Source organism: Aquarana catesbeiana, linkage group LG01, assembly GCF_042186555.1.
Source record: "Aquarana catesbeiana isolate 2022-GZ linkage group LG01, ASM4218655v1, whole genome shotgun sequence".
Classification (NCBI taxonomy): Eukaryota; Metazoa; Chordata; class Amphibia; order Anura; family Ranidae; genus Aquarana; species Aquarana catesbeiana.
This window is the reverse complement of record NC_133324.1, coordinates 598972099-599044187: the sequence shown is the minus strand read 5'-3', so window position 1 is coordinate 599044187 and position 72089 is coordinate 598972099. Positions and strand designations below refer to the sequence as shown.

At 43.9% G+C, this 72089-nt stretch overlaps 1 protein-coding gene across 1 annotated transcript; it reads left to right on the top strand.

Annotated features, from left to right (window-relative positions):
• The first annotated feature begins 36589 nt into the window (after positions 1–36589).
• Positions 36590–61076, top strand: ERI1 (exoribonuclease 1). The gene is made up of 7 exons (XM_073598583.1): positions 36590–36827; positions 39630–39808; positions 42199–42418; positions 51110–51193; positions 59899–60008; positions 60321–60435; positions 60657–61076. The coding sequence occupies exons 1-7, from the start codon at positions 36729–36731 to the stop codon at positions 60897–60899; spliced, it is 1050 nt and encodes a 349-aa protein (XP_073454684.1). The 5' UTR covers positions 36590–36728; the 3' UTR covers positions 60900–61076.
• Positions 61077–72089: the final 11013 nt, after the last annotated feature.

Genomic DNA, 72089 nt, shown 5'->3' with positions numbered 1-72089 from the left:
AAAGGGAAATCTTTCTCCCATCCACATACAGGGTACAACATTGATTTTAAGAATCATTACACTTGCCAATCATCTTATGTTGTATACATAATAAAATGTCCATGCGGCTTGTTGTATGTAGGTCAAACCACTCAAAAGGTTAAAGATAGAATAGCTAGACATAAGTATTCTATCAGAGATAAATTAGACAAATTACCTTTAGCCCGACATTTTTTAGAAAAAGGACACACCGTTTCACATTTGAGATTGATGGTGATAGATGGTATACCCAGGAACAGACGTGGAGGAAATAGGAGTTTCAATGGATACATCGTTTAAACACATTATGGCCGAACGGATTAAATTCTGATTTTGATTTATATGTATTTCTTTGATATGTTTATTCATCATGTGTTTTGTTTTTTTTGTTTTCTCTCAGCGCATATTGAATGTGATAGGAAAAATGGTAGCACCTGATGATCCATGATTTCATGCATACCTATATGTTTTTTGCATTGGTTGATTTTTCCCATTGGTACAAAATGATTGATTAATTAATTGATCCCACATGAGATAGGAGTGTATAAATATGCTTGTAAAAACCATTATCATTGAATGGGTCTCTGCTCTGAAGAAGGGCGTTATCTGTACAGCCCAAATTCGTTATGCATTTGACACTGAATAGAATTAGAATTTTTCGAAATAAATTTTAAGTGCAGCAATCCCATCTAATCTTTTTTTCTATATATGACCTGTGGAAGGGTCTGATTGCTTGCACTGCTACATCTGGATCGTGTGCACTCCACCCTCTACATTTCTTCTATATATATATATATATCTCTCTCTATATATACAGTATATATATATATATATATATATATATATATATATATATATATATTATATGTAAACCCTAACTCAGATATTTAGTTTGCTAAAGCACAGTGTGCCATGTACAACTGCTATGTTTTTTAATAAAATGCTTTTTTATCCTTCATCAGAACTACATATCTCTTGCAACCTTTTTGCAGGCACTTCTGCATATATGCATTCACTCCAGCAACTGCTGCACATAATTTCTCAGGGTGAGGTTCTAAATGATGTCAGCTGTGAAACATGCAGCAGTTTGTATACTCCATTGGGAGAGCATGCAACAAGGTGACAACACAGGAGAGAAACTGTGAGATAAGGACAGGGTGTTGTCACCCTATAACAGGAAGTGCCTAAACAGGGTATTATTTTATTGAAAGCTGTAGTTTTAAAAATACTAACATTTTGAAATGAGATGAATATGTAAACACTTTTATGAGATTTAAGTGATTGGGTTTAAATATTCTAATACAAAAATATGTTTCTAATTTTATTAGATACACATAACACTAAGCAGAGCAGAATAAATCAAAGAAATACAGACTACAATGTACACAAAGAAACTCATTCTACAATGGACTCAGCGCAAGAAGTTGCAAACACAATTCCTTCTACAACAGAAGTTAAAAAGAAAAATGTTGCTCCAGCAAATGGATCTGCTAAAAAGTCTTCTGCGTGTGTCATTTTATAAATAATGTTTGTTAAATACGTTTATTCTGAGGATGGAGTTATTTTTAGGAAGATGTTTTATCAAAGGATGTATACACACCAAATAATCCAAAATTTAAAAAATGGATGAATTGAGCATTAGAAAACCCTTAAAGAATTAAATATGTATTTTTGTTTCAATAGCTTCATTAATAAATACATAGGCCATGATAAAGGTGATCAGGTTGCTGATTTGGTTCCCGTAGCCAGGTCCAATGCGTGCTTAGATCAACATATATACTGTATTGTATAGCAAGATATATAGTATAAGGCCTCATGCACACGAGACGCTGTTAAACTCGTGTTCAGAGGCAGTTGGACACTTTTTTCAACTGCCCCTGAACCCATTCAATGTTATCCTATGTGTCCATGTACACAGTCTCGTTTTTTGGCGTTTTTAGGCAGTTGAGTTTAACCTCGTTTTTCCAGAAGCAAAAAAATGGGTTCAGACACAAAAGTTTTCCACGTTTCAGACGCCAAATGCGGCTAAACGCGGCTAAAAACAGGTACCGCGTTTAGCCGCGTTTGCGTTTATAAGTGTTTTTAAAGGAACATTTTATGACCCGACTTTGGGGCCCCATATCTCGGGGCCACTTGGTGCTAGGAACCCCAAATTTGGTGTGCAAACACAGTGGAACTAGCACTACAACATATCCATATCCACTTTTGCAGCAGAGAATAACATTTTGTGACCCGACTTTGGGGCCCCATATCTCAGGGCCACTTAGTGCTAGGAACCCCAAATATGGTGTGCTAACTAACACTATAACATATCCAAATTTGGGGCTCCTAGCATCAAGTGGCCCCGAGATATGGGGCCCCAAAATCAGGTCTGAAAATGTCACTCTCTGCTGCAGAAGTGCTTGACATTTTGAGACCCGACTTTGGGGCCCCATATCTCGGGGCCACTTGGTGCTAGGAACCCCAAATTTGGATATATTGTAGTTGCACTGTGTTAGCACACCAAATTTGGGGTTCCTAGCACCAAGTGGCCCCCGAGATACGGGGCCCCAAAGTTGGGTCGCAAAATGTCATTCTCTGCTCTGCAGACGCTTCTAGACACAAACGCGGCAAACGCGGCTAAACGAGGCATGCAAACACGGCAAAATGGGCGTTTCTAAACGCAGGTTTCAGCTTTTAAAAACAAGTGTTCAGCAGAGTTTGCACCGGCGTCTTGTGTGCATGAGGCCTAAGCCCAGGCACCTAATTTTGTTTGACATCCATCCACCTACAACTGATATTTTGTTAATGGTGAAGCCTAGTGGGTCAGCCAATGTAGTGTAAATGTTTAGATATTCCACCAGTGAGGGCCTACTCACACTATAGCAATCCTTGTGGTGTGTTAATGTGCACTGCTTTAAGGCACCTCATTCGCTATGAGTAGGCTGCCAACATACTATACCTCAATGGATAAAAAAATGCATGACTCTTTATTCAAAATGCAGCGCAGCACAACACATGGTATGTGCATTGTGGTGCGCTGCTATGCACCTGCATTGCATGCTACTGTACAATGCGTTGGGGTGCCAAGTTATCCAACATAGAGCAGGTCCATAGCCATGCGTTGGGGCAACGTGTTAGTGTTTGTGTTTTAGCTCACATTTCCAAAATGCACAAATGTGAATCACCCTGAGATTTCCAATTTTAATTTTGTCTACACGAGAATTTTGGGTGTTCCTGACCTCAGTATCATTAATGTCTCAAGGGATCAGAGCTCAGACAAAGCCGAACAGACCAAAAAAGGCATCTATTTATGTATAGTAAAGAGGGCCTCCACCAAAATAGAGAGGATGTGAAGCTCTAATAAGTCTTTGCTGATTTCCATTACCCAGGCAGGGACATTTTCCAAACTTGACCCAGCAAAACCTTCACAATCTGTTCTAAGCAACTCAGTGACATTTATCAATGTCGTTTCACATAACCCTATGACAAATCCACTAAGGGCACAGGACACACAAAGGTTATATTATGTATCCTCCTGTAAATGTTTCATAGGAATAAGTGGAAAATCCCATAATCTGTGATACAAGGAGCTCAGCTGAAAACTCAAGTTTTATCTGCCACAAATATGCTGGGGTTGGGGGCAGTTTTACAACCTTAGTTTCCAAACAAGAAGTGATGATACTCTACCCATTACACCCATAATCGATAAATCTGTCTAAGAGCAAGTTGCTCTTTAGGATCTTTTATATTCTTTGTTATTTAAAATGATGTGTTAAGATATATGTTTGTGGGCAGCCTCAGACCTCTTCATTAGTTTATCAAAAAATTCCAGTATTTTAAAGTGTTTTTTCACACGCTAACCCAAGATTACAGCATTATTTGCTAATTACATATTTTATACATCATTTTTATTATATATTGTATTTTTATATAAGTAAGCTGAACTTTGCACCTTCTATTTTGTATATTTTGTATAAAATGTAAATGATTGATAATGAAAGGTAACATGTATTTTGCTATTGTTTATACCAAATTGCAACAAATAGATTTGCATAAAGATAATTCTATATTTCTTCTTTTTGGGTTTTTCATACAAGGCAGCATCAATGATTACACTCTTACAGCAAATAGCTGTGAAATATTGATTGTTGTTTAAAAAACTAGCATCAATGAATGTTGTGAGAAAGAGAGCATAGAGGATAACTGAAAAGGTGCCTTTACTCCCACTAAAATTAAGACCCAATCAAGCAAAACCATTGTGTATAACTTTCCCAGTAATTGCTCTGTAAAATGTACTTTATTGGTACAAAACACAAACAAAACAAAAAAAAACTCTATAGGCTCCTGGCTTCTATACTGGCTGAGCAGTGGCTACAGAAGAAAGATCCTATCCCGACTTTAGCAAATGGGTAAATTCGCTCTACAAGGGCCCCAGAGCATTTCCTCACGCCTCTTTGATGTAGTAAGTAGAGGGACTTGACAGGGATGCCCATTATCCACACTGTTATTCGGCCTGGTGATTGAACCCCTGGCAATAGCTATCCAACATAACCCAAACCTTCAAAACCCAGACGTAGCAGGGTACAGACATAAACTAAGCCTCCTTGCAGATGATGTTCTCACATTCCTTACCAATCCACTGACAACTTTAGCTAACCTTGTTGTGCTAGAAAAATTCCAACAAATAGTTCCAGTTATTAACAGCAAATGCAGAACCCTAAATATTAATCTTGCTCAGGATATCCTGCCTCAACTTCAAAATTATTTTCTCTTCCCTTGAGAACACATTTAGTTAGCATACATAAGAATTTCAAATACATTTTTTATTAGAAAAACACATTGAATACAAATGAAAACCATCAAAGCTTTACAGTCAGTACAGGTCCAGAATTTCACTGTGATATAAATGTTCAATCACATGGAAAGTTATGCAAGCAATATAGGTTCCCATTCATGGGATTTGCCATTATACTAACAACCGAAGGCAGATGCAGTTTATCAAGAAGGACAAACAGTAACACTATCCTCCTGTACTTTTAAAGCAGTTTCATTAGGGGTAGTACAGTGACTAAGCGGGTCCTTGGTCATTTAATGTCTGAGGACAGCAACAATGCCAGACACTGTTTCTGTTTAAAGCTGTGAATAAGTTGAAGAACATGACGCACGTCATTACTCAAGGCCTCTTTGGCATGAATCCCACTTACCAGGTAATTAATGCCACTATTGAGAAATGTGGCTTAGTGGACATGTGGATTAGCAAGTTTTTTTGCTAATAATTTTTCGTCTAAATTGAAAAGCAAGATAGGATGGTAATTAGTCCACATAGTGTTGTCATTGTTAGCTTTACGCAGCATGCAGATGGAAGCCAACAAGGCAATACCTTCCAGAGGACCCTACACTAGGATATTGTTGTAGTATAAATCTAACCATGGAGCAAAAATGTCCATATATTTTCTGCAGTACATATTTGCAAAGCCATCTGGGCCCAGTCGTTTCTGTGGTTTTAAGAATTTAATAGCTAATTTCACTTCTGGAAGAGAGATGGTGGCCTTGAAGGGTTGAAAATGATCATTAGGAATATGGGGAATGAAGGTCACATATAAAAAATGTTTAGCCACTGTCTTGTAGGGATGGACTGAATGGACCCCTGTTCAGTTGGCACCAGAACTTTCGAACACCGCTAAAGTTCGGACCTGAATAAGGTCCGAACATTAAGGTCAATGGGACCCGAACATCAAAAATCAAAAGTGCCCATTTTGAAGGCTTATATGCAAGTAATTGGGTATACAATGGTTATAGGGGTCCGGGTCCTGCCCTGGGGACATTTATCAATAAAAACAAAGTTTGTGAAAAACGTCATTTTTAAATGAGCAGTGATTTTTTTATTTTTAAAATGAAAGCATAAAAATGAAAAATTCCTTCCAATATAGTGCCTGGGGGGGTCCCCTTAGTCTGCCTGTAAAGTGGCAGATCTGTACCATGTCTAGAATCTGCTGCAGCAATAATTGCATTTATAAAACCAAAAAAAATGACATTTTGCCTGCAAGCTGCCTTTATTTTGCTCAGCAACAGCTGGGGAGCCAGTGTGTATGATGAGGCCACAATGTATTGCACTGGGAACAAGATTTTTTGGATGGTGTCACTTTAACTTTGGATAGAAGTAACGGGTGCGTAAAAATTGGTCTTTGGGTGTCAGTGGCGCCTTCCCACCGTAACCCTATAGAGGTACTCTTGATGAAAGCAAGAATTGGCCTTGCTGTAAAAAATTGCAATTATATGCACCTGTCAAACAGGTGCAGAAAAATTGGTCTTTGGGTGTTAATTGTGCCCATGAAACCCATACCAAAAACATTCTTCCAGATGAAATGATTGAACACCCTCAAAGCTAGTGTCAGAAACCATGAAATCAGACCGAGACAGAAGTACAGTTAAATCACACTTGTTTAATAAAAGTAAATAGAACAAACCTAGTCAAAACATTGACCAAGGCGAAGGCAGAGATCCTCTGGGCTGGACGGCTTAAGTAGGCAGGTCTGACGAGCAGGATATCATCAACAGGTAAGTAGCTGTGGAGAGATAGGAGCTGGCAAGTAACCGACACCTGAGCAGCCAGCTCAGAGAAGAAAGGGCTGAGCCCAGCCCTGACAGTACCGCCTCCTCAACAACCCCTCCCCCTCGGAGGACCACCAGCCTTGAGGGGAAGATGTCTATGGAAATCACGGAGGAGGACAGGGGCATGTATGTCCGAGGATGAGACCCAAGAGCGTTCCTCCGGACCGTACCCCTTCCAATGCACCAGGTACTGTATGCGCCGACAGAGACTTACGGGAGTCAACAATGGACTGTACTTCATACTCCTCGTGGTTCTCTCTGGGCTAGGCTCAGCCCTTCCTTCTCTGTGCTGGCCGCTCAGCTGTCGGCTAGCTCCTATCTCTCCACACCTGTTGATGATATCCTGCTCATCAGTCCTGCCTACTTAAGCCGTTCAGCCCAGAGGATCTCTGCCTTCGCCTTGGTCAACATCACAGAGACTATCTCCTGCATTCCTGTTTAAAGACTTGCTTGGCTGACATCCCTTCTGGCTTCAGATCCTGCTTGCTTTTCCACTACACTGATCCCTGACCTTCTGGCTTGGCTGACTATCCGTTCCAGTTACCGAACTTTGGCTATGTTTTGACTACGTTTGTTCTATTTTACTTTTACTATTAAACAAGTGTGATTTAACTGTACTTCTGTCTCAATGATATTCTCATATTTTCCAAGTCCCTGGAAAGCCACCACACAGATGTCTGTCATGTGCTTCAGAAACTAAGAGTATTGTAAATTGGAGAAGTGCGAATTCCATTGTGAACAGGTTAAATTCCTGGGTTATGTAATTTCCACTGCTGGTTTTTTGATGGACCCAGAGAAACTTTCATCAGTCCTACAGTGGCCCTGACCCTTGGGTTTACGTCCTCTGCAGCGTTTTCTGGGTTTGCCAACTATTATCGGAAGTTTATTCGTAATTTCTCGTCTCTGGTCAAGCCCCTGACTGAAATGACCAGAAAGGACGTTAACCCACAGAGTTGGTCTCCAGAGTCCGTTAAGGCCTTTGAGAGTCTCAAGGCTGCCTTTGCTTCTGCTCCTGTGTTGGCTCATCCTGAGCCTATGTTACCTTTTATCCTTGAGGTTGATGCTTCTGAGACTGGTGTTGGTGCCCTTCTGTCTCAACTTCCTAACTCTGATAGCGCTATGCATCCTTGTGGCTACTTTTCCAAGAAATTGTCACCTGCGGAGTGCAATTACGAGATTGGTAACACAGAGCTGTTAGCGATCATTTTAGCCCTGAAAGAATGGAGACATCTCCTCAAAGGTACCACTGTGCCGGTTCTCATTCTTACTGACCATAAGAATCTCACATTCTTGTCTGAGGCTAAAAGCCTCTCTACCAGAAGGGCGCAATGATCTCTTTTCTTGTCAAGTTTCAATTACAATGTCTCATTCTTACCCGGTACTAAGAATGTAAGGGCTGACACTCTGTCACAACAATTTTCCTCCACTTCCAAGATGGAGTCGGTTCCAGTTCCTGTGATTTCTCTTGATTGTATTCTGGCTACGTTTCGCACCAGTCTCACTTCTCCTTTGGGTGACAAAATTCTTGCTGCTCAGGTCTATGCTCCTCCTGAGAAACCTTGTGACCGCTGCTTTGTCCCAGAGAGTCTCCGTACTGCCGTGCTCCAGACTTACCATTCTCCCAGGGCTGCTGGCCAACCTGGGAAGAACCAACTCTTTTGGGCCATTTCCCAACAATTCGGGTGGCCTAGTCTACGTGCTGATGTAACCACCTTCGTAGCTGCCTGTTCCGTGTGTGCTCAGAGTAAGACTCCATGACACCTCCCAGCAGGCCTCCTACAACCCATACCCAATGGAGAGAGGACCACCTGTTTATGGATTTCATTGTGGAGTTACCCAACTCCCAGGGCAACACAGTTATCCTTATGGTGGTTGACCGGTTCTAAAAAATGTCTCATTGTATTCCACTTAAGAAGTTGCCCACTTCTAAGGAACTGGCTTCCATTTTTGCTCAGGAGATCTTTTGCTTACATGGGCTACCCAAGGTGATTGTCTCAGACAGGGGTAGTCAGTTTGTGTCCCGGTTCTGGCAAGCCTTTTGTGCACAGTTGGGAATTCAGCTTGCTTTTTCCTTTGCATATCACCCGCAGTCTAATGGGGCCGCAGTACGAGCCGATCAGTCCTTTGAGCAATTCCTACGTTGCTGGGTTTGGCTGTCAACTCACAACCTCCGACTTTATGTTCCCTCTCTGAAGTTTGCACCTTGGTTTATTGGGCCTTTCCGTATTCTTCGCAGGATTAACCCAGTGGCTTACGCATTAGACCTTCCTTCTAATATGCGTATCTCTAATGTATTTCATGTCTCCTTATTAAAACCTTTGGTCTGCAACCGCTTTACCACTTCGGTGCCACGTCCTCACCCTGTACAGGTTGAGAACCATGAGGAGTATGAAGTACAGTCCATTGTTGACTCCCGTAGGTTCCATGGCCGCATACAGTACCTGGTGCATTGGAAGGGGTACAGTCCGGAGGAACGCTCTTGGGTCTCATCCTCGGACGTACATGCCCCTGTCCTCCTCCATGATTTCCATAGACATTTTCCCCTCAAGCCTGGTGGTCCTCCGAGGGGGAGGGGTTATTGAGGAGGGGGTACTGTCAGGACTGGACTCAGCCCTTCCTTCTCTGAGCTGGCCGCTTAGCTGTCGGCTAATTGCCAGCTCTTATCTCTCCACAGCCACTCACCTGTTGATGATGTCCTGCTCGTCAGTCCTGCCTACTTAAGCTGTCCAGCCCAGAGTATCACTGCCTTCACCTTGGTCAACATCACAGAGACTATCTCCCGCGTTCCTGTTTAAAAACTTGCTTGGCTGACATCCCTTCTGGCTTCAGATCCTGCTTGCTGTTCCACTACACTGATCCCTGACCTTCCGGCTTGGCTGACTATCCGTTCCGGTTACCGAACTTTGGCTTTGTTTTGACTACTTTTGTTCTATCTTACTTTTATTATTAAACAAGTGTGATTTAACTGTACTTCTGTCTCGGTCTGATTTCATGGTTTCTAAAAGGTTCTCAACCTGTACAGGGTGAGGACGTGGCACCGATGTGGTAAAGCGGTTGCAGAACAAAGTTTTTAATAAGGAGACATAAAATACATTTGAGATACGCATATTAGAAGGAAGGTCTAATGCGTAAGCCACTGGGTTAATCCTGCGAAGAATACGGAAAGGCCCAATAAACAGAAGTGCGAACTTCAGAGAGGGAACACGAATTCAGAGGTTGCGAGATGACAGCCAAACCCTGTCCCCAACCTGGTAGGAAGTCTCAGGCAGGCGTCTGCGATCAGCATGGAGTCTGTACCTATCATTAGCATGTTGCAAAGCCTCCTGGACTTGTGCCCAAGTGGAATGGAGACCACGGAGATGCTCCTGTAACGCAGGAATACTCTGTGGAACAAATGAGTCAGGAAACATGGAAGGTTGGAAACCATAGTTCGCCATAAACGGTGACAATCGGGAAGCAGAATTCAAGGCACTATTGTGAGCAAACTCTGCCCACGGTAATAGGTTTGATCAGTTGTTATGACGGTCAGAAATATAGCAATGTAGGAATTGCTAAAGGACTGATTGGCTCGTTCTAAGGCCCCATTAGACTGTGGGTGATACACAGAGGAAAAAGCAAACTGAATTCCCAACTGTGCACAAAAGGCTCACCAGAACTGGAACACAAACCCCTGTCTGAGACAATCACCTTGGGTAGCCCATGTAAGCGAAAGATCTCCTGAGCAAAAATGGAAGCCAGTTCCTTAGAAGTGGGCAACTTTTTAAGTAGGGATGAGCTTCCTGTTCGGGTCGAACATGAGTTCGCTTCGAACATTGGCTGTTCGCCCGTTCGTCGAAAACCGAACATTTTGGGCCGTTCGCACCAAATTCGAGCAGTGCGTAATGGCCCATAATGCACTGCGGGAGCGCAGTGCATTGCTGTATGATGATTGGCCAGACCTGCATGCTTTGGCCAATCACAGCGCCCTCAGCCAAGAGAGCCATAATTTGCCAAAGGCAGGGTGCCTTTGGCCAATCATGGCTCAGATGGACTAAGTCCATGCCCCACACTATATAAGGCTGCCTGCATGTCGGCCCCATGTAGTGTGTCGTTGGCGTGGACGGAGAGAGAGTGTCATTTAGATGAGCAGGTAGGCAGATTATTCAGTTAGCTGCAGTGTATTTAATATATATATACAGACAGTCTCATATATATATAAGAAAAAAAACGGCCCTAAGGCTAACGCTGCGCTAGATAATAATCAGTAACTAAGGTGAATATTAAAAAAATCAGTAATTGTAAAGCAGCCAGCACCAAAAGTTCAATACTAAAAAACTTCAAATAGAATAAATAACAAAGTACGTGCAGCGCTAGTATTGATGTGAGAGTAATTGTGATATCATTATGATAATAAAAATATTTGAATAATCAATGAAGAAGTGATAAATACAATAAACAGTAGGATAATAGTAGGTGAAACCAAAAAATAACGATTACTGAAGAAAGAAAAAAATATTCAAAAAAGAAAAAAAAAGTAAAAAAGAGGAGGCTAATTTTAAGGATTATGGAGGCCACTGTGCTCTTAGGAACCTTAAGTGCAGCAGAAATTTTTTTGTAACCATGGCCTTGGCCAGATCTGTGCCTTGCCACAATTCTGTCTCTGAGCTCTTCAGGCAGTTCCTTTGACCTCATGATTCTCATTTGCTCTGACATGCACTGTGAGCTGTAAGGTCTTATATAGACAGGTGTGTGGCTTTCCTAATCAAGTCCAATCAGTATAATCAAACACAGCTGGACTCAAATGAAGGTGTAGAACCATCTCAAGGATGATCAGAAGAAATGGACAGCACCTGAGTTAAATATATGATTGTCACAGCAAAGGGTCTGAATACATGTGATATTTCAGTTTTTCTTTTTAATAAATCTGCAAAAATGTCAACAATTCTGTGTTTTTCTGTCAATATGGGGTGCTGTGTGTACATTAATGAGGAAAAAAATGAACTTAAATGATTTTAGCAAATGACTGCAATATAAAAAAGAGTGAAAAATGTAAGGGGGTCTGAATACTTTCCGTCCCCACTGTATATACAACTCTCGTATATATATATATATATATATATATATATCCACTGTATCCAGTTTAGCTATATCTGACTGCAGGCCGTTCCTGGTGTACTGTTTCTAATATACTTCAGGCGGTGTACACATTATACATAGTGCAGTTGCTCATACTTTTCTGGTGGTCAATACAGTACACCCATAGTTGTTATTACTTCTGTTGATGTACACAGTACCGTGCACCTCTAGTGCAGCTGTTACTACTTTCCTGGTGGTGTACACAATACATACAGTGCACCCATAGTTGTTATTAAACTTCTGTTTGTGTACACAGTACAGTGCACCCCTAGTGCAGTTGCTACTACTTTCCTGGTGGTGTACACAATACATACAGTGCACCCATAGTTGTTATTAAACTTCTGTTGGTGTACACAGTACCGTGCACCCCTACTGCAGTTGCTACTACTTTCCTGGTGGTGTACACAGTACACAATACAGTGTAGTGTTTTATTGCTAAACAAAATTTACAGCATGGCTACCAAGGAGAGGCAGACGCTCACAGGCCACTAAAAGAGGGCAAGCAGGCTCTGTGTCTACAGTTGACAGTGCTGGTCGTGGACACGGTGCATCCTCAGCACGTGACCGTGGGGCACGCTTGTTTCCTGCAGCTGGCCGTGTTATTGAGCCACAACATGCAGAAGAGTTGGTGGAATGGATAACAAAGCCGTCCTCATCCTCCTCATCCTCTGTAACCTAGGCTCAGAGTAGTTTGCCTGCCAATGCAGCTGCCAAAGTGGCCTATTCCATCGGCTCTATGTCAACAGTTACTCCTTCCCTAGCCCCACCATCATGCATGGAGGAGTCCCCCGAACTATTCGACCACAGTGTCGGGTACATGCTGCAGGAGGATGAGCAGCGATTTGAAGGCTCCGATGATGGTACCCAGGTTGAGGAAGGTAGTAACATCAGCCTAGAGAGAGGGGTGCCCAAGAAGGTCAAGTAACTAGCAGTCATGTTCCCCCAGCTGCAGCATACTGCCAAGTTTGCTTCAGTGATGAGTAGGGAGGGGATGACGAGGTCCCTGACTCAACTTGGGTGCCTGATAGAAGAGAGGAGGAGGAGGAGGAGGTACATCTCCAACGTGGTAGGATGCCCCCCAGGGGGCAGCTTAAGGGCAGCCATCCTATTGCATTACACTGCAGAGCTAAGCAGGTACAGGGCATTGCTGATTCCCCACATATTTTGAAAAGCTCTTTGGTGTGGGCCTTTTTTGACACGTGTGCAGCAGATTGCACCATTGCTGTTTGCAACATATGTCTGAAGCGTATCAAGCGTGGCCAAAACAGCAGCCGCTTGGGCACCACATGCTTGACCAGACATATGACGACCTCCCATGCAGTCCGTTGGCAGCAGCACTTAAAAGACCCACGTCAAAGAACAAGGCGGACCTGTCCTTGCTCCTCATCAGCTGGGTTTTCCAACCCCACTATACCTCCAGTCCTCTCAGAAACCTGCACTGAGAGTAATGAAGGTATAGCAATAGGTATCCCAAGTACTGATTTTAGCAGGCAAATTTCCCTACCCCAGTTGCTAAACCGTCAAAAGAAATTTGTTCCCAGCCATCCACATGCTCAGCGTCTGAATGCTAGCTTGGCCAAATTGCTAGCACTGCAACTGCTGCCTTTTCAGCTGGTAGACTCTGCCCCCTTTTGTGAATTTGTGGAATGTGCGGTACCTCAGTGGCAGGTTCCCAAATGCCATTTGTTTTCACGGAAGGCCATTCCGGCTCTCTACCAGCATGTGGAAGGCAATGTCTTGGCCTCGTTGGACAGGGCAGTCAGCAGTAAAGTGCATATTACTGCTGACTCATGGTCCAGCAGGCATGGACAGGGACGTTACCATTCTTTCACGGCGCACTGGGTAACTCTGCTGGCAGCTGGGAAGGATGCAGGACAGGGTTAAGTATTGTTGGAGCTTGTTCTGCCACCACGCCTCCAAAATGCTAGTGGTGATTCTGTCACAGCTCTCTCCTCCACCCCCTCCTCTTCTTCTTCCTCTATGGCCTCTTCCTGTGCAGATTTCTCCTCTGAACCAGTGGTGCTCCGTAGGCGTTCAAGGGGCTATGCAAGCACTCAGGCAAAAAGATACCATGCGGTGCTTGAGTTGGTCTGCTTAGGGGACAGGAGCCACACTGGGGCACAGAGGCCACCTCTGAGCCAGCAGGGGCAGGCTCAGAGGTGGTTGATGCCACGCCAGCTTCAGCCAGGAATGGTTGTATGCGACAATGGCACCAACCTCCACTCCGCCCTACGACAGGGACACTTGATCCATGTTCCCTGTTTGGCTCACGTCCTGAATTTGGTGGTGCAGCAGTTCTTGAGCAGGTACTTGGGCTTACAGGATTTCCTGAGGCAGGCCAGGAAAGTCTGTGATCATTTCTGGTGGTCATATAATGCCAGTGCTCGGCTAGCTGACATTACCTAGGCTCAAAGTAGTTTGCCTGCCAATGCAGCTGCCAAAGCGGCCTATTCCATCGGCTCTATGTCAACAGTTACTCATTCCCTAGCCCCACCATCATGCAGGGAGGAGTCCCCCGAACTATTTGACCACAGTGTCGGGTACATGCTGCAGGAGGATGAGCAGCGATTTGAAGGCTCCGATGATGGTACCCAGGTTGAGGAAGGGAGTAACGTCAGCCTAGAGAGAGGGGTGCCCAAGAAGGTCAAGAAACTAGCAGTCATGTTCCCCCAGCTGCAGCATACTGCCAAGTTTGCTTCAGTGCTCGGCTGGCTGACATTCAAAAAGAATGCAACCTGCTCAAGAACCGCCACATTTGTGACATGCCCACCAGGTGGAACTCAACGTTGGGAATGCTACAGCGGCTGCACACGCAGCAGAGGGCCATCAATGAGTACCTGTGTGAGTATGGCACCAGGACAGCGTCAGGGGAGCTTGGCTTTTTTTCACCACGCCAGTGGCTACTGATCAAGGATGCATGCACTGTCCTGTCACCATTGAGGAGGCCACGAGGATGGAGAGCAGTGACTGTGCATGCAGTAGTGATACTGTCCCTCTTGTCTTCCTGATGGAGCACACGCTTCATTGAATAATGGACAGGGCACTTGAGGCAGAACAGCAGGAGGAAGAGGAGGATTTCCTTACCTCTCAAGGCCCCCTTTATCCAGATACTAGTATTCCTGCAGGCCCGCCGATCACACAGGAAGAAGTAGAGGAGGAGGATTGTGTCAGCATGGAGGTGGAGGATAACACTCAGCATCGGCAGCAGTCTTCAAGGGATAAGTCCCCAGAAACCCATGGAGTTGTACGTGGCTGGGAGGAGGTGGTTGAGGCTCATGTGATCCTTAGTGACCCAGAGGACTCAGGATCGAATGCCTCTGCAAACCTATGCTGCATGGCCTCCCTGATCCTGCAAAGCCTGCGAAAGGACCCTAGGAGTCATGGTATCAAGGAGAGGGATGATTACTGGCTGGCAACCCTTCTTGATCCACGTTACCAGGGTAAGGTTGCAGAACTTATCCAGCCTTCACAGAGGGAGCAGAGGATGAAACATCTTCGGGAGGCCTTGCAGAAAGGTTTGTGCAATGCGTTTCCAGAGCCTGGGAGGTTACAATTTTCTGGTGCTGGACAACGTGTTGCCGAGGCTTTGTTCAGTCACAGAAAGAGTGGTGGAGAAGGTGGCTGGCTGACCAATGCCTTCAGGCAATTATCAGTCCTCAGCGCCCAGGTCTGATTGGTTCCAGCAGCCACTGTAGGACTGCTGAAAGTTTCTCTGGGTCCATCGAAAAACCAGCAGTGGAAATTGCATAACCCAGGAATTTAACCTGTTCACAATGGAATTCGCACTTCTCCAATCTACAATAGAGATTGTTCTCTCTTAGTTTCAGAAGCACACGACAGACATCTGTGTGGTGGCTCTCCAGGGACTTGGAAAATATGAGGAACTCATCGAAATAAACCACCACACATAACTGCAACAAATCTCGGAGGACAACGTAAATAAATTCCTGGAAAACTGCCGGGGCATTACAAAGGCCAAAAGACATTACAAGGTACCCATAATGGCCTGTTCTGGTATTAAATGCAATTTTCCACTCGTCGCCCTCCTTAATCCTCACGAGATTGTATGCCCCTCTCAAATCAAGCTTTGTGAAAACCGTTGCTCCCTTGAGGCGGTCAAATAACTCCGCAATCAACGGAATCGGATTGAGACCCCTATAATCAATACAAGGTCTCAGTTCACCACTCTTCTTCTTCACAAAGAAGAAATCAGCACCAGCAGGAGACAAGGATTTGCAGATGGAAGCTCGAGAAAGTGTGTCTGCAACAGGGCCGTCTTTAATATTGATTGGACCCTGGGCAAAAATTTTCTTGCCCCCCCCCCCCCCATGCAATTTCACTCTTCACCTGCTCTGAGACATACAATAAATAGCAGCTAGACTTAAAATCAGTTTAATGTATCAGATCAGGCAGCAATTGCGATTGGTTGCCAGCAGTTACAGCATATCATTACTGCTTACTAACTGGTTGCTAGAGGTTACAGCACACATTACGGCTCACTGATTAGTTGCTAGAGGTTACAGCACATCATCTCCTCACTGCAGGGAAGCATGATATACATATGAATGCCACCTTTATTTACATATCAATGCCGCCGGCCGAAGGTATTTACTTAGTAATGCTTCCATTTACATATGAATGACGGTTATTTACATGTAAACACACAGGGTCTGCAGGGGAGTCATCTGTACACAACAATAGGGCAGAGCTGGTCAGCATTAGTACCAGCACTTCACACTGAGATATCGGGACACAGCACAGGACTAAAACTTCAAGGAACAAGGGAATTTAAACTGGGATAGTTCGCAAGTATGAGGCAGCTGCTTTGGGCCCCACAACAATGACAGGGCCCAGGGCAGCTGCCCCTTTTGCCCTGCCTTAAAGACGGCCCTGGTCTACAACATACTCCTCCATGGCCTTATCCTCCAAGACCAACAAATGGGTAAACCCGGCCACGAGGGGGTATGGCACCAGGTTGAAGGTCAATTACGCAATCATACGACCGGTGTGGAGGCATTGTCCTTTGTCAAAGACATCGCTAAAATTGCGGTACTTCGGCAGGGAGGAGAGTGAAGAGGTGCACAGGACCTTGGCTACCTTCTGGAAGCATGTCTTACTGCATTGTGGTGACCAGGAGAGAACCTCACCACGGAGCCAATCAAAAGAGGGGTTGTGCCTCTGTAACCAAGGATAACCAATAACCAGCGGAAACTTAGGTGAGGAAATACCTTGGAATTGGATTATCTCATGGTGAAGAGCCCCTATGGCCGTGGACAACAGAAGAGTCTCATGAGTCACATAGGCAGGCTGTAGAGGCTGTAGAGGTCTCCTGTCAAGAGCCTCAATGGCAAGTGGAGTGTCACGCAGCTGCAGGTATTGTAATCGAGTGCTTCGATACAAAGGTAGCATCAATGAACAGGCCTGCAGCCCCAGAGTCGATTAGAGCCTGTATCTGGATGGACGACTCAGCCCAAGAAAGGTCGACCGAAACCAGGGGCTTAATTCTGGATAACTGGGGACGAAACAACGCCACCTAAGGTCTGTCAATAACAGAATCTTAAGGTTTGGGCGTTCCCTGGACAGGTAGGAAAAGACTTCAAAAAGTGACCTGCCTGGCCACAATAAATGCACAATCTCTCCCTCCTCCTAAAGGTTCACTCATCTGCAGAGAGATACATGAAGCCCAAGTGCATGGGTTCACCTTCACTGACTGACTCGGTACCAGGAGGCATGGGAGGTGAGGGAGGCACGGGTGGGACTGCAAAGCTCGGAGACAAACGTACAGGAGGCTTCAACAAGCGCTCCTTAAAACAGAGTCTTTCTCTGAGTCTGGAGACAATGAGGATGGCAAACGTGATCAAGTTCTCCAGCTCAGTGGGTATATCTCGGGCTGCTATCTCATCCTTGATGGTATCCGAGAGACCATGAGAAAAAGCAGCCATGAGGGCCTCATTGTTCCAAGCAACCTCTGCTGCCAGAGTACGGAATTCAATGGCATAATCGGCAACAGTTCTCGCACTCAGTTTGATGGACATGAGGCACTTGGCAGCAGAAGCGGAGCGTGCGGGAATGTCAAATACCCTCTTAAAGGAGGCCACAAACTCAGGGTAACTCAAGACAATAAGTTTTTGTGTCTCCCATAGAAGGTTTGCCCAGGCCAAGGCTCTCTCAGAAAGTAAAGATATCACAAAACCTACTTTGCTTCTGTCCGTGGGAAACGCCTGGGGCAGCATCTCAAAGTATATCTCAACCTGATTGAGAAACCCTCTGCATTGGACTGGATCACCCCCAAATCGCTGGGGAAGCAGAGCAGAACCAGACATGCCTCTTATAGAGGTAATACTCGAGGCGGGTGCCTGCACAAAGCTGGAGCAGCAGCAGGGACAGCCTTCAACACAGGTTGTACCGGAGCAGCCACAGCGGGAGATTCCAGGTGAGTCGTGCGACTCAGGAGCGTTTGTAACGCCATGGCAAACTGATCCATGCGGTGATCCAGTCTGGAAAAAATATTACCAACAAGTGAATTGACTATGTCTTCTGAATTCATGGCCTTCGCCTACTATCAGAAACCATGAAATCAGACCGAGACAGAAGTACAGTTAAATCACACTTGTTTAATAATAAAAGTAAATAGAACAAACGTAGTCAAATCATAGCCAAAGTTCGGTAACCGGAACGGATAGTCAGCCAAGCCACAGAGTCAGGGATCGGTGTAGTGGAATAGCAAGCAGGATTTGGAGCCAGAAGGGATGTCAGCCAAGCAAGTCTTTACACAGGACCGCAGGAGGCGGAGCCGAAGGCAGAGATCCTCTGGGCTGGACGGCTGAAGTAGTCAGGTCTGACGAGCAGGATATCATCAACAGGTGAGTAACTGTGGAGAGATAGGAGCTGGCAATTAGCCGACAGCTGAGCCGCCTGCTCAGAGAAGGAAGGGCTGAGCCCAGCCCTGATAGCTAGGCAGGCTTGAAGTCCTGCAGAGATTCCACATACTTAATCAGTGACATCGGCATCAGGGGCTTCATAGCTGGTAATCCAGGACTGATTCATTTTTGTAAAAGTCAAACAGTCCACAGAGTCTGTGGACAGATGCGTTCTATGATCAGTAACGAAACCTCCTGCAGCACTGAATGCTTGTCCTGAAATCACACTGGATGCAGGGAAGCCCAACAACTTAATAGCATACTGAGCAAATTCTGGCCAGTGGTCTATTTTCATGACCCAGTAAGTCAGTGGATCGTCAGCTGGAAAGCTCTCTATCTCTGTTTTGGCCCCGAGGTAATCATCCACCATGTGATGCAGACGCTGCTGATGGGATGTGGAAGCTGACAGCCCTGGGCGGCGAGGACTAAAAAAATTCAGAAATGCCTCACTTAGGTGGACACCTTCTCCAACGCTCCTCTCTTGACCAACAGAAGACTCAAAACTAAGTTTTCCATGACACTGTAACCTACTGGAGTCAGGAAAAACATTCAATAAAATCCTCTTTAACGTGTCTTTAAGAGATCATATATCATCATTTATCATCTGCACTCTCTGTGGCAACGGGATGAGTTCTGAGACCTTCCCCTTATAACGGTGGTCAAGGAGGGTTGCCAACCAGTAATCCTCCTTTAACCATGTATTCGTGGGTCCTTTCTCAGGCTTTGAAGCATGCGCCTCAAACTTGCCGAGGCTTGAGAAGCAGACTCCTCTGGGTCACTCAGGGTAACAGCATCTGGAACTTCCTCCTCCCAGCCATGTACTACTCCCAAGGGTCCTGGGGTTAGAAAGCCATTGCTTACAGATTGACGCATGTCTTCCTCTTCTTCGAAGCCTATGAAAGTGCCAGAATCCTCCTCCTCGTCCTCCTCCCCTCTCTCCTCCTGTGTGTTCTGTGACATAAGAATGATGGTGTCTGGATAAAGTGGGCCTTGAGAGGAAAGGAAGTCCTCCTCTTCCTCCTGCTGCTCTGCCTCCAGTGCCCTGTCCATAATGCCATGCAGAGTCTGCTTCAGCAGGAACACAACAGGGATTGTGTCACTGATGCATGCACTGTCACTGCTCACCATGCTTGTGGCCTCCTCAAATGGTTACAATACAGTGCATGCATCCTTAATGATCAGCCATTGGTGTGGGGAAAAAAAGCCGAGGTGGCCTGAGCCTGTCGTCATGCTGTACTGGCACTGGTACTCGTTGGCGGCCCTCTGCTGCATGTATAGTCGCTGCAGCATTCCCAAAGTTGAGTTCCACCTGGTAGGCATGTCACAAATCAGGCGGTTTATGGGCAGGTGGAATTCCCGCTGAATTTCAGCCAACTGAGCACTGGCTGTGTATGACCGCCTGAAATGGCTACAGACTCTTCTGGCCTGCTTTAGTACATCTTGCAACCCTGGGTACGTACTTAGGAAACGCTGTACTACCAAATTGAGGACATGTGCCAGGCATGGCACATGTATCAACTTTCCCTGTCTAAGGGCGGACAGGAGGTTTGAGCCATTATCGGACACCACTATTCCTGGCTCCAGCTGGCATGGTGTGAACCACCTCTGGGCCTGTCCCTGCAGAGCTGCAAGAATCTCTGCTCCGGTGTGGTTCCTGTCCCCTAAACACACCAGCTGAAGCACTGTATGGCACCTTTTAGTCTAACTGTGGGAATAGCCCTTTGAACACTTAGGGGGTACCTGATATTCATAGGACAATTCAGCAGAGGAGGGCATGGAGGTGGCGGAAAAGGAGGAGGAGGGGGTAGAGCTCACAGGTCTGGCATCATCACCACCAGCTGTATGGAGACGTGGAGGCACAACAAGCTGCAGCACCGAGCCCTGTCCTGCATCCTTTCGAGTTGCAAACAGCGTTACCCAGTGTGCTGTGAACGAAATATATCCTCCCTAGCCATGCTTGATGGACCACGTGTCAGCTCTAAGGTGGATTTTACAGCTGACTGCCTTGTCCAACGATGCCAGAACATTCCCTTCCACCTGATGGTAGAGAGATGGAACGGCCTTATGTGAAAAGTAGTAGCGACTGGGAACCTGCCATTGTGGTACAGCACATTGTGCGAATTCACGGAAGGAGGCAGAATCCACCAGGCTGAAAGGCAGAAGTTGGAGAGCCAACAGCTTTGACAAGCTTGCATTCAGACGCTGGGCATGTGGGTGGCAGGGACTGTATTTTTTTTTTCTCTGCAGCAGATGGGGCAGAGAAATTTTCCGGCTACAGTCTACAGCTGGTGGTGTGCTGCTGGCAGATGTGCTGCTAGGACCTGGGACACCCTGTGCTATACCATCATCCCTGTCAGTGGAAGCTGCTGACACAAAATGATATGGCGTTAAACTGGCAGTAACGTACACAAAACAATATGGCGTTAAACTGGCAGTAACGCACACAGAAGTAAATGGCGTTAAACTGGCAGTAATGCACACAGAACTATATGGCATTAAACTGGCAGTAACGCACACAAAATAATATGGCGTTGAAATGGCAGTAACACACACAGAAGTAAATGGTGTTAAACTGGCAGTAATGCACACAAAACGATATGGTGTTAAACTGGCAGTAACGCACACAAAACTATATGGCATTAAACTGGCAATAACGCACACAGAACTATATGGTGTTAAACTGGTAGTAACGCACGCAAAACGATATGGCGTTAAACTGACAGTAACGCACACCGAAGTAAATGGCGTTAAACTGGCAGCAACGCACAAAACTATATGGCATTAAACTGGCAGTAACACACACAAAATGATATGGCGTTAAACTGGCAGTAACGCACAAAACTATATGGCATTAAACTGGCAGTAAAACACACAAAGTGATATGGTGTTAAACTGGCAGTAACGCACACAGAAGTAAATGGCATTAAACTGGCAGTAACTCACACAGAACTATATGGCATTAAACTGGCAGTAACGCACACAAAACGATATGGCGTTAAACTGGCAGTAACTCACACAGAAGTAAATGGCGTTAAACTGGCAGTAACGCACAAAACTATATGGCGTTAAACTAGCAGTAACGCACACAGAAATAAATGGCTTTAAACTGTCAGTAACACAATTAAATAGACGGTGTTCAACCGTCACTACACTGACGCTATCTGAACTGTCCATACTCTAGCTATACACTAATGTAAAGATTACTGACACGGTCTCACTACACTACACTGAAACTATATGAGCTGTCCCTACTCTACACTAATGTATGTATGAATGACACAGTCTCACTACACTACAGTGAAACTATCTGAGCTGTCCCTACTCTAGCTGCACACTATGCAAAGCTAAATGATGGTCCTCCTCACTACACTCACACTATCCCTAGACTGACACTAAACTAATATTCTACACTGACAATTGAAGCAAAATAGCATAGTATAGCACACTAACTAACTAATAGCCTGATTCTATCTCTCTCCACGCTGAAATCACACTGAAAATGGCTGCCATTGAAAGAATACTTTTATACTGTGGGGAGGGAATGAGCCATGATTGGATAAAGTCATGATAACAGTGTCCAATCATGACTCTGACAGTGCTTTGTGCCCTGATTGGCTGAAGCTTTCACTGCTTCAGCCAATCAGGGCTTGCAATGCACTATTCAGCGCTGCAATGCATTGTGGACGGTTTGGGGGGGCGAACAAGCGGTCGAACGACCCGTTTGTTCGGCTGTTCGCCGAATGACCAAACAATGAAAGTTCGGTCTGGTACAACTTAGTGAGTGTTCTATGAAACACAGGAAGTATTTTGGTTGGATTTTTTGTGTAATCAGTGTGTTTTTTGGGGGTTTTATGAGGTTTGATTAGTGAATCTGGTCTGCACAACAAGTGATCAAAAGTGTCTGTGAGACAAACACACAGCTATTTGGTCAACGTGGATATAACACTTCCACGACAATGCTCACATGTCCTCTAGTCTGGATGTATCCTTATTAAAATTGGCGCACCCCACATTGGGTCATCGTGACCTCCTTAAGTAATAGCCACCATTAATTTCTCTAAGACCGAAACATGGACCGCATGCAAAGTATATGTGCTCTTATCAAGGCAGGAAGACCACCTGGCGGTGGACTATCCGGAGCGGATCCTAGGAGAAATACACAGATCCAAGGTGTGATCCTGTCCACCCCTCCCTACCCCACTTACCCCCTACCCACTCCCCTCTTTCTTTTTTCTCCCTTCTTCCTCTCTGCTCTTTCCTATCCTAATAAGTACCGTAATCAACAGACTTGTTTGTTGAATGAATAGAATGCTAGCAATTATTGATAACAAAGTTGATGACCACATTATTGCGAGGTGGATGTGTAGTGGAGATGCTCTCCTGGCCAGGAGGGTCGTGGGGGCGCCTGTGGTCCGGGGGGCGCGCCGGGGGAGGACAGAAGGAGGCCTTGATGGCCCCCCTCTCCCGGTGTGGGCCCTGGGCGGGGGTGGTCCCGTGCTACCGCGGCTTACTTTTCCTCGGCCTAGGAGCCTATTATAGCTCAGATGCAGAAATCCACGGTTAGATGGAGAGCTTGGCCAGTCTCCACCTTGTGGATGCTGAGGCCTCCAAACAACTTGTATATGTAACACTAAAAGTGTATATTCTCAAGGTCTTAATGAGGTCTTAGTACCTCACTAGCCTAGTTTCTCTCTTTCTCTGTCTTCCTTTCTCTTGTTATCTCTTTTCATTTATTATTTATGTTACTTATATGTACGCAATTTATTGCCACAGTTGAAATGAGAAAATATCTGTCACCAATGCGCTTATATTGAACTATGTTTGTCAAGCTGTGACTAAATACTATAAAGAAAGTTTAAACAAAAAAAAAAAGTGTCTGTGATCTGTTGGCATGAAATGAATATAGAATAATTTTTTAGTCCATCTCATTCACTTTTCAGCTTCAGGGACCTGATATACAGTAGGTGCAACTGGATTTGGGTTTCAAGCAATTCTTTGTAGAGAACTGTTGTAGAGAGGGGTTGTGTCTGAAAAAGTGTTTAGAGTAAAGTACTCATTCAGTGAATCTGTAATTTTCTGCGCATGTCTGGGTTGCTCAGCAGAGAATCATTTAAGGTCCATTTGCCATTCTGTGGTTTAACATTAAATGTTGACAATGTTGATAAGATATGGTCATGGTCTGACCACAAGATGACAAGAGATTCTCAGGACTGTAGTTGAGTAAGTGTTTGTGTAGTAACAAAGACATGGTCTATTCTAGAAAATAGCCATCAAGGGTAAGAGAAGTGAATTTAGTCCTCATTTACAACTCATGTTGTAAAGCGCTGCGCAAACTGTTGGCGCTATATAAATCCTGTATAATAATAATAATAGTCCCGTCTAGTCGTATGTAACTCTCTCCAAGCCTTTATGTACATAAAGTTGCCACCTGTACGGTTTTCTCCCGGACATTCCAGTTTTTGAATGATGTGTTCAGGTTTACTTCTGCCCCAGACCCGGACACATCATTCACACGGACTGTACCAAGAGTGACATGTCTCCCCTCTCCCTGACAGCAGCTTGGTTCAGCAGAGCAGAGTGTCAGGGTATCAAAGCTCCTCCCCTCTTCCTTCTCCGTTCTGTACACACACAAGGAGGAGGGGGGAGCAGGGACACGCTGATATCAGGTCTGTAGAAAGTTTTTATTATGCTCTGTAGATGTAGGAGGGAGGGGGAGAGAGCTGATGGAAAGGAGGACAAGGTAGAAAATATGTGGAGTGATCGAGGGGTTAGGAGGATATGTGCTGGGGGGCTTTGGCAAGAGGAAAATATGCTAGAAGCGTGGATTGGATTTGAAATCTGACAACCCCTCCTAGCACTATCTCTCTTCCTTCCCAAAGCATCCCTCCAGTACATATCCTACTCCCCACCTCTCCCCCTTGCACTGGCCCTCTTCTCTCACAAAGCACCCCCCCAGCACATATCTGACCCCCCCAAGCACCCCCAGCACATATGGGCACAGGCTGCATATGATGGGCACAGAGGCTGTATGATTGGCACAAAGGCTGCATATGATGGGCACAGTGGCTGTATGATTGGCACAGAGACTGCATATGATGGGCACAGTGGCTGTATGATTGGCACAAAGGCTGCATATGATGGGCACAGAGGCTGCATATGATGGGCACAGTGGCTGTATGATGGGCACAGAGGCTGCATATGATAGGCACAGAGGCTGTATGATGGGCACAGAGGCTGCATATGATGGGCACAGAGTCTGTATGATTGGCACAGAGGCTGTATGATGGGCACAGGCTGCATATAATGAGCACAGAGGATGCATATGATGGGCATAGGCTGCATTTGATGGGCACAGAGGCTGCATATGATGGGCACAGTGGCTGCATTTTATGGGCACAGAGGCTGCATTTTATGGGCACAGTGGCTGCATATGATGGGCACAGTGGCTGCATTTGATGGGCACAATGGCTGCATTTGATGGGGCACAGTGGCTGCATTTTATGGGGCACAGTGGCTGCATATGATGGGCACAGTGGCTGCATTTGATGGGCACAGTGGCTGCATTTGATGGGCACAATGGCTGCATTTGATGGGGCACAGTGGCTGCATTTGATGGGGCACAGTGGCTGCATTTTATTGGGCACAGTGAGGCTGCAATTGATTTTTTTTCCAAAATTTTTCAGTTTGTTTGCACCTCCCCCCAAAATTTTTGAGCACAAGCCGCCACTGCCCCCAGCACATATATAACTCTCCCCACCCCCCTGCTAGCACTAGCCCTCTCCCTAGGACATATCTGACCCCTGCATTCTGTGCAGAACACTCACAATTAAGCCACGCGCACTGTTTGCTGCGGCGAGCTATGTGCCACAGTACTACTCTCTTTCAGGCCACCAAAAGTGTCCCAGGTCTTTTACAATCTTATAGTGTATACCCCCCCAAAAAATGCCGCCGCTAAAGTGTTCGGGTTTAGCTTGAAGAAAAGGTGGCAACCCTTCATATAGCTCGGGATGATAATTTAGAGCCTGGATAGGGAGTTGTACCCGCTAATATTCTTTTGGCTAGGTGAGTTGCTAGGGTGACATCAGTGTCCATACCTAAAATGTGTGTTCCATGCACATGTGATTGAAAGACCCTGAACAGATATATAAGCAAGTGAAGTTGTTTTTATCGGGGGGCAAAAATATGTGATTATGGAAACTTGCGCATCACTGAGTGGTCCCCTAAGGAGGAGGAACAGTGGGGATGGAAAATATTCAGACCCCCTTAAATTTTTCACTCTTTGTTATAGTGCAGCCATTTGCTAAAATAATTAAGTTCATTTTTTTCCTCATTAATGTACACACAGCACCCCATATTGACAGAAAAACACAGAATTGTTGACATTTTTGCAGATTTATTAAAAAAGAAAAACTGAAATATCACATGGTCCTAAGTATTCAGACTCTTTGCTCAGTATTTAGTAGAAACACCCTTTTGATCTAATACAGCCATGAGTCTTTTTGGGGAAGATGCAACAAGTTTTTCACACCTGGATTTGGGGATCCTCTGCCATTCCTCCTTGCAGATCCTCTCCAGTTCTGTCAGGTTGGATGGTAAACATTGGTGGACAGCCATTTTTAGGTCTCTCCAGTGATGCTCAATTGGGTTTAAGTCAGGGCTCTGGCTGGGCCATTCAAGAACAGTAACGGAGTTGTTGTGAAGCCACTCCTTCATTATTTTAGCTGTGTGCTTAGGGTCATTGTCTTGTTGGAAGGTAAACCTTAGGCCCAGTCTGAGGTCCTGAGCACTCTGAAGAAGGTTTTCGTCCAGGATATCCCTGTACTTGGCCGCATTCATCTTTCCCTTGATTGCAACCAGTCGTCCTGTCCCTGCAGCTGAAAAACACCCCCACAGCATGATGCTGCCACCACCATGCTTCACTGTTGGCACTGTATTGGACAGGTGATGAGCAGTGCCTGGTTTTCTCCACACATACCGCTTAGAATTAAAGCCAAAAAGTTCTATCTTGGTCTCATCAGACCAGAGAATCTTATTCCTCACCATCTTGGAGTCCTTCAGGTGTTTTTTTAGCAAACTCCATGTGGGCTTTCATGTGTCTTGCACTGAGGAGAGGCTTCCGTCGGGCCACTCTGCCATAAAGCCCCGACTGGTGGAGGGCTGCAGTGATGGTTGACTTTCTACAACTTTCTCCCATTTCCTGACTGCATCTCTGGAGCTCAGCCACAGTGATCTTTGGGTTCTTCTTTACCTCTCTCACCATTTCTTTTCTCCCCCGATAGCTCAGTTTGGACGGACGGCCAGCTCTAGGAAGAGTTCTGGTCGTCCCAAACGTCTTCCATTTAAGGATTATGGAGGTCACTGTGCTCTTAGGAACCTTAAGTGCAGCAGAAATTTTTTTGTAACCTTGGCCAGATCTGTGCCTTGCCACAATTCAGTTCCTTTGACCTCATGATTCTCATTTGCTCTGACATGCACTGTGAGCTGTAGGCCCCTTTCACATTGGGGCGGGAGCAGTGTCAGCGGTAAAGCGCAGCTATTATTAGGCTGCTTTACTGTCGTTTTAGCGGCGGTATTCAGCCGCTAACGGGGCGGTTTTACCCCCGCTAGCGGCTGAGAAAGGGTTAAAAACCACTGCAAAGCGCCTCTGCGGTATAGCCGCACTGCCCCATTGCTTTCAATGGGCAGGAGCGGTGAAGGAGCAGTGTATATGTAGTTTAACCTTTTTTTTTTTTTTCACCCCAATGGAAAGGTGAACAGAGTCATCTGTATGTTAAAATCCTTTATTTAGGTTTAGTGTACAAGTGAGATTTGATGAGTGTTACATTTTCCTGATGCACATTTATCCTATTTTAAATATTGTAAGTGTAACTCCACAAAGGAATATAGTATGCTTTTCCCTGCTAGCAACAGGTGAAGGGCTAGTTATGTGGAAAATTGGATAATGGTTATATTTTTCAATACGCTTGTTGTAACCATAGGAATGACTGGACTGTGTCTCCAGCGTGACCGACTATGCAGCTCATCTTTATCCTGCACTACCTCTAATGCCCCGTACACACGATCGGACATTCCGACAACAAAACCCATGGATTTTTTCCAACGGATGTTGGCTCAAACTTGTTTTGCATACACACGGTCACACAAATCTTCACACGGTCACACAAAATTCCGAACGTCAAGAACGCGGTGACGTACAATATGTACAACGAGCCGAGAAAAATGAAGTTCAATAGCCAGTGCGGCTCTTCTGCTTGATTCCGAGCATGCGTGGAACTTTGTGCGTCAGAATTGTGTACACACGATCGGAATTTACGACAACGGATTTTGTTGTCGGAAAATTTGAGATCCAGATCTCAAATTTTGTGTGACGGAAATTCAGATGGAAAATGTCTGATGGAGCCTACACACGGTTGGAATTTCCGACAACAAGCTCCCATCGAACATTTTCCGTCTGAAAATCCGACCATGTGTACAGGGCATAAGAGCTGTAAATTAGCATTAAAAAACAAATGTGTCCAGGCGTGGGGTTGGTGACATTTTTAGCACCCATTGCTGTTTGAAGAGCATGACCGTTGCTGTTAAAACAAAGTGTAAGTTTAGAAAAGCATAGAGTCATTTTTCTAATTAAACAAAAAGCAAACTGAATTGGTAATCAAATGATATGGTTGTTATATTACACAACACAGTTTGTGTTGTGTATAAATAGCTATTTTAATTGCTCACAACCACACAGTAATGTGGGCAACACCCAGAGCAAACTATATGTTGTATGAATCATCTGTCTAGGAACTTAGATAGTATGTTTTCAGGTTACTAATAGTAAACAAAAGAGCAAATACTCCAATCATATGATTATCATTTCTGTTTGTTTAGGTTGATAAGCAAAACCGAAGAGCTTTGCAGCTCTACAGTCCTGGGCACATGTTTCCAACATTACGTACTTCTGTCACTAGCCAGTCCCTTGGCTTTTTTTTATGGGAAATTTGGTGTTGAAGAAAAATCACATGTAGATAGTTCAACCTATGTCCTCATGCACACGGACGTTTTTACAGCTGCTTTTTTGAGCTTTTTTTGCAGCTTAAAAAGGCCTGTCTATGTTAGTCTATGGCTTCATGCCCACCTAGGCGTTTTTGAGCTGCAAGTGGCATAGGCGTTTTTAAGCTGTAAAAAAAACCCAGGACCAGTGGGTTCTGAGAGACGTTTTTCAGCTGTAAAAACGCTCTAACGCTGAAAAACGCTCAAAAACGCTCAAAAACGTCATTCACCAACGTTTTTTAGCGTTTTTAATCCATTGAAAAAAAAAAAAAAAAATTTGAAAAAAAAAAAAACGTTCAAAAACGCTAACGCGGAAAAACGCTCAAAAACGCTCAAAAACGCTAAAAAACGCTAATGCAAAAACGCTGAAAAAAGTTAAAAAAAAGTCACTGCAAAGATACTGGCGTTTTCATAAGGTTTTTTTAACAGCCTGTGTGCATGAGGGCTAAATGTCACTTCCCCAATGACACTTTGTTCCAGACTATCTGGCAGTTCCTTCAGCACTTGTTACATACCAGACTTACACTGAAAGCCCTAGGGCACAAAGAATGGTATGTGCTTCCTTTGTTCTAAACATGTAACCACTCCAAGACAGCTAAAGTCAATTCCATGCTATGTAGCTGTCACTAGGTGCTTGTTGGAACCAGATTGGTTGCTTGCTGGAAGGAGAGTTTATTTATTTATTTATTTATTACAGGTAGTTATATAGCTCTGTCAATTTAGGTAGCGCTTTACACATATATTGTACATTCACATCGGTCCCTGCCCTCAACGAGCTTACAATCTAAGGTCCCTAACTCACATTCATACATACTAGAGCCAATATAGACAGAAGTCAATTAACCTACCAGTATGTCTTTGGAGTATGGGAGGAAACCGGAGTACTCGGAGGAAACCCACACAGGCACAGGGAAAACATTTAATGTACCTTAAAGCCTTCCTTTTGTAGCTGTAAATTTCATGGCCCCAAAGAACTTACAACAGCAGTTTCCTTGATCTCCTCCGTACTACTTGTGTTGATTTCACAGAGGTCTACTGAGAAATAACCAGCTCTAGAAAACATCAAAGCTTCCAAAAGCAGGTATTGATCAGGACTTTGGGGGGACAATTAGAGCCCTTTCACACTGGGGCGGTTTGCAGGCGCTATTGTGCTAATAATAGCGCCTGCAAACCGACCCGAAAGTGCCGCTGCTTGTATTCCAGTGTGAAAGCCCCGAGGGCTTTCACACTGGAGCGATGCGCTGGCAGGACGGTAAAAAAAGTCCTGCCAGCAGCATCTTCGGATCGGTGAAGGAGCGGTGTGTATACCGCTCCTTTACCGCTCCTGCCCATTGAAATCAATGGGACGGCGCGGCTATACCGCCGGCAAAGCGCCTCTGCAGAGGCGCTTTGCGGTGGTATTTAACCTTTTCTCGGCCGCTAGCGGGGGGTAAAACCACCCCGCTAGCGGCCACATACCGACGGTAAAACGCCGCTAATAATAGCGACGTTTTACCGCCGACGCCGCCCCCGTCCCAGTGTGAAAGGGCTCTTAGAGAAATATAATTTATTTAGTGCTTCCAATTATTCCTGGTGAAATCTGCTCTTCTTAGTCCTTTTTAAACATATATTTACATCAAGCCCCCATCATACTTCTCCAGTAATTTATCTCAGCGGTCTCCAAACTACAGCCCAGGGACCAGATGCTGCCCTTTTGTTTGCCTTTATCTGGCCCTTGGGGCACTATACCACTGACACTACCAAAAAGGCACAACTCCTTCCATTGACACCAATGATGGGGCATTATTCCTCCCTCTGACACCAATGATGGGACATTATTAATCCCACTGAAACCAATCAATGGGGCATTATTCCTCTGACTGACACCAACGATGGGGCATTATTCCTCCCACTGACACCAATGGGACAAAATTCCTTCAATCGACACAAATGATGGGGCGCAATTTCTCCCACTGATGCCACCAGGACATTTTCTACTCCCACTGGCTTTAGTCCAGCCCCCCTAAAGTCTGAAGAACAATAAACTGGCTGTTTAGAAAGTTTGAAGACCCCTGATTTATCTCATAGTTTTGGTGTAATATCAGGGTTTTGAAGACCCCTAATATTTCACTTTTTAAAAAGAGAAAGAGATTGAGGACACAGTCTTCAGTCTTTTTATTTATTGCAGCTGCCCTCACACACTGATCAGGAAGTTCTCTGTACATGGATGTTCCTGGTCATTCACATCTCAGTGCTGATAAAATGGAACACTGGGTCATCAACACTGATCACTTTGGTGTTCATTCAGGACAGGCAAAGGATTGGTAAATATGACACTCATTTTTACTGATCCTCCACTAGACCATCAAGAAAGACTAGATCCTCTCCCTGGGTGCCAGCAGTCTTCTCCCCTGCTCAGCCCACTCTCTTTGATGCTACAAGCAGGGGAGCAGCAGTGGGAGGATCAGAGGGAACAGTGGAGACAGCAGACATGGAATGGAGCTGTTTGTGGTGCCTGTCTGTCACTGGATCTTCCCTGCTAGGCACCTGCTGCTTCTCCCTTGCACAGTTTGCTGTCTCCCCTGCTAGTGGTGGGAGGAGACATGGAGGGGGATCGCATGGCATGGGGTGGGGAAGGGATACGGCTGTGCAGGGGACACAGACACAGAATTAGTTTGACAGCACTCAGGAGGGAGGATCAGTGTTGGCAGAGTGGTGGATCTTGACAGTAGTGACATCGGGGGGGGGGGGGGGGGGCAATTTTTGGAATAAATTGCTACTATCAGTATTATTGTAGCAGATTAACATTCATTAGATGTGATGGCTGCATTAGATTTATTTTTTTTTGGGCTTTCTCCCCTCTGTTTTCACCTGGTGATCTAGTGAACTGCAAAAGCTGGTCTTGATATTTTATATTTTAATGGGCTAATTACTTTTTATTTATTGTGCTATTTTGAGCTGGGGTTCTGCTTTAGCAACTTTTTGATAAAATTCTACATCACTAAATGCATCGCTTTAGTTAAACTACCATCCTAACATATTTCAAACGTGTTTATTTTTAACACAGACAGTTTTCTGCTGTTTTATTTTACCATATGTGTATGGAATCATACATTAGCACACAAGCAATTCTAGGTGATCTAAGCAATGGGTGACAAAACAACACACACACACACTCTTAAAATGTTTGTAATCCTACAAAAATGGATCCTATTCCTTTAAAGAATGTTATACAGCACAGTGCTTGTGCTGTGTAATTTGGCCCCCTGTATAACCTGAAATACCTGGCTGATCCTGCCTGGTTCTGCCCTCCCCCCTGTAAACTGACCATGGTTTATCATGGCTGCCCTGACACCGTGGTCAGTTTACGTGCCAGAGCCATCCGCTGTGTCTCCTCTCACTCCCGATCCCCCTCCCTGCCTGTCAGCTCCGATCTTTTCCATGACGCCCCCCCCGGCTGCTAAAATAACAGTGTCATGTCCCTACAATCCACTCTGTTATATAACAACATGTGCCCCACTGTATATCCTTTATTTAAAAAAAGGGAAAGGGATAAACTTTGGTTTGTAAATGAGGTCAGTTTAACCACTAAGCCTTTTTCTGACACTCGTTGCTTACAAGCTAAACTCAGTATTCTTTGCTAGAAAATTACTTAGAACCCCCAAACATTTTATATAGATATATATCTATATATCTATAGATATATATCTATATAGATATATATCTATAGATATATAGATATATATATCTATATAGATATATATATCTATATAGATATATATATCTATATAGATATATATATATATCTATATATATATATATATATATATATAGATATATATATATTTTTTTTTTTTTAAGCAGAGACCCTAGGGAATAAAATGGCAATCATTGCAATATTTTATGTCACACTGTATTTGCGCAGCGGTCTTTCAAACACATTTTTTGGGGAAAAAAATACACTTCAATGAATTAAACAGTAAAGTTAGCCCAATTTTTTTGTATAATGTGAAAGATGATGTTACGCTGTGAGAATCGTGATCTTTCTTCTAAGCAAAAAAATCATGATTCTCATTTTATCCAGAACCGTACAGCTTTAAACCTGGATACACACTATATAATTTTCTTTAGATTTTTTTCCTTTCGATTTACCAAAACCATATAATATTAGGTCAAATCTAAGCAATCTTTCAATTTGTATGCAATCGGGCAGGCCCTTGCAGTTTTTCTAAATCTAAAGGAAAAAATCTAAAGGAAATTGTATAGTGTGTGGTCCTTTAGGCACACATACAAAAATGCAATCGTTATGATGCCTACATAAAAGAAAAAAAGGCAATTGTGCTACACATGTTACATGTCACTGCACACGCCAGAGTGATATCAATAATTTTAGCACCAGAGCTCATGGGTAATGCTAAACTGATGACCTGTAGGGGCTTTTAAAGCATCACCTATGGAAAATATAGGGTATTGATGTTTTTTTTCGCTGTTTCAGGGCCGGTTCACACTGCTGCGAATTCTGTTGCGAATTTGAGCCGTTGTGATCGCTCAAATTTGCAAGTCATTTAAATAACATAGTTTTCCATTAGTGCCGTTCACATCAATGCGTTGCGAATCTAAGCTGCATACAAAAAGGGTCCTGTGCGAGTCGCAGTAGATTCGCCAGAATTTGCAACGAAAATTTGCAACGCAATCAGATCAAATTCACGCAAAATTTGCACCGCAGCAGTGTGAACCGGCCCTTACAGGTACATGCAATTTTAATGCTTGACATGTTAGGTTTCTATTTACTTGGTGCAACTTCACCTTTTATATTTTACCAAAAAATGGGTAAACTATTGTGTTTGTGAGCCCTAAAATTTGCTTTTAATTGTTTTATAACTGAAATCTTGACTTTTATAAACCATTGTGCTAATATCATGCGACAGAAAAATTTGGAACAACCCCAAATTTATTCTCTAGGCAGTGTCTGTTTTCAGAAAATAGATAATGGTTGGGGGTTTTAACCACTTAAAGTGGTGTTCCGGACGAAATTATTCTTTTTAAATAAAAATACCCCTATAATACACAAGCTTAATGTAATCTAGTAAAGTTAGTCTGTAAACTAAGGTCTGTTTTGTTAGTTTATAGCAGTAGTTTGTTATTTTATAAACTTACAGCAGGCCGTGGCCATCTTAAGTGTGGGCATCTGAAGCCAGACTGTATTTCTTCCTGGATCTCATTCTTGCAGATCTCGCACATGCTCAGTGCAGCACAAGCAGTATAATAGGTTTCAGGTCAGGTTTCCACAGCAACAGCAGTGTCAGAGGAAGTTGCCGCCCCTTCCCAGAAGGCATTGCAAACAGGAAATGATGCGATGGGCCGCGGCCAGGGAGGAGGAAGTGAAAAATGAATACAGCAGATATACAGTAAGTGCTGAGAAAAAAAAAGAAAAAAATATCCAATTCGTTTACAGTGCACAGTTTAGTGAGGGATGCTGAAGAGTTGTAAAAGTGGGTGGAACTCCACTTTAAGGACCGGCACACGACTATGTATGTCGGCAAAATGGCACGGCTGGGCAAATGGGCGTATATATACGTCCATTTGAATTTCCCGCTGAGTCATTGCGTGCGCGCTGCCGGCGGCGCGCGCGTGCGCCGGCTGGGAGCTCCGTGAGTCGGGTCGCGGTCCCGCGGACTCGATCGCCTCGGGGATACCCGCGATCGTCTCACGGAGAGCAGGAACGGGGAGATGCTGATGTAAATAGCATCTCCCCGTTCTGGCTAGTGACAGCGTCACTCGATCTCTGCTCCCTGTCATCGGGAGCAGAGATCAGTGTACTGACAGACACAACCCAACCCCCCCTACAGTTAGAAAACACTCCCTAGTACTGACTTAACCCCTCCCCGCCCCCTAGTGGTTAACCCCTTCACTGCCAGTGTCATTTACACAGGAATCAATGCATTTTTATAGCACTGATTGCTGTATAAATGACAATGGTCCCAAAAATGTGTCAAAAATGTCCGACATGTCCGCCATAATGTCGCAGTCACAATAAAAATCGCTGATCGCCGCCAAAACTAGTAAAAAAAAATTATTAATAAAAATGCCATAAAACTATCCCCTATTTTGTAAACGCTATAACTTTTGCGCAAACCAATCAATAATCGCTTATTGCGATTTTTTTTTACCAAAAATATGTAGAAGAATACGTATCGGCCTAAACTGAGGAAAAAAAATGTTTTTTTATATATTTTTGGGGGATATTTATTATAGCAAAAAGTAAAAAATGATGCGTTTTTTTCAAAATTGTCGCTCTTATTTTGTTTATAGCGCAAAAAATAAAAATCGCAGAGGTGATCAAATACCACCAAAAGAAAGCTTTATTTGTGGGAAAAAAAGGACGTCAACTTTGTTTGAGAGCCACGTTGCACGACCGCGCAATTGTCAGTTAAAGCGACGCAGTGCCGAATCGCAAAAAGTGCTCTTGTCTTTAGCCAGCCAAATCCTCCGGGGCTGAAGTGGTTAAGTAATCTTCAGGACTAAAATTATTTTTTTGGGGGGCTTTACAGTAGAGCTAAAGGCAAACCTTTTTTTTTTATTTTGGATTTTGAAATAAGGGAGGGATATAACCCCTGTCAGATTTTTTTTCCCCACCTATGTCTCATTGGAGAGATTTTCCTTCACTTCCTGCCCCGTAGCCAAAACAGGAAGTAAGAGGAAATCCCCCAAAGTCAAAGTGAGGAAATCCTGGTGTGTCACCAGAACTAGTCTTCCAATTGAAAGATCTTCCTGCTGCTTCTGTTCTGTTCCCAAAATTTGGGATTTTCCTTTGCTTTCTCAATAGTCCCAAAAAAGTGTCAAAAGTGTCCGACGCGTCCGCCGCAATGTCACAGTCCCACTAAAAATTGCAGATCACCACCATTACTAGTAAAAAAATAAATAAATAAATAATAAAAATGCCATAAAACTATCCCCTATTTTGAGGACGCTATAATTTTTGCGCAAACCAATCAATATACGCTTATTGCGATTTTGTTTACCAAAAATATGTAGAAGAATACATATCAGAATACATATCACCCTAAACTGATGAAGAAATAGTTTTTTTTACATTTGTTTTTTGGATATAGCAAAAAGTAAAAAATATTGGGTTTTTTTTTTTTTTTTCAAAATTGTCGCTCTTTTTTTGTTTATAGAGCAAAAAATAAAAACCGCAGAGGTGATCAAATACCACCAAAAGAAATCTCTATTTGTGGGGAAAAAAAAGGACATCAATTTTGTTTGGGTACAGCGTCGCACGACGGCACAATTGTCAGTTAAAGCAACGCAGTGCCGTATCGCAAAAAATGGCCTGGTCATTAAGGGGGCAAGTCTTCCGGTCCTTAAGTGGTTAATACTAGTTAGTACCAATGTGCACTGCAAAAGGTGTATTTGCTTTTTAGGAAAAAAAATGCCTCTAATATTGGGTGTCCTACGTGCCTGCTGCGAATGTAAGAATATAAGTTTAGTTTTTAAAATTTTAGAATGGGGTGCATAATGTTAAAGGGTGCCTTGACTGAAAAAAGTTGCTTTAAAAGACTGAAAAGACAGTCTTAGAGCTCAGTGAAGCCAGAAATCTTCATGTACAATTCATTGACATACTAAAATCTCTTCAGAAGGAGAGAGGTGTCTTTGTATGCTTTCACTACAGCAATGACGGCAGAGGGCGCTACACACAAGTCCTAATACCTTTAGTACAAGCATCACCGTTTCGAAGATGGCGATTTAGGCTTCTGAGTCGTGTTGCCTCCAGCCTATCAGCATGGTTTCCGGTGCCCTGTGGGCCGGAAGTGATGTCGACGCGCTGCTAGAAGCGGGCTAAACAAGAGCTGAGGGAGAGAATTACGGTTAGAAGCGTTATTTTGGCCGGTATATTCCAGAGGTTCCCGTTATCACCGGTTCCCTGGACCTACTCGGGTGTAATGTGCATGTTATAACCGGCGGCACCCATTGGCCTGTGTTCCCTGGTGTAGTGTGGAGCTGCAGGTGATGTCAGAAGGCTTGTAGAGGACAGGCACCAATCGGGTGGTGTTGTATAGCTGTGACATGGAGGAACAGAAGGAGAACAGACCGATAGAACCTGGACATGTGGACGAGGCTGATCTGGCCTGGACGTTTTGGAAGAATGTGGATCTCGGAGGAGGGGTACATGTCTCTATCGTGTGTTTATATGGCATTAGGCTCATAAGGCGTTCTCATAGGGATCAGCAGGGGCGTTGCTAGGTCTGCAAAAGACCTGGGGCTAGAGCCCATAGCAGCGGTCACCAACCTTTTTGCAGGCCCGCGGGCGGGAGTCACGCTGGTGGTAAGCCATATTTCGCAGGCAATGGCTGGTGTTGGTGCTTCAATCATCATGGCACTATGGTTGATATGGTGTCAGGGTGATTGAAGCGCATTGTTTCTATTGTTACATTCTAATATATAATGAAGTGGTTCAACTCACCATAATGCAGAATCAGTGGGAGCTGTGAGCGTGTCCCACTTGCCCTATCTCATGCCACCGTCGCCTGTCACCAGATGCAGCATGTTATTTGCCACCGTCACCTGCCCCTAGATGTGGATTGTCGCTTGCCGCATTCACCTGGCTGCAGATGTGGATTGTCACTTGCCACCTCACCTGCCACCATTTGCAGATTGCCATGTCGCCTGCCACCATTTGCAGATTGTCATTTGCCACAACTCCTGCCACCATTTGCAGATTGTCAGTTACCACGTCTCCTGCCACCATTTGCAGATTGTCACTTGCCACGTCACCGGCCACCAGATGTGGGTTGTCACTTGCCAACTGATGTGGATTGTCACTTACCATGCCAGCCAATGCCACCAAATGTGCATTGAAGCTGAATTGGTAGCAGGCTGGCAGCACTGGTCTATTTAGTGAGGGCAGGAGATCGGTGATGCGGGGTGGGCATTGAGAGATGATGTCATCTTGCTGCTCCCCACCTCACCTCCGACATTGAAGCAAGAAGGAATGGCTGCAAAGTGGAGCTCCACCGATGACAGGAAGCACGTGACCTCCACTCCACCGTGCTGTGAGGGCGGAAGATTGCTGATGTGTGATGGGCAGTGAGAGATGATGTCATCTCTCTGCTCCCCACCACACCTTGCTCCCGCATAGAAAAGGCCCGGCTGTGAAGAGCGCTGATGTGGAGCAGGCGGAGAGAGATGTCATCTCTGCTCGTCCGTCCGCTCACTTCTCTCCTCTCCTTGCCTGTCTCATGTGGCCAGCCCGCCCGCTGCAGCAGCAGAGGCCATAACCCGCTGGTTAGGCAGGGACCCTGTGGCAAGAGACTCGGGGCTATGGACCCCAGATTCGGGGCTATAGTCCCAATAGCCACCCCCTAGCGACGCCCCTGGGGATCAGTAATGGCTTTTCTTAGTGTGTACACTCTATGGGAGTTCTGATGACTCTTGTTTTCCCTTTTTTTGCTCTTCTGTATTTTTATATTTCTTGTAGATTCTCAGCTGACAGATGGATTTGCATTGAGGAAGAGGACCAGCAAAGCACTGTTTTCTTACACTATTACTAAGAATCTGGGGAAGATTCAAAACCGCCCTTGCGTTGGGGCTCCCCCTGCTCTTTAAATGCGTGTGTCTAAATCCCTTTCATCTGAACCCTGATTTGCCTTTTAGATGCTACTGATGTTATCGGGGGGCACCACCTAGTTAGATGCTATCAGGGGGCACCACCTGTCAAACTTGCTCATTGGATTCAATGTGATTGCACCACAACCACGAACAAGCAGCTTGTCTGCAGCATGGAATTTCAGTACAAAATCTCCCTTGGGATTTAAAAAAACAGGTATTCTGGAGGAGGCAGGATCGCCTTCTAAATACCTGCCGCCCTTTGTTCTACCGCCCCCTTTAAAAAAAACAGGTTAACCCTAGCAGTGCCGGGGGAGCCCCAGTGCAGGGCAGATTTTGCCAGAGTTCAACTTTTTTTTTTTTTTTTTTTTTTTTCAAATTTGTATTGTAAAGGAAAAAAGGCAACTTCCCAGCCACACACAAACTAATACAAATCAGAACTGATGAAGTCCAGGCTGTCCTGTCCAAGAATACACGTTTCTGATCCATTGAAGTCTATGGAACCAAAAACCAGAAAAAAGTCCCTGGCCCTTTCCATAAAACGCACAAATGTGAACCACATCCATAGAAAACTATGTTAAATGGACTGTAGTGTTTCTGCAAAACTGAAAACGCACTAAAAAAATGTATAGGTGTGAACCAGGCCTAAGTGCACCCAGAAAAAGAGTCCTGTTAATCTCTAAAGTCTGCTGCAAAAGAAGTGGTATTGCTCTTCTGTATTCAATATGTCTGGGATTGTCCGATGCCTATATATCCTGCTTTATGCAGTGATTAAATCTTCCAACCCCCTACGTCACTGGGTTCTGCGCTGATACATTATGGAAAGTCTCTGTTCGCCCTACTTAAAAAAATCAATAAAAAAAAAAAAATTCTAAGGGTCTGTGTAAACAAAGGTACAACACCCTGTGCTTAGGTCTGTAATTTTATACAGATATGAATGCAGCAGCATTGTATGCTGGGCCCATGCAGACTGGTATGTGTTCAACAGTAGCATTTGGCTATGTAAACCAAAATTAGAAAAATCTACAGTCCTTCGTTTGGCTGTAATTTTACACTTTTGCCTATGTAAACATTTGTGCTAATATTTACATCGTGTACAGTGCCGATGGACCCTGTTGGCCACCTCCACTGCTAAGGGCTATCTCAGGGAATATGTGGCAGAAGTCCGTATACACCAAAATATCTACGCATTAAATCTACCCCCCTTTTTAAACCTAAACTGTGAAGAATTCAGCCTTCTCTGAGGGCAAAAAGGGGTCTGTCCCCATTATTGGTGAACCTAATAAAATGGCCACTTGATGTATGTGTGTATATATAGATGTGTCTATCTCTACAGATCAGATATTTTCCTTTTATTTCTAGGTCAAACCTAATAGTAGACTTGATGGGCAAGAAGACAGTGCAAATCATTCAGCAAAATCTTGTGTGAGTGACTTCAGTGACCCAGTCTACAAAGAAATTGCAATTGCAAATGGATGTGTGAACAGAATGAGTAAAGATGAACTAAGGACGAAGCTCGCGGAATTGAAACTAGAAACAAGGTAAATCAAATGTTGCATCTTAATAGTTTGCATGTCTGAGTAATAGTGATCTTTAATCACTGTGACTCGTTTCCAAAAAAAAAAAAGTCACATTGCAAGCAAGCACCATATGGTGGTTAGTCCTGCATTCTATGTATTCCTTTGCTGTCCATCACATTAGCCTCAAAGTCCTTTGCAAGCTCTGACTTCATGAAAGTTGAAGCCTGCACAGGGCTAAACAAACTTCCCCTGCTACCATTTGTCTACGTATAAGCCAGACAATTTATTAAAAAAAAAACTGCTGCATGTTTGAAATTCAGACACCTGGACGTGCACTTACAACACTATCATGTCCAGGTTTTTACAGGCATAGCTCCCACAGTTCCAAGTAGGCAACCTGACCGGGCAGTAGAAATGTGCAGGATGCAAGAAGGGTTGGGCATGGATCAGCACTCTGAATGAAGAGTCTCCTGAAATACGGGGTGTAGCGAAGAGAATCACACGTTTCACCTGTATCTGCAAGCATTGCATTGTATTGTTCGGGAGCCTTAAAGTGTTACTAAACCCAGAACCCTGCATTCACTATATCTGGTCTCCCACAGTACACAGAACATGGAAATGCAATTATTTTAGTAAATATAAACTGCTAAATGCCTTTTTCTCCTTGGCAGTATATAGCAGTCTTGTGGCTTCTATTAGTGTCTGGCAGAGCACTGGTTAAAGCTTGTAGGATGAGTTTTCATTCTGATTGTCCTATGACCCCTGACTTTCTGTCTGGACAGTGCTGATCGGCCCTGTGCTGATCTCATGCACCCTCCCCCCCCAAAAAACTCTCTAGCAATACACACCAAATTGAGCCTGTACAGAGTGCCTCCAAGGCTCCGTTTTATCAGCAGATGGATTGGGGACAGTAAAAGAATGGGTGGATTGGAGACAGCAGGATCAAACGGCCTTTTTCAGATCTAAGCTATGGTACTTTCTACCACTGTATAGATGTATATATGGTAATGAATAAGCGCACCTGTTAGTGTGTGAAACGCATCTACCATTTGAACTGTTTGTAACACTTGGGATGTTCGTTCATCAAATAAGAATTTTGATGGATCTTGGAGTGCAGCCATTTCTTCAGTGTTCATGCCTATATATCTCTCTATCTCTCATATATATATATATATATATATATATATATATATATATATATATATATATATATATATATATATATATATTATTTTTTTTTTTTTTTTTCAGAGACTTTAAAGTGAAACTATCAGGTGTGTGTGTGTAATATTTTTTTATTAAAAGGTTTTTAAAATGTACAGTCCTGTGCAGATTTGAGGCACTGATAAAAAAAAAAAATTGTAAAGTTTGGATGCTTAAATGAATACTTTTTGTTTATCAATGAACAACCTACAAAGTGCATAAACAAGACAAAAACTAAATCAAATCAATATTTGTTGCCTCCACTTTTAGGCCTCAGCAGGGGATTTCTCTGCTGAGCTGGCAGATGACAGGTCCATATCCACTCTGCTGATATGGGCACGGCCTGGTTTCCTCTATGGGCTGTTTGGAAACAGACTGCCTGTACGTTTTCTATCCGACTGTCATCTGATCCGCCAGGCGGACAGAGAATTGATCCCCATCCATCTGTTTTGATCGGATATCAGCAGGTGTCAACGAACACGTCTGTTAACATCTGCCACTCCATAGAGGGCAATGGATGGTTCGATCGGGTCCGCCTAAAAAACTTACAAGCGAACCTGATCGGTCTGTTAGTGTGAAAGAGGCCTTAAACTTTTGAAATGGCAGCAATTCTCCCAGAAACACTTGTACACAGTTGAGGGTTGCTCAGACATATGGTCCAGTGCATGATTAACCTTTTCCTGCTGGCTGTACACATATATGCAGCGATGCATTGGGTGGGCCTAATGCCAAACCATTGGATAATGCATCCATGTAAAACAGCACTTCTGTTCTTTCTGCTCACTCTCTGCTTTCAATCGCTTGACCACTGTGACAACAAGTCGCATCGGTCACATGATCGGGATGTCCACCTCCCGGCATTAAAAGCCTCTTAAAGGGTGGGCAGCAGCAAGGGGTTCAAAATTATACCAGAGAGGTGCTAATGATCAGCAGTATAACATGTAAGTCAAAATACAATCATTGAATTAACATGCAGGTCAAAATGCAATTATTAAACAGAATCGGTTGTGTAGGAGGAATCCAACTTGGCAAGGAAAGGTTGTGCTCAACTAACAAATTTTAGATCATAGTTGTGTAAAAAAAAAACTTGCCTAACAAACAGACTTTCTCACAGGCAGAAGATTACAATTCCTTTCTTCTTCAGGCCTATTGAGATACAATATAATTATCTTTTTTTTTTTTTTTCCTTTGCTTTCTCTTCGTTACAGGGGAGTGAAGGATGTTCTCAGGAAACGTCTAAAGAATTACTATAAGAAGCAGAAACTTACTCATATTTTGTCAAAGGACTCCAGTGAGACTGATGCATATTATGACTATATCTGCATAATTGATTTTGAAGCTACCTGTGAAGATGGTAATGCAACAGATTACGTCCATGAGATTATAGAGTTCCCAATTGTCTTGCTGAACACAAGGACTTTAGAAATTGTGAGTTTAACTCATTTCTGGGGGATGTGTAAAGTCTAAATTGCAGGAATTTGCACTGGTAGTAACTCACATAGGTGTTATGTGGATATTTCTACCTTTTTACATAAGCTTGATATGTTCACTTTTTGTTCCGTGGACTGCTGTGCTGATCCTGTTTTATAAAAACTATTGTTAAAAGATGGCTGTCAAATCAAGATCTTAGAAGTATGGCCAAAGCTTGTGTGGTCATACTTTTCATGTGGGTCACACTACTGTGATCCAGAATCCGACAACAGTAGGCTTTAGCCATGTCACAGAGCTGCTCCTGACTATAGAGGGATTATGAGAATAATGTTGGGATCCACTCAGAGTCCTGATTGACAGCTGGCTTGCTGAGAGCCTGTCCCAGCCGTTCCCACCCCCTCTCCAGCCTGGCGCTCCAGTGACCGACAGTCATCGCTCTCTACTCAGAGCGGACCTGAGAACTGCTTGATCAGCGGTAACATGATTGCTTCGTTTTTTGGCACTCTGTTCTTAGGCACCAGGAGACAGATGCAGTATCAGACCCATGCAGTATCCATAGAGATGAACATAGATGTTTGTTTGTTTTTTTTTTTGTTTGTTTTTTGAGTACCCCACACTTCTCCTCTAATAATCTGCCCTTCTCTTTACATGGGCTTGTGCTCCTAGACTTGTTCCCAGAGCTGCCAGAACAAATTTCCGCTAGACAATTATTATATGGTAAATGCTAGTGGCCATTCTACTTTGCCCATTAAATATGCACTGCATGTTTTGTAGGTGCACGTGGTATTCACATAAGTAATGATGAATACTGACATCAGTCTGTTTCGTAAAGGGCTGCTATCTCTATGGTAACTACATTGATATACTATGATACAAATTAGGGTGGAAACGAAGTAGAGCTCTTAGTTACCTAATATCCCAAATTAAGCCCCACCTTTTTTTTCTTTATAGCTCTGTACTGAATTTTGCTTGTCAGTGGATTAAAAGAGTCTTTATTCCTCATTAGGAAATATGCCTCCCTCTGCAGTATTCTAGAAAAAGTCAGTCTTATATACTAAAAAAAGTAGTGTTATACCAGGTTGAGAGTATGGAGGCTTATTAGCAGAAAGACACTTCAGTAAGTATCTTGCAATATTCCTCTAGACAGTTAACCTGTGAGAACAGTTAAAAGCAATATCATGGATTATCAGACTATATCGTATGTGCCAAAATTGCTCTTATAATGCGCATCAAGCTGTAGCACTCTTTACAGAATATTATGTTTGACATGTGCCTGCTTTATTTTCAGTAATGCAAAGTATCAGGCATTGATGCACAAATTTTTTAATTTTTTTTTTTTGAGATCTTTTAACGTGGTTCTAAAGTCAAAAGGTAAAGCATTAAGATAAAAAACCTTTTACTGTTTGTCCCCTCACCTCCTTCAATACCTACCTGAGTCCTCAATTCATCCAGTGCTATGCACTGCTGTATCTCCTCTCTTCCTGTTCACACAGGGATTTGAGCAACCAATGGCTCCTCCTGTCATTTAAAATCTGTGAGTGGGGCCAAGCTGCTCTGTGTGCGTCTATGAAGCGCAGCTCCATAGACTCGCACAGCTCAGGAGCGAGCATGCACATGTGCCCCTATTGCAAGAGCCTTGCTATGGGGGCACACGGAGAAAAAGAGGAGCCAAGGTCGCCAGCGGGACCCCACAAAAGGAGTATTGGAGCTGATCTGTACAACACCATTACACAGAGCAGGTGAGTATAACATGTTTATTATTTTAAAATCCTTTAACACTTTCTAAATATCTAGTTCACAAAGCTTGAATTTGGGTCTTGTATATTCAGGGTTTTGTTTTTTTTATTTATTGGCATGTATGTTGCATTCGGCATCTTGCCTCGCCACCAGTGTCTAGCCCTTCCTACTTTTATGCATTTCAGACCCTAAAAGGCTTAATAGAGGTTGGAAGTCAATGATGGTGTAGAAGTATTATTATAATATTTATTATACATGATTTATATAGCGCCAACAGTTTACCCAGCACTTTACAATGTAGAGGGGGGACAGCACAAACTAAAAATATACTAGTTTGCTGCAATCATGTAAGCCTACACAAACATGGTAGATTATCAATATAATATAAAAGTGGATTGCGCTAACTTCTGTGTATGATACCACTGCTGAAATATACAAAAATAGTATATCTATCCTATGTAGCGTGCTGTTCTGTATCAATTAATATTGTGTCAAAAATATACTGTCCACTTAGTGTTTACTAGTGACAAAATAATATTCCAAAAAACTGTTTAAAGTGCTAGTGCTAAAAAATCACAAATATTAAAAAATGTGCAATGAGCCAATATTACTTAGTGACCATCCGATATCACATATCAACATGCATATAAACTACTAGCTGCAAAAAATATCCTCCAGCATGTGCAAAAACACTACAGCCCACTAGATGTCCTCAGTGGGTAATTACTTCTGTGCAGTGACGTAGGTGCTACCAAAAGCTATTTAAAAAATTATTAATACTAAACAATATGCCAATATTACTAACACAATATCACATATCAACATGCATATGTACTGCATAGTGCAAAAAAATATGTCCTTGACATTTGCAGAAACACCACAGTACACTGGATGTCTTCAGTGAGTGATCACTTCTGTGCAATGACGTTCCTTTTCAGTATATCGTGCTCCTAATTCACCACTTATCGTGACTTCACCACCACCTCATGCAATGGCCACTCACCAGATGTAGTAAGAATAAACGCCTTTTGTTCATTAACCACTTCCTTACCAAGCCAATTCTGACACTTCTCTCCTACATGTAAAAATCATCATTTTTTTGCTCGAAAATTACATAGAACCCCCAAACATTAATATGTTTTTTTAGCAAAGACCCTAGAGAATACAATGGCGGTTGTTGCAACTTTTTATCTCACACGGTATTTGCGCAGGAATTTTTCAAACGCGTTTTTTTTTTTTTTGGGAAAAACAGTTTTGTGTTTAAAAAAAACAAAACAGTAAAGTTAGCCCAATGTTTTTTGCATATTGTGAAAGATGAAGTTACGCTGTGTAAATAGATACCTAACATGTCACGCTACAAAATTGCACACGCTCGTAGAATGGCGCCAATGTTCGGTACTTAAAAATCCCCATAGGCGACGCTTGAAATTTTTTTACTGTTTACATGTTTTGAGTTAGAGGAGGTCTGGTGACAAAATGATTGCTCTCGCTCCAACGTTCGCGGCGATACCTCACATGTATGGTTTGAACAGTTTTCATATGTGGGCGGGACTTACGTATGCATTCACTTCTGCGTGCGAGCACACGGGGACAGCGGCGCTTTAAAAATTTTTTTTCATTTTTTTTATTGATAATTATATTTTGTTTTTTTTATTTTGACAAAAAACATTTTTGATCACTTTTATTCCTATTACAAGGAATGTAAACATCCCTTGTAATAGGAATATAACATGACAGGTCCTCTTAATAGTGAGATATGGGGTCAATAATATATATATTATACTTTTCTCAAGTTATCTTCCAGGACGGCACACCTAAGAGATGAGAGGCTCCTCCCCACAGGAAACACAATCAATCAACAGCTGTTTTAAGTCCACACCCTTCCCCCTGATCCTCAGTTTTTGATTGTGTTTCTCCCTACACGGCGAAACTGTTTGTTTTTTTCCAAATGACCGAAGCCTGGGGCTGGTGGTCTCCCCCTGGGAGCCGGACCAAATGCCTGGGAAGCCTCTGGGTCTGGCGGGATATATTTATCCTTCCCGGGGGGTTCCCCTATCCTTTCCTCAGGGGGGGCAGCAGAAACTGGGAAAGCCCCCCTGAGAGCTGAAGGCCCCTGGGTACAGTGGTGTCCCCAGAACTTCAGGGGCCTTTATCCTGTCTCCCCCCCCTTACCTGTCCGGAAGCCCTTTCAGACGGGGTTGCTGGCCGTCGGTTCTTTCCAGGGGGATCGTATCCCCTGACTCCTGGGTCCCTGGTAGCTTGCGTGGGCTGCTGGGGAGGGTACCGCCTGAACGACCCGCGTTCTTACCCAGAAGGGAAGGCTGAGAGTCAGCAGGAGCAGGCGCCCACATCCTCCTTTCGAGGAGGCACCAGTTTACTATGGTGAATGTCTGCCTAAACCACCTCATGGGAATGAGGAACGTACGGCATTGCCTCCCCCCCCCCCCCCCCCATGTGTATATACTGACTGGACAGAGCAGGACACAGCCTAACCTTGCAGCTCCCTAAAGGGACAGCAGTTGTGGGGGGGGGCTACAGATCAGAAAATACAACAGGGAAGGTGGTCTGTACTTTCTGGTTTTGTGCCGCACGCCAGAAACGCACATCATTGAGTCTGGTGATGACATTTCTGCTCATAATTGTTATATTACTGCACATCAGACCTACACAATATTGGGGTCTGTCTGTGGGGTTTTTGTGTCCTGTATTACTGCCTTATTGGTTGCTTATCAGAAAGGCAGCAGGAAAGATTGATGGCAGGGGTAGTACATATACTGCCTTTGGTAATCGGTACAGCACCACAAGGTGGCGTCCTGCTGATTAAGACAGTGCTATTAACGGCAATAGCTGCCGATTTTAGGCATGCGATTTGACATGTGAGTCGGATGCCAAATCGCTTCAATATGGATGTGCTATCTCTATTCAGAATTGTTAGATTGTTGCACATTAGAGATATACACGATTGAAGTTTGTCTGTGGGTCCTGTATTACTGCCTTATTGGTTGCTTATCAGAAAGGCAGCAGTGATGACGGATGGTCCTGATTTTGTTGGAAGATACAAAATTGAACCTGTGCCAGGGGTAGTACACATACTGCCATTGGTAATCAGTGCAGCACCACAAAGTGGCCCGGGCTGATTCAGACAGTGCTATTAACGGCAATGGCTGCCAATTTTAGGCATGCGATTTGACAAGTTGAGTCGCATGCCAAATCACTTGAATATGGATGTGCTATCTCTATTCAAGATTGTTGTTGCACATCAGACACATACAAAATTGAAGGTTTACTGCCTTATTGGCTGCATATCAGAAAGGACACAACAGTGAAGGTTGTTTGTCTTTTTCTGATTTGTTTTTGCTGCTCAACAGGGAGACACATTGAGGGTAATGACATCTCTGCTCAGTATTGGTATATGCTACACATCAGACATACACAAAGATTGAACATTGTTTGTGTCCTGTATGTCCTATATTTACTGACTTATCCGTCCGTATATCAGAAAGGCACAGCAGTAAGTGGTGTTTCTCATTGATCTTCCTTGCTGTTTCTTAGGTATACACAGTAGGGGGTTGTTGGCTGCACTCCTCCAGGGAGCCACAGCATGGGGACCCCTTGTTTGTTCGACCCGAAAACTGCTTTTCCTGCGACCTGTGTAATCTTGAGGTCTGTGGTTCCGTAAGCAGGGACTGCTGGATACGCTGCGACCTGGAGTCGCACAGTCACGAATGATACCCTTTGGAAGCCATAGTATGACTTCTCATGCATCTTGCAGTCCCAAGTGGCAGGTTGGGTCGCACGGGTGTGGGAACCCTAAGCTTATCTGTCCCTTCTGGTTCAGGTTTTGCAATGCTGCAGGAATACTCATTGTGGAGTTATTGCCTTATTTTGCAGTAGACCAGAAAGATCGCAGCTGTAAAGGCTGTCTGTTGTTTGTTTTTATGTTGCTGCACAGCAGAAGTACTCAACATTGAAGCTTGTTGGTGCTTTCTGTTTCATATTGCCTTACCTTATGGCACTTCAGAAAAACACAATGCTGTAGGTTGCTTGTGTTCTTTCTCTGTTGGTTCTATGTAACTGCACTACAGAACTGCATAACAGAAAGGATTGTCTTATAACTGTACTTGGTGGTTTGTCATAAATAGAAGTTTGGGTCTTTCTGTCTTCTCTTTATAGCCTTGTTTTGCTGTACATCAGTAAAACACCACTGTAAAAGGGGTTCCCGTTCTTTCTGTATTTACCAGTTATGACCTAGCTAGCTGCACTTCAGAAATGCGCAGCATTTAAGGTGTGTTTGTGTCTTAATGCTTACATATCGGCCGCACATCAGAAAACCAGACTGTGAGGTTCAGATTTGGGTCTCTTCCCATATTTGATATTTTGGTTTAGCTAGTCACACTCAGATACACAACATTGATGTCTATGCTTGTGTCCTTTCTGTCTAAATCTATTGTGCTATGTCCACAATCTATGATTTTTTTATTTGTGATATTAATACATGTATCACCTTTTTGTATTTCAGCCTTCTCTTCCGTGAAAGGGCCAGGAGTTCTGGTGCAGATGTCACATGTCAGAAAGCCTCGACCCCTTACATTCAGGGATGCCAGAGCCATTTCCTAGGGTTGAAGCCCAGTAGAGTTATGGGTCACTGGAGGAAGGCGATAATGAATCGCCCTGTTTAATAAGAACTTAGGAAGTTCGGTTCAGAGGAGTTTTTATGGCCTGAAGATGAAGTATAAACATGTATACCCGACCAAATAGGTTACAGCTCGGTGCATGGCCTTCATTTTGCCCTTCTAGCAAAACTAGATGTAGCAATATGAGTGTTCTTCTCCTGCTATAGATGTTAATCTCCTGAGTAGGCTCTCAGGGCGTAAGTAAAACTATAGATTGGGCATGCCTTAAACCCAGGGATTAAGTTTTTGTTAATCTATTTCCCTTAAGTAGGTTTCTCTTCAGTCTTTGCTGACGTAAAGCTAAAAATGAACAAAAAGGGGTTGTCTGTCAGGGGCCCCCCTTTTTTGGCAGTTTTATTTCCCTGGACAGGGTTGTGTTAAGACAGGCCCCCTTATGGATCAATGTAGTGTCCTTGTCTTACAACACAGGTCTCCGATTAATCTTTTTAGTGGTTCTAAACAGCACCTATAGGCCATTGTTGGTAGATGTGTGACAGGCAACATTGATAACCTACAAGTTTAACATGTTTTCTGATTCCATCTTTAAGAGCCCACTCCACCTAGATCCTGCATCCGAAACAGAGAAGGCAGGGACACCGGTGGAGTAGACCGGCAGATCAGCCGCATGATCCAGCTAAGATACCTTCATCAAGCATATGGAGTAAAGGTAAAGCTTACTGCAGAACCGAGGTTCGCCAAGAGTCTTGCAGTGGTCCCACCCTAAGGTAGGCCTGAGGTACTTGATTATCCTCTCAGGTGTGCCGTCCTGGAAGATGACTTGAGAAAAGTACTAGTTACTTACCGGTAACTGTCTTTCTGGGAAATCTTCCAGGACGGCAGGCCTACTTCCCACCCGTTGGAGGAGGGAAAATTTTAGAACACTAGAAGGTGAGTGCCTATGAGGAATGATTTCCCTTGTGAACCAGGTTCAGGAGTTACTTCTCTACAAACTGAGGATCAGGGGGAAGGGTGTGGACTTAAAACAGCTGTTGATTGATTGTGTTTCCTGAGGGGAGGAGCCTCTCATCTCTCAGGTGTGCCGTCCTGGAAGATTTCCCAGAAAGACAGTTACCGGTAAGTAACTAGTACCTTTTTTTTTTTTTTTTTTTTTTTTTTTTTTTTTTTACTACTTTTGAACCAGTTTTCCTTTGATAATAAAAGTGAAAAATCAGGAGATATCCATTACCGTTTACCGCTAAATCTGTCCTGAAAAGAACAAGGTATAATCCAACTGGATGCACAAAGTAGTTGTGGTGATATGTACAGTTTTACTAACACATGTCAAAGTTGCAAAATTGGACTTAGGCATTTAAATTTGTTGTACCCTTAGGCACGAAGGGCTTAATACTGAAAGGCAGTGGTGATGTTCTGATCACTGTGATTGGCTGTCACATGATGAGGAGCCAGACCGATCGCTGACTGTGACAGTTCAGTCATTTTGTAGGTAGCCCGCAGTGAGTTGTACATACATCCTTCCACCATTGATTTCTGACCTCCCTAAGATTAAGCCATTTATAGGGTAAAACTCTTCAAGAAGGTAAGGATAGGATGTGGTGAGATGCTGAGTGTAACCTACAGCCAAAGTTTTTCTTGGTAAAAAGAAAAAAAAGATTTGTTGGATGTGTATCTTCTTCTCATTGTTATCAGTTTTTTCCCAGAGGAGTACACAGACCCTGTAAGCCTGTACCTACGGCCAGTGGTGACAAGTCAGGAGTCCACCTAGAGCGGCATCATGTGGTACTTTTTGCCAGTAATGATAGAGAGATCTATCTATCTATCTATCTATCTATCTATCTATCGAGGTTTTGCAAGTCATTGCAACAGCGAATGCTTTTTTTTTTTTTTTTTGTCGCGGTGAGCTTGATTCCACCTCTCCCACCCACAGATCCCTGGATCTGCTAATCGTTTTGATATGTATTTTTAACTAAATTTATGGAAGTTGTCTAACTGATAACCTCTGCATGTGTATTTGTGAGGGCTTTAAAAGGTTCACTTGGACAAAAAAAATTAATTTACATTATTATAGAGAATCACGTTTCTATGATTGGCTTCTCTCTATTGTATGAGACCATGTCTGACATTTTACCGTTCCAATACAGAGCTGCATTAAGCTATACAAGGCTGCTCCCACTGCTCACTATCTGGGTCTTTTTGTTATGGTCATGTCAGTTGGGATGGTTAGATTAACAGTAAATTTAGAGTGTGATGACAAATTTCCTTTAATGAATGACCACAATGTGTTTTTTTTCCCCCCCCCCCCCCCCCCCCCAATCTCTAGGAAGACACTTTTCAGCGGTATGTGAAGCCAGAAATCAAGCCTCAACTTTCAGAGTTCTGCATTAATCTTACTGGAATTACTCAGGTAAAATTGTGACAGAAACTAAACATTCTTATCTTGAAGAAAGTGCTGACACAATATAACCCCTATCCTAGAGTTTCTGACACAATATAACCCCTATCCTAGAGTTTCTCAATCAGGATTCTGTGGAACCCTAGGGTTCCTCCAGAGGTTGCTAGGAGTTCCTGGAGCTATGAGCAATTTCTGCCTCTTAAGTTCCCACTGACACCATTGAACTTTTTAGCTATCTGTGAGGTGGATATTCTTCCCAATGACCACAAGTGTAAGGAGCATTCTTTCCACTCACGATCACACTAATGTATCATGAGTTGTAGATATAGTAATTTTTAGCACAGGTTTCCCAAGACCAAACAGTTGTTTTAAGGATTTCTCTGTGTTTGAGGTTTCCTCATTTCATTTCAAAGTTGGGAAGAAATATTCTAAGCTAGTCGAAGATGCGTTCATAATACATGAACTGCATGATAACCAGTGTAATTTTGACGACTAAATTGATAGTATTTTAGTTGACTAAAACTAAAACAATTCAAATGACTAAAATGCAACTAAAACTCAAGGGACTCAAGCGATTTATGCCACTGAAGAGATCCCTAAACCAACTAAGGAAACCTTGGCATGAGTTGTATAGGGGGTTGGTTAAAAACCAGTCAAGGGTGTTTCCCATACACCAGTCCCTGAAGGATTTAGTGCTTCAGGAATGGCAGTCTCCTGAGAGGAGCCTGGTCACACCTAATACTTGGAAGAGAAGATTCCCCTTCAAAGAGGTGGAAGCGGAAAAATTCCTAAATATCCCAAAAATGGATGCCTCTCTATCAGGTGACAAAAAGGTCTGACCTCTCCTTTGAGGACACGGAACATCTGAGATGCTATGGATCGCAAATCAAAATCCCTGTTGAAAAAGGCCTGGGAGGCCAATTCCTCCTCTGACCCCAGCATTAGCAGCCACCTGCGTTGCTGGGAGTGCGGACTTCTGGATAGGGAGGCTTAATAAGCACCTCTCAGGGTAATAAGTTTCAAGAACTTCTGGATTCCCTCTCAGTAATGGGGAAGGCTGTAGCCTTTCTGGCAGATGCAGCCGCGGATGCAGTAAAAGCGTCAGCCTTCACAGGCGCCCTTATTAACTCTGTCAGGAAAGCCATTTGGGTTAAAGCCTGGGAAGGGGACCTCACTTCAAAGGCTAAACTTTGTGGTCTCCCCTAGGAAGGGTCCTTACTGTTTGGCCCGGGTCTTAATAATGTTTTGTCCAGGTCTTCCGAGAAAGGCGAAAAATTTCCCATCAAACCCAAAAGGGAGAGGTACAGAATTTTTTTTTCTTGTTTTTCCGTGGCCACTCGAGTCAAAATCTGCAAAAAGCTAAGAGAGAACCCAGCAGGAAGTAGAGGTACTGCAGAGGTAGGCAAAAAGGCAATTTGCGCTTTTCTGCTGCAGCCCAAAACACCAAAAATTCCAAGTGATTCCAAAATCGAGGTGGGGGGCCGACTGTCTCAATTCGTTCCCCAGTGGGAGGAAATTTCAAACAGTCCGAACATCATTCAGCTGATCAAGGAAGGCTATCGACTCGAATTCTCAGCAAAGCCCCTGCTTATGATAACGCATCCTCCTAAGGATGCATTAAAAAAGAAAGCACTACTAGAAGGCATTCAGGAACTTGTGGAACAGCAGGTGGTAGTACCAGTGCCAAAAAGTCAGCGATATCAAGGCTTTTACTCCCATATTTTCATGGCACCTAAACCATCAGGGAAGTACTGCCTGATGGAACTTAAAGGGATTCCTAGAATACAAGAGGTTTTCCATGGAGAGTATTTACTTGGTGCGAAAAAACCTGCTAAAAGGCATCTTTCTAACCACTCTGGATCTCAGGGATGCCTATTTGGACATCCCAATCCACCCGGAACACCAGGCATTCCTGAGATTCACGGTGGTAACCCAAGAAGCGACTCGCCATTGGCAATTCAGGGCCCTCCCTTTCGGGTTAGCAGCCAGTCCAAGGATCTTTACGAATCCTTGCCGAAGCAGTGGCCTATTTGCATCTCCAGGGAATAGCGTTAATACCTTACCTGGATGACCTGCATTATCTTTGGTCCGTCAGCCGCTCAAGTAGAGACAGATACCCAAAGGGCGATTTCAGTCCTACAGAAGTTAGGCTGGGTGGTGAGTGTGGCAAAATCATTCCTGGTACTGGCTCAGGTCCAAACCTACCTAGGCTATCGGGTAGATTCACGGGCCCAAAAGCTCTTCCTTCCAAGGGAGAAGGTGGAGAAACTAGTCGCAGCCGTCAGAAGGCTGATCGACAACCCCGTGTGTTCCAGGAGAGAGATTCTTAGGGTCCTGGGACTCGTGTCAGATTGCAGTCGCTTGGGCGCAACTGCATCCCAGAGACCTTCAATTTTTCCACCTTTCCTCTTGGGACAAAAGGAACAATTCCCTAGACGAAAGTTTAGTCATAACTCCCCAGGTAAAATATTCCCTGGAGTGGTGGTTAGTCCCAGAAAATCTGGAAAAAGGCAGACCGTGGGGTCAGTGGGATCCACTGAAGCTCACCATGGACCCAAGTGCCTGGGGTTGGGGAGCCCACCTAGAAAAAGCCAAGGCACATGGCACCTTGGACAAGGGGGCAGCCAGATCCTCTTCCAACCTCAGGGAACTTAGAGCAGTGGGCGACGCCTTAAGAAATCCAGATTTGCTCAGACAATACCACAGTGGTAGCCTACCTAAACCACCAGGGGCGAACCAGATCCAAAGCCCTATTGCACTTGGCAAAGGAGATTTTGAGCTGGGCCGAGCACAGGGTGTTCTCGCTGTCAGCAGTCTACATAAAGAGGGCGGACAATCAGGAAGCGGACTTCCTCAGTCGACAACCTGCCAGAGAGGGAGACTGGGAGCTGAACTCCAAGGTATTCTAGGCATTAGTCCAAAAACCTGGCCGCCCAGAAATAGACCTCTTTGCCAGTTTCAAGAACAGGAAGTTAAAGAAGTTTTTCTCCCTCTCTCAGGAAAGAGTCAGAGGGCCTGGATGCCCTAGCGCAGGAATGGAAGTTCCAATTATCTTACACCTTCCCTCCTCTGGCACTGATTCCTCGAGTCATTTAAAAACTCAACCGGTCCTCAGGCTGCTTCTTCTTGGTTGCTCTTTGGTAGTCAAGGAGGGAGTGGCTTGCAACCTTGAAAGCGTGGTCAGTAGCGCCTCCCTGGAAGCTTCCGGACCTACTCTCTCAGGGTCCAGTGTTGCACCCCAGACCGGAGTTCTTCCATTGGACGGCCTGCTTAGTGAGCGCCAGATCCTCAGAGGTAAAGGCTGCTCAGACAGAGTGATGAACACTCTCCTCTTGAGCAGGAAACCAGAATGATGTACTTTTAAAGTATGGAAAACCTTTTGTACCTGGTGTAAACAAAAATGGGTTGTTTCCACCTCAATCCCCATAATCATAGAATTTCTTATGGATGGGATAGAGAAGGGTGTGGCAGTGAACACTCTTCGGGTACCGCGCTTTGTTTTCCTTAATGCTAGGTTAGCAAAGGAACCCTTAGTTAAAAAAGGTTTTTGGTGGCCAGGGATAGGGCTACCCTGGTCACGAAAGATAGGTTCCCACCTTGGGACCTAACCAGGGTTCTAGAGGCATTAGCTAGACACCCCTTTGAACCCATAGAAGAGGTTCCTCTTAAGTTTAAAAATTAGCCTTCCTGCTGGCAATTACCACAGCTAGAAGTTTAGGTCACAGGGTCTCTCCATTAAAGAACCCGTTTTTGTTGATCCTGCCAGACAGGATCACCCTCAGACCAGATCCTTTATATCTGGCCAAGGTGTCATCTGACTTCCATAGGACGCAGGTAATAAACCTACCATCCTTTTGTGACAACCCTAAAAATTAGGGGAAAAAGTTTCACTTGCCTAGATGTAAAGGAAATGCTACTCTTATCCAGAAAGTGTTAGTGATTTTAGGAGATCCATTCACCTCCCTAATCCTTTTTTCTGGACCAAGGAAGGGACTTCAGGCCTCAAAATCCTCAGTCTCTAGGTGGATAAGGCAAGCCATTTATGTAGCATACGAAAGCTCAGGTATCCCTGCACCAGCAAAGTTGAAAGCACACTCGACTAGAGCCCTGGCAACCTCCTTGGCCGAAAAAGCAGGAGCTTCCTGGGAGCAAATTTGTAACGCAGCCACCTGGTCCAGCCAAGACACCTTCCTGAAGCACTACCAAGTGGAGGTCCTATTGCAGCAAGACCTAGCCTTCAGGCGAAAGGTGCTACAGGCAGTGATCCAACCCTAAGGTAGGCCTGCGGATTACCTGATTATCCTCTCATGTGTTGCCATCCTGGAAGGTGAGAAAACCGATGGTTACGTACCGATAACTGTATTTCTACAAACCTTCCAGGACAGCAGGCCTACTTCCTGCCCTGTTATGGGTGGAGGAAAGAGTGAATACAATGGGTGGTAAGTGCCTAAGTGTCTAAAGACCCCTTGTGAATCGGTTTGAGAATTACTTTACAACTGAGGGACAGCTGTGAACTGATTGTGTTTTTTATAGATATATATATATATATATCTATATGTACATATATAAAATATATTTTATCTCACAAAAGTGAGTACACCCCTCACATTTTTGTAAATATTTTTATTATCTTTTCATGTGACAACACTGAAGAAATGACACTTTGCTACAATGTAAAGTATTGAGTGTACAGCTTGTATAACAGTGTAAATTTGCTGTCCCCGCAAAATAACTCAACACACAGCCATTAATGTATCTAAACCGCTGGCAAAAGTGAGTAAACCCCTAAGTGAAAATGTCCAAATTGGGCCCAATTAGCCATTTTCCCTCCCTGGTGTCATGTGACTCCTTAGTATTACAAGGTCTCAGGTGGGAATGGGGAGCAGGTGTGTTAAATTTGGTGTTATCGCTCTCACTCTCTCATACTGGTCACTGGAAGTTCAACATGGCACCTCATGGCAAAGAACTCTCTGAGGATCTGAAAAGAATTGTTGCTGATGGCCTAGGCTATAAGAAGATTACCAAGACCCTGAAACTGAGCTGCACGGTGGCCCATCCATACAGTGGTTTAACAGGACAGGTTTCACTCAGAACATGCCTCGCCATAGTCGACCAAAGAAGTTGAGTGCACATGCTCAGCGTCATATCCAGAGGTTGTCTTTGGGAATTAGATGTATGAGTGCTGCCAGTATTGCTGCAGAGGTTGAAAGGGTGGGGGTCAGCCTGTCAGTGCTCAGACCATACGCTGCACACTGTATCAAATTAGTCTGCATGGCTGTCGTGACATAAGGAAGCCTCTTCTAAAGACTAAGGACATGGATTACTGGAACTTTGTCCTGTGATCTGATGAGACCAAGATAAACTTATTTGGTTCAAATGGTGTCAAGCGTGTGTGGTGACAACCAGGTGAGGAGTACAAAGACAAGTGTGTCTTGCCTACAGTCAAGCATGGTGGTGGGAGTGTCATGGTCTTGGGCTGCATGAGTGCTGCCGGCACTGGGGAGCTACAGTTCATTGAGGAACGTACTGTGACGTACTGAAGCAGAGCATGATCCCCTCCCTTTGGGGACTGGGCCGTAGGGCAGTATTCCAACATAACTACCCCAAACGCACCTCCAAGACTACCACTGCCTTGCTAAAGAAGCTGAGTTTAAAGGTGATGGACTGGCTAAACATGTCTCCAGAACTAAACCCTATTGAGCATCTGTGGGGTATCCTCAAACGGAAGGTGGAGGAGCGCAAGGTCTCTAACATCCACCAGCTCTGTGATGTGGTCGTGGAGGAGTGGAAGAGGACTCCAGTGGCAACCTGTGAAGCTCTGCTGAACTCCATGCCCAAGAGGGTTGAGGCAGTGTTGGAGAATAATGGTGGCCACATAAAATTGACACTTTGGACACAATTCGGACATTTTCACTTAGGGGTGTATTCACTTTCGTTGCCAGCAGTTTAGACATTAATGGCTGTGTTGAGTTATTTTGAGGGGACAGCAAATTTACACTGTTATACAAGCCGTACACTCACTATTTTACATTGAAGCAAAGTGTCATTTCTTCAGTGTTGTCACATGAAAAGATAATCAAATATTTACAAAAATGTGATTGTTGTACGTGTGTGTGTTTATTTATCTATATTACATATATGTGGGGGCGTGAAGATGGGGGGGTGACATCAGAAGGAGATGGAATGGTGTCAGCCGGTGTGGTGATGACAGTGGGTCAGATGCAGTGGTTAGAATGAGTCTGCATGCAGGCTGGTGTTAAGAGAGGAGGGGGTGGCAGAGTGTTAAGATCGAGGTTGGGTATGTGAGCTGGCAGTAGTTGAAGGGTTAATTGCTGCAGAGAAATGGAATTTGGGGTGGTAGTATAGTGCTTGCAGAGTAGGGAGGAGTTTTATTGCAGCCAGACCAGTGAGTAGTAAGAGTGGGGGGGACTGGTGAGAGGAAGGCTACAAAATGGTGATTGAGGATAAAGTTGGCAGAGCAGGTTTTTAAAACATTTGCCAGCATTTCCTTAACTGCAGCCCCACAGATGCTTAATAGGGTTTAGGTCTGGAGACATGCTTGGCCAGTCCATCACCTTTACCCTCAGCTTCTATTGCAAGGTAGTGGTCGCCTTGGAGGTGTGTTTGGGGTCGTTTTCATGTTGGAATACTGCCCTGCGGCCCAGTCTCCGAAGGGAGGGAATCATGCTCTACTATGTCGCAGTACATGTTGGCATTCGTGGTTTCCTCAATGAACTGTAGCTCCCCAGTGCCGACAGCACTCATTCAGCCCCAGACTGTGACACTCCCCATTTACACCTGAGACCTTGTAACACTAACGAGTCACGTGACACCGGGGAGGGAAAATGGCTAATCGGGCCCAATTTGGACATTTTCACTTAGGGGTGTACTCACTTTTTCACTTTTCTCACCAGTGGTTTACACATTAACCACTTGCCACCCAGGCCAATTCTGGCATTTCTTTCCTACATGTAAAAATCATAATTTTTTTGCTACAAAATCACATAGAGCCCCCAAACATTATATATGTTTTTTTAGCAAAGACCCTAGAGAATACAGTGGGGGTTGTTGCAACTTTTTTTCTCGCACGATATTTGCGCAGCAATTTTTCGAACGCGTTTTTGTTTTTTTTTTTTTTAAAGCAAAAAAAAAAAAAAAAAAAAAACAGTAAAGTTAGCCCAATGTTTTTGCATATTGTTAAAGATGAAGTTACGCCGAGTAAATAGATACCTAACATGTCACGCTTCAAAATTGCACACGCTCGTGGAATGGTGCCAAAGTTTGGTACTTAAAAATCCCTATAGGCAACGCTTGAAAATTTTTTTTATTGGTTACATGTTTTGAGTTAGAGGAGGTCTAGGGACAGAAAGGTCTAGGAACAGGCTCTTGCTCCAACGTTCGCGTCGCTACCTCACATGTATGGTTTGAACACCGTGTTCATATGTGGGCGGGACTTACGTATGCGATCGCTTCTTCATGCAAGCACACGGGGACAGGGGCGCTTTAAACATATTTTTTTTTTTTTTTTTTTTATTGTTTTACTTTTTTTTTTTTAGTTTGACACTTTTTTGAAAAAAATAAATATTTTTATCACTTTTATTCCTATTACAAGGAATGTAAACATCCCTTGTAATAGTAATATGAAATGACAGGTCCTCTTTACAGTGAGATATGGGGTCAATAAGACCCCCCTTCTCACCACTAGGCTGGGAAGCCTGAAATTAAAAAAATAAATAAATAAATAAACCGATCACGGCTTCCCAGCCGAGGCGCCGCCGTTTTTTTTTTAATGCAGAGGCCGGGCGTGACGTCATAACATCGCGCCCAGCCCCCGACGATCATAGAAACTCTGGCGACCACCTGGTCCGCTGGAAATATCTGATCAACATCCGGGGCCGGCGGATCCTGTCTCCGACTTACCGATCGTAGCAGTGAGTCGGTAGGAGGGGGGGGGGGGGGGGGGCACGTCCCCTCTTGCCTCCCGTAAGAACGATCAAGCGGCAGAACAGCCGCTATGGTCGTTCTTATGGTGTAGGGAATTGCCGGCTGAAAACAGCAATATCTAAATGATGTCTGCAGCTATAGGCATCATTCAGATATCCCGGTTAATGGCTGTGTGAGTTAATTGAGGGGGCAGCAAATTTACACGGTTATACAAGCTGTACATTCACTACTTTGCATTTTAGCAAAATGTACCATATTTATCGGCGTATAACACGCACAGGTGTATAATTGCAGCCTCACAAGTGCCATCAATGCAACCTCATCAATCCACATCAATGCAGCAGCCTCACCATTGCCATCAGTGTAGCCTGATCGATGCCCATCTGCAGCCTAGAGGGGACAGGGAGGGGGGCGGCCCAGGGGACTTCCTTTTACAGAGGCCGCCAAGTAAACATGAAATTCTCCTGTATGTAATCTGACAGCGCTCGTCCCGCCCCCCTCCCTGTCCCCTCCGAGGCATCTAAAATTGAAGTATTGGCGTATAACACGCACGTGCTATTTGCACCCAATTTTTAGGGTGAAAAAGTGAGTGTTATACGCCAATAAATACAGTAATTTCTTCGGTGTTGTCACATGAAACGATATAATAAAATATTTACAAAAAATGTGAGGGGTCTCACGTGTGTGTGTGTGTGTGTGTGTGTGTGTGTATGTAAAGTGAGAGATTTGAACTTTTTGTATGATTCATTATAAATGTTGTTTTCAATCTACAGGATATTATAGACCAAGCAGATACATTTCCCGTAGTTCTTCAAAGTGTTGTTGATTGGATGAGACAAAAAGAGCTGGGCACGAAATATAAATATGCTATACTGACTGATGGGTAAGATGCTAGCATTCTTCTTCCTTTTTTTTTATATTCTTATTGTCATGAGTCTTTTATAATTGTGGTTACTAAATACCAGGGGTAATATGAGAGTCATTTTAAACACTTTTTAGGCTTTTTGACGAATGCAAAATTATCATATGCAATACTTTTCATATTTATATGAATACTTCTTCCTTTTTTATTTGTTTTCATAGAATTAATACAAATATGTCACCAATGAAGTGGTTTTATATTCCACTGAGCTTTAAACCTCTGAGTCCATTTATTGTACTGCAATATGTAAATATTGTTTTCATGAACCTGCAGGTCATGGGATATGAGCAAGTTCCTAAATATGCAGTGCCGCGTTAGTCGGATTAAATACCCTCGCTTTGCAAAGAAGTGGATCAACATTCGCAAGTGTTATGGCAATTTTTATAAGGTTAGTACAGCGTAGATTTCAACTGGAAAAAAACACTTAGATTCCTCTTGCCCTTTACTCTACTCTAGCTGTTGCAAATTTTAATGTCTATTTGCTAATATTTTTGGTTTAAGCAATTGTCAACAAGGTGTTTATAAGAAGTGAAGCATATTTGGAAAAGTACGTCAAAAGCGTTTTTAGAGGTATAAACATTAATAATCAAGTCATGCATTTTATTGCAGGTTCCAAGGAACCAGACAAAGTTAACAGTGATGCTGGAGAAGCTGGGTATGAGTTACATTGGGCGTCTTCACAGTGGTCTGGATGATTCAAAGAACATTGCCAGAATAGCTATCCATATGCTTCAAGATGGCTGTGAACTTCGAGTGAATGAGAGAATGCACACAGGACAGCTAATGACTGTGTCCAGTTCCCTGCCATTTGAGGGGGCTGCAATACCGCAGAATCCACAGTTAAAAAATTAGCCTTTTTTGTTTGTTTTCTGTCAGTTTTAGGAGCACTTTAAAATGTTTTTAAAAACCATTTGCTTTCATTGTATAGACTTGTAAACTGTAAATGCCATGGTGGCTTTTTAATATTCTGGTAATCCTGGACAAGTGTTACTGGTTTCGGCAATAAAAATGTACATTTCAGTTCATAAACTTTAGTAAAGATTGGCCTTTAGTAAAAATTCTAGACACACATGTAAAGGTATCATAAGCTGAAGTCTGCAGAAAGTTAAAAATCCTTCTTTGCAGTGGGGTTGCACCCACAAGGCAAGGGTTTAAGTGTCACTAAACCCACATTATATATAAAAACAAAAAAAAAACCTCAATCAATGGTGTATTACATGCTGATCATTCTCGCTCAGTCACTGAGATATGTATTCTGCAAACAACCTGGTTGACCCTGCTGCTGTGTTTATCTCCCCCTTTTGTCCATGTCCCCAGTTCAGCTAGGGATTTTGCAGAGCAATGTTGGCAACTCTGCACATGCTTTTTCTGTGAGTTTCTATGCTGAGCATTTCCTCCCGATCACGTCTGAGCAGCTCATTGACTACCCTGTTTCCCCGAAAATAAAACCTAGCGTGATTGTTGGTGATGGCTGCAATATAAGCCCTACCCCCCCAAATAAGCCTTACCCTGAAAATAAGACCTACAAGGACTCTTACTAAGGCTTATTTGGGGGGTGGGGCTTATATTGCAGCCATCGCTGACAATCACGCTAGGTCTTATTTTCAGGGAAACAGGGTATATAGTTACACATGTGGGTGTATAAACAGTGGTAAATGACAGCCCACTCCCTCCCTCCCTTTTAGTTCCAGCTAAACACAATGGTGGTGGGATATTACATGTAGATTGCTGGAGGCTTCACCTCCCTCCTATTCTAAGACATAGGCTGGAGGGGCGTGACAGAGCCTGTTACTGGCAAAAATTTGCCCACACTATGTTATTGCCAAAAAAATATATATTTAATTTCAAATATATATTTGTATGACAATTTAAAACAGTTTATTGATATTTAACTTTATGTTGTTTTTTTGGTTGTTTTTTTTTTTTGAACATGTAACCAGCAGCTGAGAACTAGAAGCTCCTCCTGTTTATGTTTCCCTGCAGACAGGCTGGGTCGTGTGACAGCTATATATCGATTAAGAAAAAAGTACTTTGATGTGTTTATTTTAATAAAAAAAATTACAGTGCTATCATCCACCTACAGAAATAGAAGGGACAATGTAAATTTAAACAGTGTGTGTTTAGTATCACTTTAAAGTAACACTAAACTATATCCTTATTGTCCACAAATAATTAACACATAGGCAATAACCTAATGTCCTTGTATTCCTGTATTTTATTAAATTATTTCTTGCCAGTTTTTCTGCCTAGCCCTTCCCCCTCACATCCGTTTGCACGTTATGTGTAGTCATAAGTACTGCTCTGTGGACACTGCCAATCCCACAGTCCCTAGTCCATCTTGGGCGCAACAAGGGAGGGTGGCTACATTCCTACATACAGTGGGACCATGAAGAATGAACATAGCCATCTTTTTAACAGGAAGTCGGAACAGAACAGCAAAAAAGAAAACATTTTCAGCAGGCTGAGATAGAAGTTTCTTTTGTGTTCAGAAGACACAAGCTTATTATGATTATTTTTTTTTTTCCAAACCGTGTTTACTGTTACTTTACATCTAGCAGGGGGACCAGAAAAAAAAAAAGCAGTTTTACTTACCTTTTCCCACAGGCACCTTCTATATTGCAAGACTGGGGGTCCCCCCCCCCCCAGCCTCTTCTTCCCTAGGCTCTGATGGTCAGATATCCTTGATGTTATCAAGGGTGATTCAGGGCCCATAGCTGCTGTGTGAGGACAATAAGGAACAGTCTGCAGGTACAATTCTACTGAAAGGGAGGATTTTAACTTTCCTGTATTTGGGCTTTAAAGAGCTTGTAAACTATTTTTTTTAATTTAAATAACCTACGCGTTTATACTTATCTTCTCTGTGCAATGTTGTTGCAAAACATCCTTTTTTTGGGGGGGGTCCCTGAGGCACTCTTGGCTCCTTCTCGTCTCTGTGTGTCTCCATAGGAAGTTGCTTCCTATCGTCGTGCAACTGTAAGCTTGCTCCGGAGCTGGGCTGTGTGCGTCCATAGATACAGTGTGGCTCCGCCTAGCCCCCTCTCACAGGATTTGATTGACTGCAGCGGGAGCTAGTTGCTCCAGCTACTGCGTGCGTGTCCTGTGAGGAGAGTGCCACTGCAGACATGCACAGCACTGGATCAAAATAGGATTCAGATAAGTATAAGGGGGGCGAGGAGGGGGCAATACACCTGCTGGGACATTTTTTTACCTTGCTGCAGGGAATGCATTAAGGTAAATGTCCTGCCTTTACAACCACTGTAAGTCTTTCCACTGTGTAGCTAGTTTCCTGTGAAGTTAGTTCCTTTGTTTTGGCCTACCACTATCACATGATCAAAAAGCTGAAGCAGCTAGCCAAGTTTACAGAACATGGAAGGCATCTATTCAGTGCGAAAAAGTCCTACAAAAAGATGCCCACGTGGTTTCTCTGGACTTACAGGATGTGTACTTTTACATTCCAATTCATCCATTTTATTAGCAGTTTCTCAGCACTGTGGTTCAGATGCCAGAAGGAAGGCATTCAACATTGGCAATTCAAAGCTCTACCATTTGTTCTCTTGGCAGCACTCAATATATTTGGCAAAGCCAGCGTCAGTTTCATTGACAGTGGATTTTGGCTCTTTCTTATCTGGACAATATCCTCCCATATGCTGTGCTGTCTCTGGAGATACTTTGGCACCTCCTAAAATGGCAGGATCTTCTGGTTTAGGAGCCTAGTCTAAGGAATTCTATTCCCTGGATGTATACAGGTGTCTTCTTCTTCATCTGGAGTTAATGAGGAAATTTGGTAGTTCCAGTCACCTTATAGTAGTCTTCAGTGGCATAAGAATGGTCTTCAAGCCCATAAAGGTTCAGTGGTTAGATTGCTCCAAGAAACTATTTCTTTTGTATACAATAAGGATAGTCTACAGGCCCAGAGGCCTTGAAGGCCCATTTACTGAGATTACCAGTGACGTCCTGGACAGAAAGCCAGAGGCCACAGTGGACCAAATCTGTACAGCAGCTGGTATTGTCAAGTCAACACCTTCATGAAGATTGAGTTGATTTGACCTTAGAAGGTTCTATGGGCAGTAGTCTTGCTCTGAGGTGTGCTTTTACTTGCTTCTCTTCTCGCATAGCTGTCCTGGAAAACGATTGGGAAAATTCATCCGGCTTTGGTCCCAAAAAGGTTGAGAACTACTGTTTTTAGAGCACTTGCGTTTTTGAGATTTTCCTTTATGTCAAATTTGCATCTAAGCCAGGTAATCATTAGATTTCCAACTGTGGAAAATTGTGCAAAAATAAACTGTTGGCGTACTGAATTTTAAAAACCCTGGATTCATAGATTAGATGTGTTTATGGGTTTTGGTATAAGGTTTACCTGAAAAAAAAAAAAAAAAAAAAATCTAAACCTCAATATGCTTTTTCATGATGCCCCATTGCAGTCTGTTTTATGCCAGTTTTCGACAGGGCTCTGTGCTGTATGAGTTATTGTAGAGGCAAGATGGCATTACGTGTTCAGGAAATCTATGTACCTGCCAAATTACAGGCATTACATCTCATTAAGCATGCCTCATTTCTACAAATAGGATGTTGAATTGCTCCACACCCTTAAGAAATAGGTCATGTGGAAAGAATAATGCAGACACAACGACATAACAGCAGTGCTCAAGCTATAGTTGTGTATTATAGTGCCAGTAGATGTCACTGCTGTTTTAATATAAGGGTTGAAACTGAGACTCTTAAGTAAACGTTCTGGTTAATGTAAGGCCCAGTTCACACAGAATTCAAAAGTTTGCTAAATGGTAGTTTGTACAGTTTTATGCAGTAACCATTTAATTTTTTGCAACCTTTTTATGTAGTGCTGCTATCCACCCTTCAGCTCCATATCTTAAACAGAGCCCTACGCAAATAGCCTCAAGTATATGCAGATAATTTTTTTTTTCTTGTCTAAGCTAGTAAGGGTGTTAAAACCTGTCAGTTTTTTTTTTACTAGTATCTCATTGGGGAGACTTATATCTGGTCCATTGAGGGATGTAGGAATTCAGATACAGATACTGCCACCTACAAGACACTAGCAAACTGCTAGGGAGAGTCTAATTGTTAAATAAGCCGTTGTGTAAATAATCGCTCTAAATGAGAAACACTAATGCCGCGTACACACGGTCGGACTTTTCGTCTACAAAAGTCCGACAGCCTGTCCGACAGACTTCCGGCGGACTTTCGGCGGACTTGCAGCAGACTTTCTAACGAACGGACTTGCCTACACACGACCACACAAAAGTCCAACGGATTCGTACGTGATGACGTACACCGGACTAAAATAAGGAAGTTCATAGCCAGTAGCCAATAGCTGCCCTAGCATGGGTTTTTGTCCGTCGGACTAGCACACAGACGAGCGGATTTCGGGGTCCGTCGTAGTTACGACGTAAAGATTTGAAGCATGTTTCAAATCTAAAGTCCGTCGGATTTGAGGCTGAAAAAGTCTGCTGAAAGTCCGGAGAAGCCCACACACGATCGGATTACCAGCCAGCTTTAGTCCGTCGGCGTCCGTTGGACTTTTGTAGACGAAAAGTCCGACCGTGTGTACGCGGCATAACACATCAAAGCAGCGCTTTTCTCAGTCAAAAATTATGACTGATGAGTATGAAATGTCTCTGTTGTAAATACGAGAAAAAGAACTTGAGCAAAGATAAATGTGGCAGAAATTGGCATAGGGTCTCCAGCTGGATACAAAGAGTGTGTATAGCAGATTGGATAAGTGCACTGTTCACCATATGTTATGTCACTGCGTGCTGCACACCCCCCCGCAAGGGGTTCCAATTCACCAGAACCCGGGGGTTAACAGGCCTTGGACAGCTTCCTTAATCCGTTCGTCCCTAGGGTCCTCCGAGGTGAGTGGTTAAAACCACCAGCATGGGGAAGTCCAAGGCGCTGACTGTGTCGCCGAGCCACTGTGTTCCCAGGTGTGGGGGTCCTTCCTAGCCCTCTCTTCTTCCTCTGTCCCCCTCTCAGAAGGCTCCCTTCTCCAGGTTGGGTGTATGCCGGGGTTTTCCGGCCTCCCCGCTATAGAGGAGCGCACCCCCCCGTCACACAGCACGAGCTGCGCTACAGCTCTGTTGGTGTCACTGTCAAATCGGCCCTGCTACACCCCCTCACAGGCACTTTCAGTTCCGAGGAGGAGCTTTGCCTTCCATTGGCTGCTCAGTTGTGTGAGGTAGGAGAGAGGGGACTGACTAGGGGGTATAAAGCTTGGTGCTGGCTTCTTCCTGTATGTGCTGCTCACTGGAGGGTAGAAACACGGACACACTTGTATCCCCAGTAGCCCGAAGCACAAACTTCGTTCGCCTACGAAGTTTGTGTCTAATTGTTGCTAGCCGCCTTTTCATCAAGGAGTTTTTTTCCCTGTGACGTCTATCGTAATGTTCTCCACTGCTTAAGTCATTATTTAGCAGCTATCTGGACCAGCGTTTCCTCAGCCTAGCTTTGGGGGCAGTCTTTACACCGAGTTGGACTGCATGGTGTCTTCAGACCTAAATGTACTGTGTTAGCTGTGGAGTGCTTTCCAGGTCCAGATCTGTGGCACAGCCCCAATTTGACCCTTTCCCTAAAAGAAGACTCACTTTGTGAGTAAGGCTTTGCAGGCTAAAATGCAGGGAGCTACCTCATTGTTTACTCCACTAGGCGACTTTCAAAATTCCTGCCACTGCCAATTTGACCACAGTAAGTTTTAAGGTGGAACTATAGACAAAACTTTTTTTTTTTTTTTTTTTTTTCATTTTTGGATAGAGCAAGGACGGATGATAACCCCTGTCAGATTTCTTTTTTTTTTGCCATCTGCATCCCATTGTGTAGATTGCCCTTTACTTCCTGTCCTATAGCCTAACAAGAAGTGGGAGGAAATCCTTGCAAATTAAGGCAATTCTTTGGGGATACCAAAGTCAGCAGAACTAGTGTCCCCATTGGAGGATTTCCCATCTATTACTTTTTTTGGGACAAGCCAAAATTTGGGACTTTCTTTTACTTTCAATGATAATGGTAAACAGGACAAGCAGAGAGAGTAAATCTCCCGGGGACACAGACAGCAATAAAACCTGACAAGCGTTCTAATCCCTTTCCACTTTATCTAAAACTAAAGTAGAGTCCTACTTTAAATCCTAATTGGAATTGATTGGTCTTGCTCTCCATCCCTTATTGGCTGTGACTTTAATCTATCAAACCATGTAAGAATGGCAGGTTCCCTCTAAAGGGATTACTCCAACCTGATGGTAGGTCCTTGTTTCATGGAGCAGAGCAAATATCTGGAGTGTTTTGCTTCAGTTGTAATAGCTTGTTACAAGCATCTGAACTTATGTCTTATATGAGTCTGATGTCGCTCTAACGAGCAGGGCCCTCTGATCCCTCCTGTATTGATTTGTATTGTAAATGTACTGTCTGCCCTCATGTTGTAAAGCGCTGCGCAAACTGTTGGCGCTATATAAATCCTGTATAATAATAATAGATACACAGAGCATTCTGGCTGCACATTTGAGATGCTGATTCATTCAAGGAGTTTCTGGCGTGCTTTTTCAATTTTCAAGGGACCTTGTCTCTTTGGCCCTGCACTTGACACCATGGTTAGCAACACCACAAATAGTCAGAGTGTCTGCAGAGGGGTTTGAGGATTTCCACTCTTCACTTTCATTTAGTTTGGCAGTATATACGGTACTCACAGGCCTTTAAAGCCTACTACTAGTCCATAGGGCTCAAAACCAGAGGTAAGCTAACCCTGTGAAAAACCTTTTGCATGTAGGTGCACCCCCACTTTTAGAAGTAAGGATTTGATTATGCATGCAGACACAGCACACACAATTTTGCTTAAAGTCCAGGGCTTTTTTTCTCAGGAGAATAGGTGCAGGAACTCCCCCCGTCTGAGTCACCCCTTGTCTCTGCCCCCTACTCACCTCTGACCACCGTCCCTTGATTCCACCCCCTACCCACCTACCTGTACTGCCCCTTTTAGAGAATACAGAACCAAGTATCATTTTGTGGTGCTAAATCATTTGTATGGAACATGTTAATGATAAAAAGAAAAGCAGTAAAATAGATCCCCTGCAGCCAGCAACAATAGAATCCCAGCAATAGATCCCCACACAAAAATAGACTCCCCCAGCAACAATGGACTCCACCCCAACAACAATAGATTCCCTGCAGCAACGGTGAACCACCCACAACAAAATATCACACCCGGTAACAAAATATCCACCCAAGCAACATTAGACCCCCCCAGCAGCAACAACAGATCTCCCAGCAGCCAGTATCAATGGATCCTCCAGCAGCCAGTAAAAATAGACCTCTCCCTCAACAGTTGATCCCTTCCAGCAACATAAGACCCCTCCAGCAACAATAGATTTCCCATCAGCAACAATAGACCCTCACACAAAATCAGATCCCCACCAGTGACAATAGATCCCCAGCAGCCAATATCAATAGACCCTTCAGCACACCCCACATCCCATGCTATTACATACATTTAGTGCTGGAGGTGCCGGAACTGCGTTCCCGCTGAAGAAAAACCCTGTTACAGTCTATCCTCTTGTCTCTGGCATTCCCCTCAGTTGCTTTTCATAATCTCTCTTGTACTTCTGCCCAACGCTTTGCAGTTTTCCCTGTCTCCCTGTGACCCCTCGCCCATGTTCAAATGAGGACCCATGTTTTGGCTTTGTATTCCATCCAGAAACACACTCCTATCTAAACAACAACCTGACCCCTAAGTGTCCTTTGGAGACACCTGCTACTCCTCAGAGCATAGACCCTTATGTTAACCTGTTTGTTTTTCTGACCTCCCCATTGTGGAGTTCTCAGAAAACCTTATTTGAAGAGTCAGCTTTGAGTACCTTCACAGTCAACACCCTTCTGAAAGGCCTAACATCTGTAAGATTTGGTTGGTTAGGGCCTTGCAGGTGCCTGTTGTTGTTAGCTACTTGTCACTGGTGGGAAAGGCTGTTTAGCTTAAAGTGGTATTAAACCCCCCCAAAAAAATGTAATCTATTGCAGCTTACCAATCATTAGATGTGGTGGCTGCATTAGTTTACTTTTTAAATGTTTTGTTCCCTGTTTTTACCTGGTGGTCAAGCCTGTACACACCTCAGGTATCAGAGTGCCTCCACTCTAGATGAAGGAGCAACAGAGATACCTTTGGACAGCAGCATTGTCAATCTGGGGGGGAGGTAGTGTTAGATCCACTTGTAGATTTAAATACACTAAACAATTTGAAGTTGAACTCCAGCTGACAATTCTTTTTTTTTTTATTTTGCAAATTCTTTATTTAGAAAGGAATAAAGCATCCATCCACCAGAGCAACATGATGCAAATTACAAATTTGATGTACTGTCTCTGAAAAGACAAACAAGGGCAACATTCTGTCGTTAAGAGGTATAGAAAATGTTGAGCATCAGACAACATATAAAAGTAGATAATAACCCTCTACTAAGGTTAAATAGTGAACCATAGAAAATATAAGAGAAAGTGCTTGAGTGGATACTCCAATTTTCAAAAGAATGGACAAGGAGGTAGGGGGATTAAAAGATACCAGCGGGCAGCAGAGAGAAAGGGGGTGGTGGGGCACATGTGAGTCAGCAGGAGGAGATCAATCCTCAGAACAGTCTTCCAGGAATGCCTGTCCTGATCAGAGTATACAAACATGTTTCAATATGACCATATTTTCCTGTATTGGGTGGTTAGCACTAAATCCTCCAGGGCATTAATGCTCCTGACTTTTTTGGCAATGGAGGGGGATTGGGATCTTTCCAGCACAGTGTAATACAAGCTTTGGCGGCATTAGGCATTTCTTGTACGTTTTAAGAGGTATTTGTGAGCAACGGAGCAAGAAGAAGACCAGATCCTCCGGCATCGGGAAATCCATAAATTGTTGAGTGATACCAGCTGACAATTTTTAAGCAATTTCTTTTGGGATAAAGGTTTCACATAAAAAAGCTGACTATTGTAAGCACCCCTGTCAGTGTTAAATGGTTTGTCTCATTCTTCTTACAGCCACATCTGCAGAACAAATGAAAAATACCAAACTCAATGGCTGGATCAACAGGTGAAAATAAAAGAAAGCCTAAAAAAGAAAACGGATGTAGCCATCACATGTAAGAATTGGTAAGCTGCAATATAATGTTTCCTTTTGGGTTTAATAACTTTTTAAGCCCTTGCTAAAAGGTCTACACCCTGTGTCCCACTAAACACTCTTTTTCCCCAGCAGGTGAGTGTACGGCATTGGAGGAACCCCATCTCTAGATGGTCTCCCCTTCTCTAGTTGGTTCTTTTGGGTTCTTCTCAGATCCCTTCTATTGCTATGGGCCTGGGCTCTGAGTGCAAAACCCAGATGGTCTCTATGGACTCTATGGACTCCTTGACATGATCCATCAGTATCATCAGGTGAGCCAGGTGATCCCCCCGACCTCCCACCTCAGGGACACCCAACTTGTTTTCTCCATACCTGGGGCTTCTGTCTGGTTCCCCTGAACAGATAGTTCCCTCTTTGTTGGGGGAATCCCCCTTTAATTCAGTTTCCTGGCTATTACCTAGGTGTTGCAGTGCTTTTGCCTTTAGGAATTAGCAGCATTAGTTCCTGCGACAGAACAAGTATGTGGTCCCTATGCTGGACAACACTAATGCCCTGTACACACGGTCGGACATTGATCGGACATTCCGACAACAAAATCCATGGATTTTTTTCAGACAGATGTTGGCTCAAACTTGTCTTGCATACACACGGTCACACAAAGTTGTCGGAAAATCCGATCGTTCTGAACACGGTGACGTAAAACATGTACGTCTGGACTATAAACGGGGCAGTAGCCAATAGCTTTCGTCTCTTAATTTATTCTGAGCATGTGTGGCACTTTGTGCGTCGGATTTGTGTACACACGATCGGTATTTCCGACAACGGATTTTGTTGTCGGAAAATTTTATAGCAAGCTCTCAAACTTTGTGTGTCGGAAATTCTGATGGAAAATGTGTGATGGAGCCCACACGCGGTCGGAATTTCCGACAACAAGGTCCTATCACACATTTTCCGTCGGAAAATCCTATCGTGCGTACAAGGCATAAGACTACTTCTCTTGGCTCTCAACTTTGCACTGTCTCCCCTAAAGTCAATGTATCGGAATCTTGCTTTCCTCAAATGGGCGCTGACATATATACAGGTGTGTGTGTGGTGGGGCACTGACATATATACAGGTGTGTGTGTGTGGGGGGGGGGGGGCACTGACATATATACAGGTGTGTGTGTGTGGGGGGGCACTGACATATATACAGGTGTATATAACAGCTTGTATAACAGTGTAAATTTGCTGTCCCCTCAAAATAACTCAACACACAGCCATTAATATCTAAACCGCTGGCAACAAAAGTGAGTACACCTCTAAGGGAAAATGTCCAAATTTGGCCCAATTAGCCATTTTCCCTCCCCAGTGTTATGTGACTCGTTAGTGTTACAAGGTCGAATGGGGAGCAGATGTGTCAAGGATCTGAAAAAAAATAATTGTTGCTCTACATAAAGATGGCCCAGGCTATAAGAAGATTGCCAAGACCCTGAAACTGAGCTGCAGCACAGTGGCCAAGACCATACAGCGGTTCAACAGGACAGGTTCCACTCAGAACAGGCCTTGCCATGGTCGACCAAAGAAGTTGAGTGCACGTGCTTAGCATTATATCCAGAGGTTGTCTTCGGGAAATAGACGTATGAGTGCTGCCAGCATTGCTGCAGAGGTTGAAGGGGTGGGGGGTCAGCCTGTCAGTGCTCAGACCATACGCTGCACACTGCATCAAATTAGTCTGCATGGCTGTTGTCCCAGAAGGAAGCCTCTTCTAAAGATGTTGCACAAGAAAGCCCCCAAACAGTTTGCTGAAGACAGGCAGACTAAGGACATGGATTACTGGAACTTTGTCCTGTGGTCTGATGAGACCAAGATAAACTTATTTGGTCCAGATGGTGTCAAGCGTGTGTGGTGACAACCAGGTGAGGAGTACAAAGACAAGCGTGCCTTGTCTACAGTCAAGCATGGTTGTGGGATTGTC

Excerpts from the sequence above, each read along its gene's own strand:
- ERI1 (XM_073598583.1), top strand. The coding sequence starts at position 36,729 with ATGGAGGAACAGAAGGAGAACAGACCGATAGAACCTGGACATGTGGAC. Across the intron at positions 60,009-60,320 it reads TATGCTATACTGACTGATGG|GTCATGGGATATGAGCAAGT; the intron begins GTAAGATGCTAG and ends ATGAACCTGCAG. Across the intron at positions 60,436-60,656 it reads GTTATGGCAATTTTTATAAG|GTTCCAAGGAACCAGACAAA; the intron begins GTTAGTACAGCG and ends ATTTTATTGCAG.